General features: G+C 42.5%; 1 protein-coding gene across 1 annotated transcript; it reads right to left on the bottom strand.

Annotated features, from left to right (window-relative positions):
* Positions 1-852: 852 nt before the first annotated feature.
* LOC124613933 lies at positions 853-25,426 on the bottom strand. The gene is made up of 4 exons (XM_047142685.1): positions 24,622-25,426; positions 2,044-2,096; positions 1,784-1,896; positions 853-1,625 (listed from the first exon to the last, which is right to left on the bottom strand). The coding sequence occupies exons 1-4, from the start codon at positions 24,905-24,907 to the stop codon at positions 1,415-1,417; spliced, it is 663 nt and encodes a 220-aa protein (XP_046998641.1). The 5' UTR covers positions 24,908-25,426; the 3' UTR covers positions 853-1,414.
* Between the last annotated feature and the right edge of the window lie 35,522 nt (positions 25,427-60,948).

The raw sequence follows: 60,948 nt of genomic DNA, 5'->3' as shown, positions 1-60,948 counted from the left end.
GCATCAATGCCTTGCACATGCTGCTTGAATAGTTATGTCACTGTAATTTTCACAGATTAAATGGTGATCGTTTCACGAGATTTATTGAAGCAATCAGTACTGCTGTCATCGAAATAGTGAACATAAATGACTCTTTGGACATAACATGCATAACCATAACAATTATTTTACTTATTCTCATGACAACACACTTGTTGATTTCGCGAAATACCATAAAACTGTCACCTCTTAGCCTAACCTAGACTTCGGGCTATTCTACATATTTGCCGAAACTAATAATCCAAAAATAATATTGACTCAAAACTAACGTCCCAGTTCTATTTGTGTACACATGCGATACGCCTCAGCTTAATTACGTAAGAGTAAATATTCAGGATGGAAATACAATAATGAGACGAGTTTGTTGTAATCCATAATCATAACAATACATCTCCATGTCGAAGTCTATGGTTGACGTGTTATTCAGAATTAAACAATTGCATCTGCAACATTTGTGATGTGAGATATAAACATCCACTGTTATGAAACATCACCAAAGACACAGAGTGAGTAAATGGCAGGGTTGTTAGAATGTCACTGCAATTGGACCACACTTTCCACTACAAAAACATCATACACAACTGAAAACATCATACATTTTTATTTTTCAGTCTCTGCTCACCTACTACCATATCAGCCTATGCTGATAGTATTAATTAGTCTATGTTCTATAGTTACAAAAAAATTAAAACTATTTAACAAAATAAACAATTATATGAATGCCTGGTGTCTGTTTTTTTGGATATGTTCGAAAGAACAGACACCATGCAGAAATTGCAGCTGTGCTACATATTTTGTAAACCGAAGGTAGAGGGGTTGGAAGGAACTACTGATGTCAGCTACATCTGTACTTTATGGAGAACAGTGGCAATGAGTGAAAATGTGTGCTGGACTGGGCTACCAACTCAGGATCTTCTGCTTACTGGCAGCTCCATTAACCACTCTGTCGCCTGGACATAGAGTTTATAGCAATTGTGCGGGCTATCTCAGCAGACCCACAGTCCCACCCAGTGCCACCTATCCATAGTCCCCATCCATGTCTTCCAGGGTTGCTGCTCTAATATTCCCACAGCAGGCCAAACACAATTATTCATCAACATTGAAGGTGGTGGATTCATTACTCACTGAAGGAAATCAGTTATGTGAATCTGTGGTGTCTGTTCTTTAGGACATTTACTGTAGGAATCTCAAGGTAGCGAGCATGGAGGACACGGACAGGGACTACAGATAGGTGGCAGTAGGTGGTAGTGTGGGTTGGCTGAGATGCATGCTGAGATAGTTCACACAATTGTGATAAACACTCCCCCCTCCACATTCAGTTTACATAAAATAAACAATGTCACTGCTAGAACAGTTTGAACGTGTCTGGGTGAATCTAATCACTGTTACTGACTTCGATGTAATCGTCTAATATAGTTGGGAATCTATCAACTTCATTGTGTCCTTCGGCCATTCTTTCAATCATAGACATGATCAACTGGAATGTAGCGCAGCACCATTTGGCGCACTCTGATGCCAGGAGAGTTACATTCACTGCAGATGTAGACAGCTGGTTTGTCAACTTCATTTTCATTCTGAATATCTTGCTGAAAACAAAAATTTTAAATGGAAATTAATTTTAAAAAATTATTTTGAATATTTTGAAACTGGTATGTCATATCTCATTCTTTCTCATTTATTAAATAATCTCACTAGTTGCTGATAAGGATGGTAACAGTACAACCAATAATGACTTTTATCTTACCTGAATACTCGCTCACATTCTGCTGTGGAATGCAGAGGTAATAGTATAGCCAGGGTGAAGTCTGTTGAAGCACAATAAAAATGTGCACCATCGTTGGATGAGATTTGTCCAACCTGAAAAGTAGGTACATTGCACTTTAATTAGTCCTGTTTTTATATACATTTATAGCATGGGATAGCACTTTCCCCTTCATATACAGATTGTCACTCAAAATTTTTAAAGTTAATACACAGCATATTATTATGAAAAGCTAAACATACCTTGTGCCAAAATCTGTCAGGTTCAGATTCCGAAGGAACTTCTGGAAGCACATCTAAGGACAAAGAACCTCATTCATCATCCATTTTTTGCATTTCAGATGGTTTAACTAGTGGTATAAGATCTGCCAGTATTGTTAAAGTAGATGCAACTTCTCTCTCTGTGCGAGGCAAGGGTCTTGTTGGAGATAATACAGAGAAACGTTCTAGCAAAGGATCACAAAATTCAAACTGCATCTGAATTAGTTTACAGTGACGAATTATGAAGCATCTCTCATTGAATTCTTTATAAGATGAGACATGGCGAAAATATCCTTTGAATACGAGGTCCAGATCTAGGGGGTGGGCAAACCAGGGTATCTGCCCTGGGTGGCAATTCAGGGCGTGCCAAATTCATATTCTCGAAGAAAAAAGCCTTGTTTCATGAATCGCCTAGGATCCAACATATGTTGGTGTATCGATTATTCGTATGATTTTGAAACGCATCCCTGTTGCCTTTTGAATATTTTTGAACACATTGTAAGTTGATTTCTGAAAGAATCATATGCTGATTATTGACTGCTGTCATGGTGTACATGATGTCTCTGCCAGGGGAATCCCCATCACATGTAGAAATAGAAAATTTTTTCACACACAAATGGGGATGAACCGAATAAACCTCAAGGGGTGAATGACAGTTGCTGCTTGTTTATGTGGTTGACTGGGTGCGCGAATGATCCGTGTTATTATAATTATTATTTTTGAAATCCATAGATCCAGACTACCAGACTGGAAACAAGCGACTAACTGGAACAACAGGTAAGAAAGATTACATATTATCTGCTCTGGACATCCAAGAAACTGAAATTTTGACAGAAAAATTTTTCGAGATCGCTGCAGTACTAAGAGCCAATTGTACAGTCCCCTGTTAGCAGCCGCTTAAGTTCTGTTCTCGGAATAGCGCGGAAAACGCGTTGCACAAACACATAATAACGCCTAACTGGAGAATAAACGTAGGATAACTAAGCTGATGATTCCGGCAGAGTTAGTGAAGTCAACCAGAGAATAACTTTTGTCAATGACAGGAATAGTTACAGAATCAGTGGTGACAAGATTGATTGTTAGAATGAGGAAGGAGAAGAAATGGGGACATCTCACAGTCGCGCTTATTTGGAATGTGTTACAACTGCGGCACTATCAAAAAGGCCTATTTCATTTTAACTAGCAGAGAGTGACAAAACAGACGTAATCAAATCGAGAAACTACACCAGTCTTGGATATTATTCGTATCAACAGCTTTTTCAGTATTATAAAATGACATTGTGATTTTTCGTGTAGCAAAACGTTTGACGAACTTTGATGAGGTAATAGATTCTTTAGCAGAAAGGAAAACACGTAGTGTAAAGCTGTAGCAAGACTTGAGAGAAAAAATTCTGGGACCTGTGAGGGTTGAAGAAATGTGTACTGTCTTGCTTGTCTCTTGTCTTTATTGTTTTTATGTTTCCTATATTTAACTTTATGTCATAAAAAAGAAAAAGTTATTAGCTAATAGGCAATAAAGAATGCACATTTTTCTGAAGAGTTCTTATCGTCCTGGTTACAGATAATCCCATCCAAGTATTAATTGTGAATTTTTTTTAAGGGGGAATGGATGTCAAACGGACCAACTGGGAGTAGGATGGATGTCAAACGGACCAACTGGGAGTAGGAGAGGCGCCACAGAACACTTTTAATTTCCGCTGCCCTGAATATAGGTTTGATGACTTCCATTACAAAATATACACGTTTGAATACCACAGAACGATATATAGTGATGTGCGACAGAAGAATGCTGTGTGAAAAGGCGTGGCACTGCACTTTGGCACACTTAAGACCAAATAACATGTCTTACATTTCCTTGAACCACATATTTTTTTATATGTCAAACTCTTGGGAAAGATGTACGCTACAAAATATACGTATTTTTGAAAAATCGATTATTTTTAAAATTTTCACGTCCTATCTCAAACGCTCGAGGTCGTGGGCGGTGGGAGGGGGGGGGGGGGGGGGGGGGGCACTATCAAGCTTTCGCCTCGGTTCCGAAATAAGGCATATCTGGAGCTGCTAAATACATGCTGTTCATGTCCAAGAGATTCGTCTCATTTGTAACCTCTGCAGCATCAACAATAATTACGTCCAGAGACTCTTTGTGACCATGATCCTGTTTCAAGTATGTTAGCAAAACGTCTTTAAAAATTTCTTCCTTGTTTAGCACTACAACTTTGAAGACTGGAAGTAAGCATTCATTGTATTAAATTTGAGCAAAATCCACTTTAGAAATAGGATATGCAGTTCAATAAATGGATCGTGGAGCAAGTTTAGCATCTCTTTCGACTTATTAACCTTTCCTGTTGCCCACTGATCAATAAAAAAGAGAAACTGATGCATCTGACAGCTCCAACATTCATTCAACAACAGACAGAAATGAAAGCCAACGAGTCTGCGCTGGATGTAGTATTTTATTTACTTTAAGCTACATATGTTTTTGAAATCGAGCTAGCTGACATTGCCGTTTGCAACTTAGTTTTAAGAAATCATGTTCGTCCCTTGCAAGATCCTTCAACGACGAAGTGCCTTGCAACCATCATTAGCATGAAAGTGATCTGAATGAAGAATGAATTTTGCTAATATGATTCCAGGAAGAAACTCTTTTAGTAGACTGGACACTGAATTTTGCTTCTCCTCCACAGTGTCTGCACCATATGAGACAACCCAATGGCGTTTATTAATCGAATATTATGTTGTATTCGAGCTTGAGTGAGCTTCTCATACAAGTTAGACCCAGATGTCCCAGCTACTGACACTGTCATTATTTCAGTCAAACTGAAGAGTTTGTTCAATATTTGGCCTTCCATTCTGTAATAATAGAACACCACAGTGCACACAGAACTGACTGACCCAATATTGGTAATTTCATGGGTCAAAACGGAGAATTTTACTTTTAGAAACTTGGAATAAGATTATTTTTGTAAGAAGGTGCAATAGCATTTCTGAGAATAGCTGTGCTTTTGTTCCTTTTCGCAATATCATTTTGTACTGTCTTAGAATCAGGAAGCGCACTTTTTAACATAGCTGCCAAATGGTCAGTTGTACTCGAATTAAAAGAAATGTCATGAGCTGCTAGGAACGTGACAGTTTTGAGCTCGGCTTCTGTAGTTTGCTTGTCCAGCGTTGTCGTACCTTTAGACAAAAACTTTGCCAAGTTGCGCATGATTTTTCAGTGGTACCACTCATTTCACTGATATGCTCTTTTGATTGCATGTGTTTCCTTAACACAGTTAGAGCAGCTAGTATAGAATCATCACAATGTTTTCATTTTGTCTTACAGTAATTATTAGGGTCATTTGCTGTTCATGAGCAAAACGCTGGATCCTTCTCGCATACGGTGCGATATTGATGGAGCCTGTGCTTAGCTATCTCACTATTTGGCAACTCACCTCTTTGCACCTTCTTTACTTTTGGTGTAGAAACACAGTACGCCTCGTTATCACTACTTGTCATTAAATTACACAAGTTAATACAAATATTAATGTTATACTTTGTTTGACGAGGCGTGCTAGGTACCGAACTAGAACACGAATAACTGAGAATGATTGTCAAACAGCGCACAGCATAGTTGCTGGTGTAACCACATCTAATAAGAAATCATACACTACGGGAAACACCCAGCCGAAATCCATTGTTGGTTAAATTTTTGATACTGAGCCGAACTGTGATGGAAACACAGCGCTAAAATGAAACTTACTGCACAACAAGGTCCCTGCGAGGTGTATGAATCGGAAGAAGTTCTTACACTCAAATGGTCTTAACGTGAGTGTAGTTCACTGTTGTGCCCGTGCTTCGTAATATCTTGGTAGTAACCTAGCGATGGGTACAGAGTTGATTTGTTTCGCAACTGTTTCTCCCTCAGAGAGTAAAAACCCCAAAATAATCATATTTTGGCGTATAATCCTTCATTTAGGGTCACGTCTCATATAAGACTTGAAATTGTGGTACACATATGATCTTTATCATACACACAACAACCCTGGCAAATGGGCATCCTGGACTCGCAAAGTATGATGACCATAATGACATTTATCGGTTTGCTCGGTAGTTGGGATTCCTTACGATACTGGCTCCAGACTCCCGTGAGGCGAGTTAACACAGACATTCTTTGCTTCCAGCTTTCCAACTGTGACTACTGCATTTTAAATATGTGATTTTATCTTGCACTATGTTATTAGAAATAAAGTGTGTGTTTTGTCAACCATAATTCCGGGTTCGCGTACATCTGTGAACTTCCCTACAGCGATTACTGCAATATATCGCTTTCCTGACGTTCTCACTAGACCACTGACTTTATATTTATTAGATTTTATTGGCCAAAAAATAACTACAGTATCAGGAGACAGGGGAGGGATATGTGGCCGACTATTTGTGCTTCGCATGGCTTGTTGGCAATTGGTTTAGTTAAAACAATACGCGATGTTTCACCAACAACCCATAATGGAATCAATTAAGATTAACAAGTTTCTGGGTGTCATGTTTTGTTGCGGTTAGTGTCGGAAAGACTACGCCAGTTGTGCATGCGCTCTTTGTAACGTTGGTACCGATACATTTTAGTGTTTTAAATGTTTTATCGGATGACATGCCAACGTACCCAGAATGCTTTTGCTGGCCGGTGTGGCCGAGCGGTTCTAGGCGCTGGAACCGCGCGACCGCTACAGTAGCAGGTTCGAATCCTGCCTCGGGCATGGAAGTGTGTGATGTCCTTAGGTGAGTTACGTTTAAGTAGTTCTAAGTTCTAGGGGACTGATGACCTCAGATGTTGAGTCCCATAGCGCTCAGAGTCATTTTGAACCAGAATGCTTTTAATGGGAAAAAGTGCAGTCTGTTGATGGTTTTCTACTCACGGTTGCCTGACTGGTTCTTAATCATCTCACAGACAAGGTACCACAACAAAAACAGCTAATATTCTAATATCCGTGGAACAAATTTTATGAGACCGACAGAAAGTGCATCCAAACAGAAATAAAATACAAAACTCCCAACTCATGGATGGGAGTGAACCCTGCTATAACAGAGAAGTTATGAAGATCGCCAGGTCATACACACACACAGGTATTCACATCACGTTAAAAACAATTGACTTGTCTTGCACCTAGTTCCACGTGTCATTCTTACCGTGTTTCCACATGCTATAAATCCAATCGCACATTTCACGATTCATTTAAATATTGTTCACAAAGACCGTTTTCAGATTTGGATTCCTAATGGTAGTCATTTGTTGTGTACAGATTGGCGGGCTGCGAACTAATTATGAATGACTGTTACTTTCAGCACAGTATGCAATGCTTGTTTATAGACATACCCCGTTTACGCATTTTGCCACACTCAGGTTTCTCTTTATACAATAAGCGTTCTTTATTGTTTGGGGTATGCGGGCATTGTTCAAAAATGGCTCTGAGCACTATGGGACCTACAGCTGTGGTCATCAGTCCCCTAGAACTTAGAACTACTTAAACCTAACTAACCTAAGGACATCACACCCATCCATGCCCGAGGCAGGATTCGAACCTGCGACCGTCGCAGTCGTTCGGTTCCGGACTGTGAGCGCCTAGAACCATTTTTTTTTTTTTTTTGTTTAATCTCATTTTGTTCGCTTTTGTTCGTTGCATCTGCTCGGGACAGACGTCGTAAGACATCCTTTTCTGACCGAACACGCTGAGCTACCGTGCCGGCGTTCGGCCAGCACGGCCGGCTGCGGGCATCGTTTCTACATTTCAAACCTATAACTCACGTTTGCCTTGTCAAACGCAGTCCTTCACTGAGTGCATATCTTGGGACACATTTGTTTGATCAGAGATAATTCTCCCAGTAGGACATTTACAAACTAGATAACAACGAGGAAACTGCTGCCACTCTCATTCGACCTTTGGGCGAATGATGACTCATATTCCACCTAGTTTCATCTTTACTAGTCACTATGTACCATTTCTACGACTCTTCACCAGGCGTCTCGTATATGAATTATTTATATCTATCCATGGGCGTACCCAGCGAGGGGCAGCTGCCCCCCCCCCCCTTTCCCGCCCTAGAAGACATTCGGACTCGTTCGCGCAGATCCGGGAGTAATTTTTACGTCTTCGGCACGTTACTGTAGGCAGGGAAGTTTATAGAAATAATAAATTTAGCGATAAGCAATCTGCTCTGCTATTCGCAGCCATGTTACGTCGCCAAGGAACAGTGTATTCACTTGTAGGCAGTAAGGGATCATGACTGTGAAATTTCTAACGAACAACATCGTTTCTCCTACCATATTTAAATGTAAAATGCTTTTCTGCTCCTAAACTATTAATTTTTTAGTTACAACTGATCCCACGCCCGGGTTCCCGGGTTCGATTCCCGGCGGGGTCGGGGATTTTCTCTGCCTCTTGATGACTGGGTGTTGTGTGATGTCCTTAGGTTAGTTAGGTTTAAGTAGTTCTAAGTTCTAGGGGACTAATGACCATAGATGTTAAGTCCCATAGTGCTCAGAGCCATTTGAACCAAGTTACAGCTGACGCTAACTGTAGATTAACAGCAGTTGACGAGCGGGTTATGACAAGCAGTAGACGGCGAGACATTTAGTGCAAGTGATTTATAAAATAATTTTTAGAACGTTCCACAAAGCTGGCCATCACCGAAAAAACTACCGGGCACTTCAGTAAAAGCCCCATTAGGGCTGCCTGAAGCCCTTGCTCACTTGCATAATTTAATGAGTCCATTTTCTGGATTGTTACTAAGTGACGAAGAAAGATTATTTACCAACAAATTATCGGTGGCTAGAGTGCTACTGGAACGCACGTTCGCATTTTCGACGAGCAAGTTGCATATTCTCCCAAAGAAAAAAAAAATCTCCTTTACAACACGAAGACATTGTTGTTCAGTGCATCTCCTTCTTTCACAACATATTAAGCGATAAAGGTAGACCCAAAGTCTCCCTTCAGTTGAGGTTTTACCAGTAAATAATCGAAAACAACGCTTTGAAGCACCTAAAGGTGACGCTGAACAACAATCAAATTCATCAGCAGCACTTGTAACTATAGCAGCCCCTGTTCACTATTCTCACTCAACAGCCCAGCTAGTTTGTATGTCCAAAGACGATTCGGAAATTGTAATTAATAGTTACTGCAATGAAAATGATCTGGATCGGTTTATTGGGCTAACTTCCCAACTACCAGTGGACAAGAAGAAGGATCTCTTACTAAATCCTTGGATCCCTTCAAATAATTATGATTCTGAAAGTGATGCAGGCCATTTGCAAAGGAAATTTAATCATGCATGGTTAGATCAATATGCACCATGACTAGTATACTCCAAGTCTGTGAAAGGCGCCCTATGCAAGCACTGTGTTTTGTTCCCTCCTGGCACTGGCACTGATAGAGGCGATTTGGGATCATTTATCATTAGGCCATTCACAAAATTCAAGAATATGCATGAAGACTCTCGGAAACATGTTAAAACCCACATTCACTTAACAGCGTCAGCTGCAGCAAAATCTTTTCTTGAAAATGTCCCTGTGGACGTCCAATTGCAGAATGTGCACCAAAGAGTAATCGATGAAAACAGGCAAATACTGTCATCCATTCTTTCTTGTATAGTGTTTTGCGCCACACATGATATGCCTCTTAGAGGAAACAGACAGATGAAGGTGTTTTATTAGATTTACTGAACTTAAGAATCGATTCTGGCGACGACAAGTTAAAGAGTCATCTGGAAAAATGTCGTCGCAATGCTGTTTACACATCGCCAAAAATACAAAATGAATTCATAAATTTGTGTGGCGATGTTATTAAGGAGAATATAATAACTGAGATTAAAAAAGCGACGTTTTATGCAGTATTGGCTGATGAAACAGCTGACATAGCTGGTAAGGAACAGCTATCAATAGGCGTGCTGTTCTACGACGAAAGAAAAGTGAAAATCCGGGAAGAATTTGTAGGTTTTATAGAACTGAAGTCACAAAATGCCTCTTCAATCGCCGAAGCAATTGGCATTTTCTTGATCAGTAATAATCCTCCAGCAGAAGACTGTGTAAGATTTGGCTTCGATGGCTGTTCTACAATGGCAGGTAGAGAGAGTGGTGTACAAGCCATTTTAATAAAGAAATATTATCGAGCATCATACGTTCATTGCTCAAGCCACAAACTCATCATTATGGTGAACGATGCAAATGCAGTGCCGGAAATTAGGAATACTGTTGCCACTGCGAAAGACACTATAAACGTTTTTAGAGAATCGAGTACACGTCGGAAATACGCTCCCAATTTAACAAGAATGTGTGAGACGAGGTGGTCTGAAAAATATAAGTCCATCAGACTATTTTCTCAAAATTTCCCAGAGGTTGTGAGAGTTCTAGAAAAATTGTCTACTGAGGGAAATTATGCAATGAGGAAATCTGCGAATCAGTTGCATTCAGCCATTACCAAACCAGTGTTCATCTAGTCTTTACAAACAATAGCCAGATACTCAGCAGTTTTGGAACCAGTAGCTAATGTCCTGCAGTCTAAGTCTGTAGATATGATCGCGGTGAGGGAACACATCAGAGGAATCCTTGACGTGCTCAGTATTGATCGAAAGGAAGCAGACAAACTAGCGAATTACTTGCAAAAGCACAAGTTCTAGCAGAGGAACTGGAAATAGAAATTACTGTTCCACGTTTTGCTTGCAAGCAAAAATTCAGAAACAATCCACCATCCCAAAATGACAACGAATACTGGCGACGTTCGCTGGTAATACCACACATCGAATCATTCATGCCATCATTAAATATACGATTTTCACCAGAAAATACACCAGCTTTTGCTCTAAATAAGCTACATCCCTTGAATATGAGTAATTCTAGTGTAACAGACTTCCTTAAAAGTGCAGAATTGTTTAAAACATTTTATGGATTGGATGATATTGCCGGACAACTGGAACTATGGTACAATTTGTGGAGGAAAAAGAATATAACTGAAGTTAAATTAAAGGACATGGAAGTAGTCGACCTGTTTAACGAGACCAATATTTTTTTTTCGCTAGCATGAAAAAAGCACTACAAACAGCGACTGTGGAACGATCCTTCAGCACACTTCGAAGAGTGAAGACGTGGCTCAGAAGCACTATGGGAGAAGAAAGGCTCACAAGATTGTGCCTGATGAGCGTACACCGCAATTATGTAAAAGAAAACTGCGAGATGTTAGAGAACAAAGTAATTGAGAAATTTGCGGCAAATCCTAGAAGATTATTACTGAATTAAAAACTGTATTTTTAAACAAGTGCATTCTTATATTTAAAATGTTTATTGAAAGCAGTTTTTCACTAGTTTACTGTTTGATTTAATAAGAAATGCTGCATGTTTTCTCGGATTGTACAAGTGCATTCTTGTATTTAAAATGTTTATTAAAAGCAGTTTTTCACTGGTTTACTGTTTTATTTAATAAGAAGCGCTGTATGTTGTCTCGAGTCCTTGTTTCCTGAGACTAGTATGACCTGCCCCCCCCCCCTCCCCCCCAGTTCTGATCCTGGGTACGTCCTTGTATCTATCTCGACAAGGTCAGCAAGGCGTTTACGCACAAACTTAAGAGTTGACACTGAGCGCGGTGTCTGACGGGAAATTGTGAAATTTCGAATATTCACGAGTGCTGCGACAATCTCGTACTATTATCGTTAATTGTAGGCTTAAACCTCATTGTGCTCTTTTAAAATTTTATAGAACAAGAGGCGTATCCTCGTTAAAAAGAATCGTTCTCTAATTTTGTTGTACTATTACGTGAGAAACAGGTTATTCTGAGAATTTACGGGCATTTACAAAGCTATATTCCGTAAGTTACGGGTACGAGTGTTTTGCATACGGACTTTATTTCATAACAAATCAGCGTTTGTGGTCACAGTTCCGCCAAAGAATACATCACCCTTGAACATTAGAGCGCCTGTACATAGGCTCTCTACTGAATATCATTGTATGTCAGTGCAGATAAACGTGCGTTTTTTGAGAATTTTCGGAAGCTACCATTGACCTTTGCGTAATCTACGAACAATTTGTAGCAAATTGGCGTTTGTAATTTGGTTACTTGAGCAGATTTTCTAACTAACATATTGTGTTACATCTAGTTTTTCATTAAAGAGGAGTAGCCCCATATATTACCTGCATTTATCATAAATTAACTCTCTTTTCGAGTTTACTAATAACTGTAATTAACCTCAAAACGTTTTAGGAAACTAGTAGTTTCTACCAGAGGTTTTTCTGTTGACTGAATAGAAATCTTGTATTGTGTATCTGCTTCAGTTCCTATAGGGAATTAGCACCTTTTTAACTCAATAGATTATAAGATAATCAGCGGGCTCAATTTAAAGTTATTTTTTCACTGCCTTGCAATATATTGCACAAGCCAATATGCAGCCTCACTGTGAATGGCGTTCTCGAACACGGGATAAGTTGATTGACGTTTGTAAGCAACTGGAAATCGCTCTGACTACTTGCAAACGATTGGCAGCTGCTGCGTATCAGTTTGGTGGAAGTGCTCCCGAGAGTCGTGTACCTGTGATACCTGTGCCAGAGATACCTCAAGTACTACTCTCTTCCGTGAATCCTCCCTCCTTTACAGAAAGTACAGGATCTGTCATTATTTGCCCAAATGGCTGTGAGCGGCGTGTCAATGGTAGGTATAGGCGTTCTGTACAGGTTGGACTGGGGACCAGGTAGAGCTCAGGACATTCTACTAATCGCCCTAACCAATATGTTTGAGGTGCTATCTTTCACTGGAACTGAAATGGAACCAGTGGGACTCACATCACCTATTTTGGGGAAACCAGTTGGGGTTCGGTGTCAGAAGGAGGCAAACACAAAAAATTAGGGGGTCAATTAATCGTCGGCCACTCAAACCTATGGCAGCAAGGAACAGGAAAGGACACTAGGGGTACTCAGTTTGTACGCCTGGGGGCCTCATTCAACAAGTTTAAGAGGCTATTCTGGCAGCGATTGAGGGAATAGGGTGCAACCAGCTGCATATTGTGGTGCATGTGGAACAAATGATGCCCGCCATCTGGGTTCCGAGGTCATTCTTGGATCATTCCAGCGACTGGCAGAGAAGGTTGAGAAGACCGGCCTTGAGCATAGAGTTTCAACAAAGCTCACAATTTGCAGCATTCTCCACAGAACTGATTGTGGCTCTTTGGTTATGAGTCGAGCGGAAGGGCAGAACCTGAGACTTAGAAAATTATGTGACAAACTAGCCTGTGACTTCCTTGACTTGCGCCATAGCGTTGAGAACTGTAGGGGCCGAGCGGGGTGGCGCAGTGGTTGGACACTGGACTCGCATTTGGGAGGACGACGGTTCAATCCCGCGTCCGGCCATCCTGATTTAGGTTTTCCGTGATTTCCCTAAATCGCTCCAGGCAAATGCCAGGATGGTTCCTCTGAAAGGGCACGGCCGACTTCCTTCCCCATCCTTCCCTAATCCAATGAGACCGATGACCACGCTGTCTGGTCTCCTTCCCCAAACCAACCAACCAACCAACTGTAGGGTCCCCCGACATGGGTCAGGTGCACACTACATATCATAGGCTGCTACTCCGGTAGCTGATGCCCGCGTAGCTAGCTGCGCAGACTAATGCACTGCTTCCCTAGTGGGAAGGCATGCCGGTCCCCGACACGAATCCGCCCAGTGGATTAGTGTCGAGGTCTGGTGTGCCGGCCATCCTGTAGATGGTTTTTAAGGCCGTTTTCCCTGTGACTTAGCGAATGCAGGCTGGTTCCCCTTATTCCGCCTCAGTTACACTATGCTGGCGATGGCTGTCTCCATCTACGCATACACCATAATTACTCTACCACAAAACCATTTAGGGCTACATTTGTCTGATATGAGACGATCCCAGAGGGGGGGGGGGGGGGGCGGAGGGGCACTGGGGGTCGAACCACTCAGTAACCCTGAGTTCGGTGTGGGGTGGCAGTGGGGTGGGTTGACTACTGTGACCTGTTGTGGGGTTGTGAACAACTGAGGGCTGCAGTAGGACAAAGCCTCTCTGTCGTTTCTAGGTCACTGGTTCAATTCACATACACTCACAGGTTGCTGATTGTGTGCAGGGGGCAGACATCGGTTTTTCAGATTAGGTGACTATCGACCCAGTCAACATAATGATTGCTGTAGGAGATGCAGACTTACCAGTGTAAGATCAAAAGAACTACCTCTCACAGGTGGCAGTATTAAAATCCTAATGGTAAATTGTGAAGCATTCACAACAGAGTGCCAGAGTTTGAAATGCTCATGAAAAATAATGAAGCTCACATAATACTAAATACAGAAAGCTGGTTGAAACCTGAAACTGATAGCAGTGAGATTTTTGGGGAAAATTTAAGTGCATATCGTAATGACAGGCGAATGAGAAATGGAGGCTGTGTATTTGTTACAGTAGATAAGAAACTCAAATCCACCAAGGTAGAAATCGAACCTGCATCTGAGACTGTCTGCGCAAGATTCAGTAAGAGGGGTGGGTATAACATGAACATTGGATTCTTCTGTCGCCCACCAGGCTCATATTCTGATGTAATCAAAAACTTTAGAAAAAAAACCTCAGTTCACCTGTGTGTAAGTTCCCCAATCATACTGTAATCTTTGGCGGAAACTGTAAACATCCAACAATTAATTGGGTAAATTACACCTTTGTTAGTGGTGGGTGAGATAAGACATCCTACGAAATTTTACTAAATGCGTTCTCTGAGAACTGCTTAGAAGAGATAGTTAGGAATCCCACTCATGATGGAAACATATTGGATATAATGGCAAAAAATACTTGATCTCTTTTAGGATGTCCAAGTCAAAACTGGTATCAGTAACCCTGATGTGGTTGTGACAACAATGATTACCAAAGGACAAAGGATAAGTATGACAAGCAGAAAGATATGTATGTACAGTAAACTAGATAAAAAAAATCAGTAGTGTCATAGCTCAGTGAGTAACTTGAAACTTTCAGCACAGGGCAGGAACATGTAGAGGGGCTCTGGCTCAAGTTTAAAAGAATAGTTGACCATGCACTAGATAGATATGTACCCAGTAGAACAGTTCAGAATGGGAGGGAACCCCTATGATGTACAGTCACTGTAAAGAAACGTCTAAAAGAACAGAGATTATTACATAAAAGGTGTACAACAAAGTGAGGGCTATAGATAGAGAGATGCTGAATGAAACACGTTTGACTGTTAAGAGAGAATGTGCATACCTTCAATGACTACTGTAGCAGAATATTGTCAAGTAATCTTCCACAGAATCCAAAGATATTCTAGTCGTATGAAAAGGCTGTTAGTGGCACTAAAGTTAGTGTCAAGTCCTTAGTGAATGAGACAGGAACTGAAATTGAGAGTAACTCCGTTTTCAAATTTGCTTTCACAATGGAAAACCCAGGAGAATTGCCCTAATTTAATCTTCATACCACTGAAAAGGTGAATGAAATAAGTATTAATGGTAGTGGTGTTGAGAAACAGCTGAAATCGTTAAAACTGAACAAAGTTGAATTTGCGTCAAAGTTAGCCCCATTTGTAACTACAATCTGTCGTAGATTCCTGGAACAAAAACCGTTCCCAGATCTTGGAAAGAGTCACAGGTCACACCTGTCGACAAGAAGGGTAGAAGAAGTGATTCACAAAACTACCATCTAATATCCTTGACATCTATTTGTTGTAGAATCTTAGAACATATTCTGGGCTCAAACATAATGACATGTCTTGAACAGAATGACCTTGTCAACGCCAACCAGCTTGGCTTTCAAAAATATCGATCACATGAATCCCAACTCGCACTTTTCTCACATGACGTACTGAAAGCTTTGGATCAATGTAGTTAGGTAGATGCTGTATTTGTTGATTTCCAAAAAACATCAGACTCAGTACCACACCTAAGCTTATTGTCAAAAGTACGATCATATGGGGTATTAAGTGAAATTTGTGACTGGATGCAGGACTATTAGGTAAGGAGGACTCAACATGTTATCTTGGATGGAGACTCCTTGTCAGATATAGAAGAAACTTTGCGCATACTCCAGGATTGTGTATTGGGACCCTTGCTGTTCATGTTGTATATTAATGACCTTGCAGACAATATTAATAGTAAAATCTGGCTTTTTGCGGATGATACAGTTACCTATAGTGAACTATTATCTGAAAGAAGCTGCATAAATATGCCGTCAGATATTAATATGATTGCAAAGTGGTGCACAGAATGGCAACTTGCTTTAAACGTTCAGAAATGTAAAAAGAATGTAAAACTATGCATTTCACAAAACAACAGAAAGTAGTATCTTATGATTATAATATCAATGAGTCACTGTTGGAATCAGCCAACTCATACAAATACCTGGGTGTAACACTCTGTAGCGATATAAAATGGAGTGATTACATAGGCTGAGCTGTGCGTAAAGTAGGAGGTAGGCTTCGATTTATTGGTAGAATACTCCAAGAGTTAAGTGGAGAAGAGCCTCAGGTAGAACGAGGAGCAGGAAATGTGCAGCACACTTCAACCAAGGCCAAGAAGCCTAGGAATGTACAAAGGATTAGAAAGAAGAAAGTGCTGCTGCTAGGTAGTAGCCATGGGCGAGGTGTAGGCCCTCAGTTACAGGAAAGTGTTGGGGCAGCGTACCAGGCCACCAGTATATTCAAGCAAAATGCAGGGCTAAGTCATGTGACAGAGGGCCTAGGATCTTTACGTAAGGACTTTACAAAAGAGGACCATGTAGTGACAGTGGGTGGAGTGGCTAACAGTTTAAACAGGGATGGGGCATATGATATAGGTGGTGACCTGGACAAAATAGCTTCCCTGACTCATGGCACCAACGTACACTTTGCTGAGCTGTTCTGTCGTCACGATGATCCACACGTTGATGGAGCTGTGAGATGAATCAGTGTGGGGTTAGGGATGGCTATGAGGACAGCCAACTTTGCTCATGTTTCTCTGGTGCCTGTCAGGACTATCAACAGATGGGGTTTCACTAGGCATGGCCTACACCTAAACAGGACTGGGAAGGGAAGATTGGTACAGCTGATTCATGAAACTATAGGGGGTGGATCCCGGGCCACATATGGTCCAATACCTGTTATCATGGGTAGGAAAAGTAAGTCTTTTTTAGGATAAATCCAAACAACAGGTTCCCCTGTCTAAAGAGTAGCTCCAGCAGTTTAAAAAATACTGAAATAATCACTCACAAGGCAGATTTTAACACTCCAAATATCACACATAGCAGATGTCACAAAGAAAAACAAACCATTGGAAAGAAAACATGAGGCATTTCACAGACTTAACAATCCTCCATCAAAACATGCAATCAATAAAAAATAAAATACAACTATTAGAAGTTGAGCTCCAATCTTTGAATTGCACAGTAGTTTGAGTTACTGAGCACTGGTGAAGAGACATAGAAATCCAATATGCAGTATTATCATTGTATGAAAGGGCAAACTCTTACTGCAGAACTACTTCAGGAGGTGGAGGATCATGCATTTATATCAGCAAAGGAATAAAAGCTCAACTCAAGACATGAACTCAGTACGGTAAGTGAAGACAAGCACTTTCAAATATCAGCTACTCAATTAATGGGGCTTGATATCACCAAGAAATTAGTCATTGTGTGTGTGTATAGATCTCCCAGTGATAGTGTGGACACTTTTTTCAATAAATTAACAGAAGTTCTAGATTAAGTCTCAAGAACAAAGGTCAACATAATTCTGTGTGGGGACATCAACATCAACACTAATATCGTAAATGAATCCAGAAGCACCTTCAAAAATATCCTTCAAAGTTTCTGCATGTCCCTGTTGGTCAATAGTGCAACAAGGGTTACTGCAATGACTGCATCAGTAATTGACCATGTGGCCACAAATATAGACAGGGAAAAATGTGATGTAGCTGTAAAGCATCTTGGACTATCAGACCATCTCTGTCAAATAACAACAGTAAAATCAGGCATCAAATCATTCAACAAACTACAAGCCTTCAAACAACATCGATCAGGAACCAAAATAAAAGATTTTTCAAAAGAATGAGCAAAACAAAGCTGGAATGAAGTGTATAAGGAAACCAATGTGAATATGAAATTCTCTAAATTCTTCACATTCTTTAAATCGAACTATGAAAAAGCATTTACAAAAATATGCATGTCTGTATCAGCATCTCACAAAAACAGATAGATAACAGCAGGTATTAAGAAGTCCTCCCAAACACTTAAACACCTCAGTTCCATGAAAAAGATTCGCAATGATCCAGAATTCTTAAATTTGTATCATAGATACAAAAAGATCTATAGGAAGGTGCTGATTGCTGCAGAAAAGTCATTTAATGACAAAATAATATATAATGTAGAGAATAAAAGCAAAGCAGTCTGGGATGTTATAGAAAAAGGAATCAGGGAGAGGCAAAGAAATGCGGAATGACATACTGCTAGGGAGGGGGAGAAGGTAATTAATGATCCACAAATCCATAACACTTAGCAAACTACACTCCTGGAAATGGAAAAAAGAACACCGTGAATTCATTGTCCCAGGAAGGGGAAACTTTATTGACACATTCCTGGGGTCAGATACATCACATGATCACACTGACAGAACCACAGGCACATAGACACAGGCAACAGAGCATGCACAATGTCGGCACTAGTACAGTGTATATCCACCTTTCGCAGCAATGCAGGCTGCTATTCTCCCATGGAGACGATCGTAGAGATGCTGGATGTAGTCCTGTGGAACGGCTTGCCATGCCATTTCCACCTGGCGCCTCAGTTGGACCAGCGTTCGTGCTGGACGTGCAGACCGCGTGAGACGACGCTTCATCCAGTCCCAAACATGCTCAATGGAGGACAGATCCGGAGATCTTGCTGGCTAGGGTAGTTGACTTACACCTTCTAGAGCACGTTGGGTGGCACGGGATACATGCGGAAGTGCAGTGTCCTGTTGGAACAGCAAGTTCCCTTGCCGGTCTAGGAATGGTAGAACGATGGGTTCGATGACGGTTTGGATGTACCGTGCACTATTCAGGGTCCCCTCGACGATCACCAGTGGTGTACGGCCAGTGTAGGAGATTGCTCCCCACACCATGATGCCGGGTGTTGGCCCTGTGTGCCTCGGTCGTATGCAGTCCTGATTGTGGCGCTCACCTGCACGGCGCCAAACACGCATACGACCATCATCGGCACCAAGGCAGAAGCGACTCTCATCGCTGAAGACGACACGTCTCCATTCGTCCCTCCATTCACGCCTGTCGCGACACCACTGGAGGCTGGCTGCACGATGTTGGGGCGTGAGCGGAAGACGGCCTAACGGTGTGCGGGACCGTAGCCCAGCTTCATGGAGACGGTTGCGAATGGTCCTCGCCGATACCCCAGGAGCAACAGTGTCCCTAATTTGCTGGGAAGTGGCGGTGCGGTCCCCTACGGCACTGCGTAGGATCCTACGGTCTTGGCGTGCATCCGTGCGTCGCTGCGGTCCGGTCCTAGGTCGACGGGCACGTGCACCTTCCGCCGACCACTGGCGACAACATCGATGTACTGTGGAGACCTCACGCCCCACGTGTTGAGCAATTCGGCGGTACGTCCACCCGGCCTCCCGCATGCCCACTATACGCCCTCGCTCAAAGCATGGTACCAGTGTTAAAGACTGCGATGGAGCTCCGTATGCCACGGCAAACTGGCTGACACTGACGGCGGCGGTGCACAAATGCTGCGCAGCTAGCGCCATTCGGCGGCCAACACCGCGGTTCCTGGTGTGTCCGCTGTGCCGTGCGTGTGATCATTGCTTGTACAGCCCTCTCGCAGTGTCCGGAGCAAGTATGGTGGGTCTGACACACCGGTGTCAATGTGTTCTTTTTTCAATTTCCAGGAGTGTATATAAGCGAGCATTTTTCAAGTATTGCAGAGAAGTTACAGCAAGAATTCCTCAAAGCAGATATAACACCTATAAATAATGTTGCACTAATTACAATGATGTTACTTCCAACCACAGAGAATGAAGTCAATAAAACTGTTCAAAAACTAAAAAATAAAAGGTCAGTAGGCTTAGATGAAGACCAATGTGTGTACTGGGCCTTAACAAATATAATAAATGAATCCTTCACATCAGGGACATTTCCAGAGTAGTTAAAACAGGTAAGAGTTGTACCTTTACTTACGAAAGGTAATGCAGAAGACATAGAAAATTACTGGCCATTCCCCTGCTGTCACCATTCTCAAAAATAATAAAAGCAATTATGAAAGGCAAATTAATGAATTACCTGAATAAATAAAATCGTTTAAGCAAATCACAGTTTGGTTTCTGAAGTGACAAATATATGGAGTCAGAGATAGTAGAATTCACAAATGTTGTACTTGATGCTCTTGATAAAGATGAGTGTGTCACAGGCATATTTTTGGATCATTCTAAGGCCTCTGATACAGTCGATCACAAGATTTTATTAAATAAATTAGAAGCATTAGGAATAAGAGGGGTAGCTAATGACTGGTGTCAATCATAGCTAACAGACAGGGTACAAAGAGCAGAGATAATACAAACTTCAAATAGATCTAAACATTTAGTAAAACACTTAGCAGAACCAAAATACATTAATATAGAGATTCCACAAGGTATCATATTAGGACCAACACCTGATATACATCAATGACCTTCTCAGTAGTGTTACTCATGGTCAAAAACTTCTCTTCGCTGATGACAGCAATATTATAGTCACTGAGAAAACAAGAGAACTCCTTGCAGAGAAAGCAAATTAAAATCTCAAGGAAGTTTATGACTGGTCAATAAGCAATAAAGTGACATTGAACATAAAGAAAATTAATGCCATGAATTTCAGCCTGAAGAGGAAAAATGACAATGTTAAGTTAAATGTAGATGACACCTCTATAGGCTATGTGACAAATGCAAAATTTCTAAGAATGAATATTGATTCTCAGTTGAAGTGGTGTGAACACACAAAGGTACTTGCAAACAGAATGTCATCAGCATGTTATGCCCTTAGAACCCTATAATCAGTGTATAACATGCAGTGTCCTTTAGTTACATATTATTTATAAGTACATCCAATTCTTAGCTATGGCATTCTTTTTTGGGGAACAAATGGACATGTAGAGTTTTGGTAGGTATTGAGTCCCATAAACAAACTTCTTACAGCACAACAACGATTTATTCGGATAATATTCACAGGTTAACATCACAGTGCAAGAGTAAACACTCGACTCTTTCCAACTCTCCAGGCTTAGCAGACCCAAAGATCCTAAATATAGCAAAGACATATACATAGGTATGCAGGGAAGTACAGGTTATTACTGTATGATCGCTACAGAGCCCCCTCCAGCACAGATTGAGAAGAATGCAGGAGAGTGACATACAGAACAAACAAGAGAAAAAAAATACATGTACAATAAGAAAGCAAATGGTACACATCGGTACATTGTGAAAAATGTCAAAATTAGTGCTAATCAATGCCCAGTCACTGAGTGTCAAGTAATGCTGAAAAGGAAAGTACAAGAAATATACAGAAAAAACTGTCTAATTGCAGTCATAATCCTCTAGGTAGACCGAGCGAGGCGGCGCAGTGGTTAGACACTGGACTCGCATTCGGGAGGACGACGGTTCAATCCCGCGTCCGGCCATCCTGATTTAGGTTTTCCGTGATTTCCCTAAATCGCTCCCGGCAAATGCCGGGATGGTTCCTTTCAAAGGGCACGGCCGACTTCCTTCCTCGTCCTTCCCTAATCCGATGAGATCGATGACCTCGCTATCTGGTCTCCTTCCCCGAAACAACCAACCAACCTCTAGGTAGCGAGGGGAACGAGGAGGCTGCCAGCCCGCGATCGTCGTTCGGCGTCGTGCACTAGGGAGGTGGGACATCGTCACACGCAGTATGGCCTCCCGAATAATCGTCACTCGCATCATCATTGTCACACGTCGTATCATCACCTGAAAACTCGTCACACGCATCATCGTAGGTCGTGTCAGTGTGAACAACAGGTGGAGTTGGCGGGGCGGCGGCTGGGACAGGTTCATCCGATTGTTCGGAGAGCGTCCAGGCTGGTTTCACGCGATGTGTCGAAACAGTAACTGTTTTTTGATTAATATCAATGTCCATGGTATTTACACCCCGCCGGACCACCCGGTGTGGGCCTGAATAAGGTGGTTGTGAAGCTCCGCGAATTGTGTCGTCGCATAACATGACATGTGTGGAGGTTGCCAACTGTCTGTGGACGAAAACTCGTGGCGCCGAGTGCGTCTTGGGAGCTGGCACGCGGAGTTTCGAGAAAACGGATCGTACTCGCTCCAACAAAGGGGGCAAGTCAATAGCTGGCAACGGAGGTGAGTCGTCGACGTATTCGGCGGGGAGGACGAGGGGTTCCCCACACAACACCTCTGTAAGTGAAGCATTTAGATCCTCCTTGACTGCGGTTCGCAAGCCCAGTAAAACTCATGGGAGGGCGTCTGTCCACTGGCCACCATGTGCCATGATTGCTGCTTTTAAGGTGCGGTGGAACCTCTCCACCAGGCCGTTGCTCTGAGGGTGGTAAACTGTCGTACAGAATCTGTCTACACCGCACAGTTGACAGAGCCATACGAAGAGGTTCACTTCAAACTGGCGCCCCTGGTCCATTGTTATAAAGGAGGGACAGCCAAAATGTGAGATCCACGACTCGATAAAGGTGCAGACTATCGTTGTGGTGGAAGCGTCGGTGATGAGCGTAGCCTCGACCCAGTGGGTCGCTCTGTCTGTCATTGTGAATAAGTAGTTAAATGGGCCCACAGGGGGAAGGGGTCCCACAATGTCAATGTGGACGAGGCGAAAACGTACATCAAAGGGGGCGAGAGGAGGGTGGGTGTGACAGGAAACTTTGCTACGTTGGCACGCTACACACGCTTGTGCCCACCGTTTGCAGTACTAACGTACACCAGGCCACACAAAACGTTCAGTCACAAGGCGGATCGTGGCCCGGACGCCCGGGTGTGCTAAATCATGGAGTGCATGGAAATTGGGTTGTCGGGTGGACAGCAGGACCTATGGTTGGAGTCGTTCAGTTCAAATGTAACACCTTAGTGTAAGGTCTGAATCTGGGAGCGGATGGTCTTCAAATCGAAGAGTTGAGGTTGAGCTATCAAACTCAGCATGAGTTTCATGTTCAGTCCGCTGGCGGCATGCAAGTTCAGTGAGGGATATGTCAGCTGAGACTACTGCGATCCTCGACCAAAAATCAGCGACCACATTATCGGAACCACGAACATGTCGTGCGTCGGTTGAAAACTGTGAAATGTATTCCAAATGGCGAAGTCTGCGAGGGGGTGCGTTGGCGCTCGGATTGCGGATCGCCTCCGCAGGGGGTTTGTGGTCAGTGTAAATGACAAAGGCACGTCCCTCGAGGTCATCCTGAAAGTGGCGAATGGCGGCGTAAACCGCGAAAAGTTCTCTATCAAAAGCTGACCATTTAGTCTGAGCAGGTGACAGTTTTTGCTATAAGAAATGCAGCGGTTCGACAGAACTACCTAAATGTTGGTGGAGCACGGCGCCGACTGCTGAGTCACTTGCATTTGTCGTAAGCGAAAGCTGTGCGTCCGGCATAGGATATGAAAGAGTCACTGCTGTCTGAACGGCCGCTTTGAGTTTGTCGAAAGCCGTCATCATTTCATCTACCCATTGAACTTAGCGCGTGCCTGAAGTACTCTTCCCGCGAAGCGCATCGGTAAGCAGAAGTTGTAATGCCGCCGCATGGGGAATGTGTCTTCTACAAAAATTAACCATGCCGAGGAACCATCGTAACCCTTGAAAGTCATTCGGTCGTAGGACGTTGGTAATTACCTCCACACGATACCTGCAGCAGAAACCACGCGTCCGAGGAAAGTTACTTATGAAAGCGCAAGTTGCGATTTGTCCTGGTTGATTTCAACACCTGCGCTTGACAAAACGTCTGTGACAGCACGTAGATGGGCTTGATGATCCTTGCTAGAGAGTGAGAAGATTAAAATGTCATCTAAATATGCATATGCAAAAGGGAAAGGTCGTAACACCTCGTCAATAAATCTCTGCCAGGTTTGCGCGGCGTTTTTTAACCCGAAAGGCATGTATAAGTATTCAAAGAGCCCGATGGGTGAGATAATTGCCGTCTTTTCGATATCGTCTGGTGCCATCGATATCTGATGGTATGCTTTTTTACATTCTATTACTGAGAAAACCTGAGAGCCATGCAACCACTGTGTGAATTCCTGAATATGTGGCACCAGATAGTTATCCATGATTGTTCTGGAATTCAAAGAGCGGTAGTCGCCGCAAAGTCTGTACGTGCCATCGGGTTTATCTACTAAATGAATAGGAGACAGCCAACTGCTGCTAGAACGTCTAATGATGTTGGTGTCTAAGAGTTCGGATATGATGGCATGTGCACTCAGGAGTTTTTCCGGATTAAAAGCCTGCGCAATTTGTGTCTGATGGGCGGTCCCGGTGTCGTGAGAATATGATGTACAGTACTCGTTGTTACTGCACACACTGATGTGTGGAGTCGTCGACCTGACTGTCCTAGTGGGGCAACACAGGGAGATGCTGGACTGACCTGCATGTGGTGCCTCGAGGGCGTCGGTATGGATGTGGTGGCGGCGGCGGCATGTGTGGTGGCAGAGCTCGGAACGGGCGTCGTTACTGCAACCGGCGCCTCGTGGGTCAGTGGTGGAGGCGTCGAGGTGACAGCTACAGGCGACAAGGGCACCGTAAGGCATGCCCGGTGTTGTGGCGGTGTGGTGGGGTCTGGGTGGCAACCGAGCGCCGCTCGATAACCGTTGGCACCGCGACGTCATGCTGGGTAGGCGAGGTGTCAGCCATGGGCGCTGCGTCCATGGCATCGGTAGCCCCGGCGTCGTGTTAAACACGGCGACCAGAAAAGGAGCGGTCCGGCGGTAAAACAACGTTGTGGGGCGGAGTAAGAGACGCAATTGTGCGGTCGCAGGAGTCGATTTCAGCCTGTAATTCACAAAGACGGCGCCGAAGAGCGCTGAGGGCTGAGGATTCACGTTGGAGGTGGATGAGAGAAGACGTGGTTGTAGCCAAATCGACGGAGAGTGCCGCACAGCGGCGACGTTTCTCGATGATAGAGGATGAGGTGTCGGTGGTGCGTGTCGAGAATGGAATGCGAATGCCTGATTTTGAGAGTAAAGAAGAATCGTCGATGTCCACTGATAGCTTGTAGTGACGGAGGAAGTCTATACCAATGATGGGTTCATCAACTGAAGCTACGCAGAAGGACCATGGGAATGTAGTACCAGAATTGAAATCGAGCTGGACGAGAGCTGTGCCAGTGACAGGAATGCGTGTGCGGTTAGCCGCAAAAAGCTCAACAGGTGGAGCAGAGTCAGTGGCAGGGGTCATAGAGGCAGGTAATATACTCATTTCTGCGCCCGCATCGATTAAGAATGAAGACTGTACCATATGATCATATACGTACGGGCGCACAGATGGCGTCGGAAGGCTTGAAAAATCAGAGCATGATTGTAGGCGCAGAGGTTCATTAGGACAGAGTGGCGCGCCTAAACCGCTCCGTTCGCGGAGTTTAAAGCATTGCAGAGCGCGCGGCACTTCGCGGCTGGCCGGCCGTTGTGGCCGTGCGGTTAAAGGCGCTTCAGTCTGGAACCGCGTGACCGCTACGGTCGCAGGTTCGAATCCTGCCTCGGGCATGGATGTGTGTGATGTCCTTAGGTTAGTTAGGTTTAATTAGTTCTAAGTTCTAGGCGACTGATGACCTCAGAAGTTAAGTCGCATAGTGCTCAGAACCATTTGAACCATTTGAACTTCGCGGCTTTATCTCCGAATGTTGCATGGTACCAGCAGATTGATGACGGAGCCCTGTTGCTGTTGGTAGAAGCCGCGGAGTCATCTGTCCGCCGGGTGGATGACCCGGTACCGGGCACGGTCGGTTTGGTGTGAGGTTTAATGCTGGCGCGTGTAGCCGGTTGTGTGGCTGCGCGTGCGGAGTTGCCAGCCTCAGTTGGCGAAGAGTGCGTCACGTCCTGCGTGGTCGCCGGGGGATGTAGGAAGGTGTAATGATTGTACGATGAAACTCTGTTGGAACCAGCAACTGGTTGATGGGGTTTGAATAGGGTATAAGCTTCGTCTGCTAGGTGCAGCTTAGCATCTAGGGGAAGGTGTCTCTGTGGCAAGAGCGTTAACTGCAAGGTTAAAGGGAACTTATCCAACCAAATAGTCCAAAGGGAGTCATCTGGCAGCGCTTCCTTAGGAACCATAGCTCGTTAAGTATCGCCAGTACTGGGATGGTGACTGGTCTCTGCGTGGTTCGTGATAAATTGTTTGGCGTAACAATTCAGTTTCGGAGCGTGAAGCACGCTCGATAATAGCTTGTTAAAGTGCAACATATTCGTCATGTGCAGGTGGGTGAAGTATAATATCAGAAAATAACTCCGTGAAATTATGGAGGTGACTGACGAGAGCAAATTTTGTGTCATCCTTGTGAATTCGGAGAAAATGAAAAATACTGTCCACAATGGCGAACCAGATGTGTGGGTTAGCCTGATTAAGCGGTAAGACAGGCTTGTGAGCTGGTGGATAGTACAGTGCAGCAGCAGATGAGGGTGGGCCACAGGATGGGGGTACCATAAACTGGGCCGAGGTAACGGGGGCAGAACCCGCGTTAGCGGTGGGCAATGACTGACCTGTACTCAACGGCGCGGAGATGTGCGACGCAGGTTGGTTGTAGAGCCACCTGGGACGTTGCTGCGGTGCAGGAAGAGCCGTTGAGGCGATGTCGTCCCACGTAGCCAGGTTGGAGTCCGACACGGCAGCGGTGACCGATTGCACCGGAATTGCGGGCGGCGGTGGGGACGCATGAAAAGTACCCGAGTCAGGCACAAAATTCACGTCGCCATCGAAGCGCGGCGCGGTTGCAACCGTCGCGGTTGTCATGTTAACAGGTGGAATCGTTCCCCGAACATGCGGCGTGGCAGGCACGGCAGAAACCGTGGTTGGCGGTTGCGACGGGAAAGTTTGGTTTTAAATAGCCTTCTGAGCCATACAGAACTGGTTTGGCGTTGAGTCCAGTGAATGTAGTGGACTGTCCACGATCGGCGGTACACACAAATTGGTACGTTGAGCACGTTGTGCAACATTTAGCGATATATCACAACTCGGTTCAAACGGCGAAAAATGTTGTGCCGTGGACTCAGGAAAACCGCGGAACGGCGATTGTGACATGCCTGAGTCGAAAGCACTGTCTGTAGCACTGTTAACACTGTAACCGTTAACAGTCACACGAGGCGTCAAATAATTCCATGTGGGTAAACACGCATTCGGAGCACTATTATGCGGAAGCACTGTAGAAAAAATACCTGATTCTAAGTCAATTAAAAGTCCGTAGAAGACGGAACCGATAATCCGGCGGTTGGCACGGTGTCGATGTTCGGATGCATTGTCGGTAACATAGTTTGTTCGAAAATTCCGTAACTGAGTGGCAATAACTCGCGTTACGCGGAATTAACTTGTCTGGGGTCACCAATGTAGTGTTTTGGTAAGTATTGAGTCCCATAAATCAACGCCTTACAGCACAATAACGATTTATTCGGATAACGTTCACAGGTTAACATCACAGTGCAAGAGTAAACACTCGACTCTTTCCAACTCTCCAGGCGAAGCAGACCCAAAGATCCTAAATATAGCAAAGACATATACATAGGTATGCACAGAAGTACAGGTTATTACTGTACGACCGCTACACACAAAATATAAACACAATATTCAAACTCCAGAAAAGAACCAAAGAATAATAACCAAAAATACTAGTAGAGCTTGTCGGGTTCAGCTAAACTGGTGGCTGTCCGACCTTCGCTTAACGTGATTCAGAAGAATGAAGACCTTCCGTTGAGCATCAATAACTTTATTGCGAGCGCGTATCTGACGACGCCCGGCATGCATGGACAGATCGGAGCTATAAAATTTGCTTCCGGCCTATACAGAGGATCCATAATCCTCGGAAACTTCCGTAGTTAGGAGAGAAAACAGTACTCGTCCACACAAGTCAGGAGGCACGGAACTACTCACTAACTCAAAAAACAAGGAATAATAATAATAATAATAAACAGAACGTATATAAAAGCTAGAAAACACAGCGCCTCTAGAGGCTGGGCGCGGAACTACACAATCGTTGCGTAAAGTAATTACGACCGCACACCACTGCACTGACACACGCGCACAGCACACACACACACACACACACACACACACACCGGTGAGCTTGAATTAGCGCGCGGGAGCGTCGCTACATCAGCCCCCCGGGCGGAAGCGGAGCGTCGGCGTCGAGATACCGCGCCGGAAAGTGCAGCCGACGTCCAGAACGGGGCGTCCTCGGGGAGGAGGAACAACATCAGGAGGCGGATGTTGTGCTGCGTTGGGCGGCGGATGTTGAAGAGCCGGCGCCGGAGATGTGGCGTCAGTGTCTGGAACAGCGGTAGGTGGACGCCTACGACGAGGTGCCGCTAGTGGGGTGTCAGGAAAAACATACGCAGGTTTAACCCGATTCAACGCAACAGTCGTGGTTTTGCCGTTCACTAGGATATCCATGGTGTGGGCACTGCGCCGTAGCACTTCATATGGACCAGAATAAGAAGCTTGTAGAGGCAGTTTAACGCCCTCAGTGCGGAGCATGACGTGACGACATTGTTCCAGGTCCTGGTGCACGAAAGTGGGCGGCTTGCATTACGTGTGGCATTCGGAGGGCGAATCTTTGATACATGGTCCCTCAATCGTCGAAAGAAATCCGGCTGGCCAGTAGCAACTGTCTCTGTGGCATCAGCATCTACAAAGGCGCAGTGTTTCTCCATAAACCAGTTCTGCCGCTGACGGCCCCAGGTCTGGTTTGAAAGTCGTCCGTAAGCCTAACAAGACCACTGGTAGTGCGGTTGTCCAGGTTTCTTCGTGGCACATCAGCGCGGCCTTCAAACAACGGTGCCAGCGTTCGATCATTCCGTTGCTTGCTGGGTGATAACTTGTGGTCTTATGGTGGGTGTAACCACAAAACTTGGCCAGCTGTGAGAACAGGTCTGATTCAAATTGCCGTCCGCGGTCAGTGGTAATATGTAGTGGGCATCCAAATCTTGCCAACCAAGTCATTGCAAAAGCGGAAGCTAATGTGTCTGCTGTGATATTATCCACCGGCACTGCCTCCGGCCAACGCGTAAAACGGTCGATCATTGTAAACAGATATCTTTGCCCGTTCGAAGGTGGAAGTGGTCCGACTACATATAAATGAACGTGGGCAAAGCGGGCGGTGGTATCCGGAAAATCGCCGATCGGTGCGCGTACATGGCGGTTAATCTTGCAGTGTTGGCACTGAAGACAAGATTGGACCCACTCGCGGCAGTCTTTTTGCATGCCTGGCCACACGAAACGTTGCGATACTAGGCGGAATGTCGGGCGTACTACGGGATGGCACAATCCATGTACTATATCAAAGGTTTGTCTTCTAAAAGCCGGCGTCAGAAAGGGACGAGGTCGGCCGTGAGAAACGTCGCAGTTCCCCCGGAACATCAACGAGTTTCAGTTGCAATGCGGAAGCCGTGTCTTTAACATAGGCAAAGAGTTCTTCGTCGTCTCTCTGTGTCTGTGCCAGTGCAGGAAAGTCTATGGTACTGGAAACACTGCTGATCCGTGAAAGGCAATCCGCAACAATGTTGTCGATCCCAGAAATATGTCTAATGTCGGTAGTAAACTGGGCCACGAACTCAAGGTGATGAAATTGACGGGGAGAGCAGTTGACACTATTCCGACGGAAGGCGAACGTAAGTGGCTTGTGGTCTGTATATATCGTGAAAGTTCGCGCTTCCACTTGGGGGCGAAAATATTTCACTGCCTGGTATACTGCCAGGAGCTCACGGTCATATGTGCTCCATTTTCTCTGTGCAGGCGAAAGCTTGTGGGAATAATACGCCAGTGGCTGCCATGCGTTGTCGGACCATTGTTGTAACGCGGCCCGATCGCCGTCTGGCTCGCATCTACGACAATTGCTAACGGCGCGTCGAGCCGTGGGTGTGCGAGAAGCGCCGCGTCGGCCATGCTCCCCTTTGTTGCCTCGAACGCAGAACACATGTCCTCTGTCCACTGTATCAGAGACTTGCTATTTACTTTAGGGCCTGATAATGCCGCCGTCAAAGGTTCCTGCAGCTCCGCAGCGTGAGGAAGGTGTCGTCGATAAAAATTGAGCATCCCCAAAAAACGACGTAATTCTTTGATCTTAGTTGGTCGGGGTAGCTGCAAGATAGCGTCCACCTTCTCGGACAGAGGAAGAGAGCCTTCAGCAGAAATCTTATGGCCAAGAAATGTCACCTCTGACTGCCCAAAAACACACTTGTCCACGTTCAAGACGACACCGTAACGCTCCAATCGCTCGAAAATCTCTCGCAGATGTTGTCGGTGTTGATCGTGGTCAGCAGAGAACACTAACATATCGTCCAGGTAGGCGAAACAGAACGGCAGCCCGTGGAGAACCGAGTCTATAAACCTTTGCCAGGTCTGAGCGGCATTGCGTAAACCGAAAGTCATAAATTTGCTTTCAAATAAACCGAAAGGCGTTATTATTGCAGTCTTTGGAATGTCGTCATTGGCCACCGGAATCTGTGTATACGCTTTAGCGCAGTCCAGAACTGTGAACACCGTGGCACCATGTAAAGCGTGATTATAATCCCTCAGTAACGGAACGGGATATCTGTCCGGCACTGTTCGCGCGTTAAGCGCACGGTAGTCACCGCATGGGCGCCAAGCTCCACCCTTCTTCGGAACAAGATGTAATGCGGAGGACCACGGGCTCTTAGATGGCCGCATTATGCCCTCGCGAATCATGGCGTCAAATTCTGCCTTCGCTATCTTCAATCGGTCCGGAGCGAGACGCTTAGGTCGGCATGCTACTGGGGGACCATCAGTCAGTTGAATGTGATGCACCGTGTCATGTGGTATGAACCTGGGAGCGCCGGGCGGCCTGGTCAAGTTCGGATAGTTAAGCAGTAATTCAGTGTACTCACCCTCCGTAGCATGGACCAACTTGGCACTGTGCGTTGCGGTGTTGCGACGGAAACCCGTGACTGCTAAGCCAGTGACGCTGTCTACCAAGCGTGCCTTCGCGACGTCCGGCAGCAGGTGGTAGTGCGCGAGGAGATCAGCCCCGACGATCGCCTCCGTGACGTCAGCCACTGTAAAATTCCACTCGTACGCGCGACGTAGGCCGAGATTAAGCTCCATGCTCTGTGTGCCATATGTTGCGATGGAAGAATTGTTGGCAGCCGTCAGACGGAAGGCAGTTGGCGGCCGGCAACGATGTATGGCTGTTCGTGGTATGATACTCAGGTCCGAGCCAGTGTCAATTAAAAACTTAACGCCGGAACTCCTATCGGTAACGAACAGGCGCTTGGAGGATAACTGGCAGTCGGTTGCGCCTATTGTCGACCGCCGGTGGCGTTTGGGTGCGAGCATGGCGATGTGCACTTCCTTGCCTGATCGCCGAATCGTCGGTGGTACCAGCACAACGGTACCTCGCCTTGCGGAGTGGTAGTACCGCCGGAAGATCTGCTTCTCGAACGCCGCCGTCTGTATCGGCTTCTTCTATTATTGTCGTCGTCACGTGCCAGCAGCGCACTGACCTGGGCGCACAAAAGCTCAACCTTGGCAGCGAGAGAATCATGGTCGGCTCGTGCTACAGACGCGGTACTGTTTGCACTGTTGTCCAACGCCGTGACTGCGCTGACCGGAGCCGGTGTGATCGCGTCCTGAATCCGGTCTGCTAGCTGCGCCACGTCATCCAGCGGCATGTCCGTTTATGAGGCGATTATGGCTTTTATTTGCGGCGGCAACCTACTGCTCCACAGCGTTCTGAGCAGACTGTTTGGCACAGTAACGGTGTCAACTTTGCTGCGTAGATGTCGCAGGTATTGAGAAGGCTTCCTGTCGCCAATTTCTTCCTGTGTCAGAACCTGACGTATCCGGTCCTCTTGTGACGCGGCCACCCGTCGATTCGACTCTGATTTTAGCCTGGCATAAGCTCCAGCCTCGGGCGGTGCTGTGATTATGTCCTGCACCTCGGCTGCATAACGTTGGTCGAGTTGGTTCACAATCAGCTCAAATCTAGTTGCTTCGACCGTTATTCCAGCGCAGCTAAAACTTGCCTCTGCCTGCGCGAACCAGAGTACCGGGTTGTCGGGCCAGAACGGCGGCAAACGGACTGCAATCCTGGAGACGGCCTGCTGTTCGGTCATTATGTGCTCGTTACTTGCGTAGCTCACGGCTGCTTCTTCTTAATCACGTCGGTCTCTGCTTGAATCACGTCGGTCTCTGCTTGAATCACGTCGGGGTCACCACTCGTCGGGTTCAGCTAAACTGGTGGCTGTCCGACCTTTGCTTAACGTGATTCAGAAGAATGAAGACCTTCAGTTGAGCAACAATAACTTTATTGCGAGCGCGTATCTGACGACGCCCGGCATGCATGGACAGATCGGAGCTATAAAATTTGCTTCCGTCCACACAAGTCAGGAGGCACGGAACTACTCACTAACTCAAAAAACAAGGAATAATAATAATAATAAACAGAACGTATATAAAAGCTAGAAAACACAGCGCCTCTAGAGGCTGGGCGCGGAACTACACAAACGTCGCGTAAAGTAATTACGACCGCATACCACTGCACTGACACACACGCACAGCACACACACACACCGGCGAGCTTGAATTGCACAGAAGTACAGGTTATTACTGTACGATCGCTACACACAAAATATGAACACAATATTCAAACTCCAGAAAAGAACCATAAGAATAATAACCAAAAATACTAGTAGAGCTCATTGTAAAGATCTGTTCAAAACACTGGGAATTTTAACTGCTCCATGTGAATACATTTACCAGTCAGTTTATAACACTTACTGCCCAACAAATTGTACTGTAGTGGGAAACGCCATATACAACACTATACTGCACCATTCGTTACACTGGCACAATGTATATTACCAAATATGGTATTACGTAGCAGTAAATGTTACCCTCTGGGAGGAATTAAGTAAACTGACCGAGAGTTACTGTAATTGGTTTTCGTTCATAAAAATAGAAATAATATTGCTTCATGGAGAGAGTAAAAATCCTATCGCAAGTGACTTACAATTATCTTTGTACTATTCGGAAATTAACTGTTGAAATAGGACTGAGTCCATGTCCAATTTCTGGTTTAGTACTGACTTTCATAACATTTGGTGATCACATAATTCACCAATTACTATTGAGAAGAAAAAAGGCGTTAACGGTTTCTGTGAGAACTTGCATATACTATTTAGAACTGCTAGCATCACTGTACCACTTGTCTGGTTATGGTAGAGTTCATTGCACTTCTCTGGGAAAGAAGTAATGCTAGCTTTCCCTTACCAAAATTCAATACAGATTCTTTGAAAGTAATGTTTCATATTACTATGCCTAATTAGGCTGGCGACCATATTTTATTTCATATAAGTAAACTTGGTTACTTAAACAATTTTCCAAATTTCAATCTTAACTTTCTGGTTTCTACTGTTATATTAAATTCAGGTTTGACAATCCAAATCCATTAGGTAAGTCACAGTCAGTTTGCTTAAATCCTCCCAGAGGGTAACATTTGCTGCTACGTAATACCGTATTTGGTAATTCATGTTGTGCCAGAGGAACAAACGGCGCAGTATAGTGTTGTATTTGGATTTTCCCAGTACAGTACGATCTGTTGGGCAGTAAGTGTTACATTTGGCGCCGCGTGACAGGACGTCATTTAATTTTACTGTTAGAGACAAAAAAAAAATATATATATATAAATATTACGCGAAAAAGAAATGTAAATCAAGCACAAAATGTCCAATGCCATGAACCCATAACACAAAAGAAAAAAATCAGTAGCAGAAAGTTACCTAAGTTTGAAAGTTAAATAGATAAAAAAATGACAGTAACTAAGCATGTAAAATATGCTAGCTGGTAGTAGTTCAACAAGTACACTCACAGATGACGCCACACAGCGGCAACAAGATTATGTGAAATACCACACACATGTAAATGCCAAATTCAAACCATGAATGTATCACACGTAAGACAAGATAAGAAAGACGATCCAACTGAAGACAGTCGATATGCAAACAAGTCAATGGATATGTTTGATTCACTGAAGATGAAAAGGGAAGTAACTGAGCCACAAGAAGCAGCTTTTGAATACAAAGGAGCACAGAACTGAAAAGCGAAAAGTCACCAAATATGACATAGTTGTTAAGAATATTGTCTGCACTTATTGCAGCACAGGAGCAGCAAATAGCCACTCATAGGAGTGACATTAATAAACAGATTGCAGCACAGAGCAGTGATATTAATAACCAAATTAGGACATGCGAACAAACACAGAGTAAACAGATCGAAATGCAAGGAATAAAAATCAGAAAACAAATCGAAAAGGTGGAAGCAGAAGTAGGCGTGGTGAGTAATGCGATTAGAGACCTTAAATTTAAAGTTGATGCTATCAACGGTAATGTTGCTAATATTCAAGGACAAATTAACGACATCAATGAAAGATTTGATTCACAAATAATAAAAAGTCAGGAGCAATTAGAACCACTAGTTATAATGACGGTTGACGAAAAAATCCGAAGTATTAACAGAATGTTATTCAGAGTTTTTCCAAATAATACAATCAGTGACAGAAACAGGAAGGGAACTGTGCAAACAAACTGCTACCTCCGAAAATAAGTGCAAGCACAACACTTCCCAAATCAAAGGCAGAGTGTATGACTTGGAAAGAAAAATAAAAGAAAATTCCAACCATGTTAATGAGAAACTAGTTTACAGTAAATTATTAGAGGGCAAAGAAAGTTTCGACCCTCCTAAAAAGCATAATGGGTGGCATCCTCTTGACTTTGTGAAAAACTGTGCAAGAAGCTTTCTTAACTATTTGATAGACCATGAAAAAATTAATATAATGATCAGAGCTTTATCAGGTGATGCTAAAAGATGGGGGTTAAACCTAGATTCAAATCAAATGTCATTTGAAGAACTGAAACAAAATTTCATTGAAGAATATTGGTCAGAGCAGAAACAGGATTACCTCTGGCTAGGATGTATGATGTCAGGGGAAGAAATTCCATGAAAGAGTTTTGTGAAGCACGATACCAAAAGTTAATTCATTTCAAATCTAGACGAACTGAGTCCAAAATTGTGTGGGAACTTTGGAAAAAACTCCCTGAGGATTCAAAAAGATATGAAGGAAGTAACCACAGAAGCTTTTCAGCATTTTTAGAAAGAGTTGAGGACGAGGACCATTGGCAAGGGAATCATAAATTCCATCCGAACAGTACTAACCGATCGAGAGAAAACAATGACCCAGAGGTGTACAAATTCCCCTTGCAGCCTGCTTGCCCCTAGCTCCTCTGCAACCATTCATGCAGGTCAGCCTGCCGCGACGTAAACACAAGAGTGCGCGTGTACTGAGGCATAATGGGCAATGCGGGCGATACGGGCTCCCGCAAGCCCGGGCTACCTGGGTTCCCACAGGCCTGCCAAGCTTCACGGGACCCGCTCAGCTTGCTGCGCCTGACAACAGGTTGCGCTGTCAAGCTACCGTGACTATTGTAGCCAGGTAGTTAGGCCGCAGTTCATTTATCGCAACGGTGGAGGCAGCACAATGAATAGGTCGAACTTTAGTGAGATTGAAAAAAAATTGACAACTGGCGAATACATGCTGGTAACGGAACAGAGCACAAGTGCCGCATGGGAAACGTTTTCGTGTGTTTATGAGGCCGCTTCAAATAAATCGGTAGGTGTGTCTCAATGCAAACTATGTAAAAAGCTCTTAAGTACTTATTCGGGAACCTCGAGTATGTTACGACATGTGTGCAAATTTGACAAGCAGTTCCCTCACTCCGTAAATATCTTGAAAGAGGACAAAGATTTAGTGGCCGAAAAGTGCGTCGAAATGTGTGCTAAGGACCTGAGACCATTTAGCAGTATAGAGGGAGAAGGATTTCTTAATTTAGGGCAGACACTGATCGACATAGGTAAAAAATATGGCTCAGTTGATATTAAAAATTTTATGCCTTCCCGAGTGACAGTAGCTAGGAAAGTTCAAACCTTAGCTGATAAAGTGCGCAGCAAAATGCTCCCAGATATAGTGCATGCGATTCGTTCTGGTATATGTGCCAGTACAATTGATCTATGGACAGACAATTACAAAGGGGTGCATTACATGTCCGTGACAATGCATTACATAAATTCAGACTGGCGTTTGAATAAATATGTACTGATGTGCTCTGCGTTTCCTGACTGCCCAAAAACTGGCTCGAATATTCGAAACGAGTTGGAAGATGGCTTAGAAACAATGGGTGTTTCTCGTGAAGACATTGCCAAAATTACGTTTGTCACAGACCAGGGCAGTAACATTGTCAAAGCTCTCGAAGTATATCAGCGTCTTCCATGCATGGCTCATAGTATAAACACAGTCTTGAAACATGTTCTGAGCGAACATTTTTTGAAAGAAAATGTTCCAAATATATTAGCCATTCTTAATACAGTGCGGGCTACGGTTTCGTACTTCAAGAGAAGAGGTCTCTGTGTGAGACTGAACTCATCTTTAAAGCAGTGGGTTTCAACTCGTTGGAATAATTATTTTGACATGCTTGTATCAGTCCATTCTCAGATTATTTACATAATGAAGGTGCCTCTGATAAAATGCTGGGTTATGACCACCATATAACTGGCCAGCTTATAGAATTTCTTAAGCCGTTTAAAGAAGCCACAGTTGATCTAGAGAGTGACAAGGATCCAACCCTACATTTAGTTCTACCGTGGTTTTATGCCTTAAAAACTCACTGTACCGTACGGGATAACGATGAAGAGGTTTGTAATTTTATTCCATCTGAATATTATAGAACCACTTGTGAAATATGTATGTTGAGAAAATGTATTTTCAGGACATGAAACCTTTGAAACAAGCCGCTGATGCCTTCCTAGAACAGAAAATGTGCGTTAGTATGTTGCATAAAATTGCAACGTTTATTGTGGCTAACTACTGCACATTAAGAAAGTTAACCGAGGATGAAAAAATTGAAGTTTACCAAGCAGCACGACAGATGTGTGCTGAAGGTAAGCTCCTAAGATAATGCATATATTCTTCATCTACATGTACATGGTTACTCTGCAAGACACACGCAAGTGCTTAGTTGAGGGTTCATCGAACCACTTTCAACTTATTTGTCTTCTTTTCTCGAATTTTGCGCGGGATAGAACACCTACAGCTCTCCGTCTGAGCGCTGCTTTTTTGTATTTTATTCTGATGATCATTTCTTCCAATGTATATGGGACTCAACAATATCTCTTCGAATTCGGAGGTGTAAGTTGGTGATCGAAATTTCATATATAGATCGCGCCACGTCAAAAAACGCCATTGTTGTAATGATTACCACCCCAACTCTTGTGTAATTTCCGCGACACTCTTTCCCCTGTTTTACGATAATACCAAACCAGCTGCCCTTATTTAGACTCTTTCGACCTCTTCCGCCAATAGTAAGGCTCTCCAACTTCGTAGCAATGCTCCAAAAGAGTGTTTTGTCATTAAAACGCCTACAGAATTTCTGTGTGTCCATTCCTATTTAAGTAGGTCGTAATTGTAAGCAGAGGTATTAAGTAGAATCTACAGCCTTTAGATTTGACTGGTTGATCTTGTAAACGAAGTTTAACGGACTTAGTTTAGTACACACAGGGATAACCTCGCTCTTGTCATTATTTATTGCCAACTGGTAATTTTCACACCAAAAATATATACCTTATTTAAATCGTCCTGCAGTTAGTTTTGATCTTCTGGTGACTTTACAGGACGATAAATGATAGCATCATCTAAAACCTATTATAATTTCAACTATGTGTAGTACGATCTTCACATTATTCTGCAAATTTTAATTGGAACCTGTAGAGTTTCAGTACAAGTGCCCAATCACAGCAACCAAGAAACAAATCCAGGGCCGTACAAAATGGCGAAATTTGAGGACTGTGCAGAAGAGCCTCCTCTCCTACATGATGAAGTCAGCAGATACTTGCAAGAACACTGTGTGAACGAGGGAGATATTCTACAGTGGTGGAAAAATAACTCCCAACGACTTCCTCGACTTGCGTGTGTGGCAAGAAAAATATTAAATATACCAGCCACTAGTGCGTCTAGTGAGAGAATTTTTAGTTGCGCTGGAAACCTAATTAGCGAAAAACGATCACGTCTTAATGCAGACAGACTTAACGATCTCGTCATAATTAATTCAAACACTAATCAGCAGACACATTGAAAATACAGTAGAACATTAAACGGGAAACTGAGTTTGAGCGCAAATTTACTAATTAAGAGTGCAGATTTCTTTCTTGTGCTTTCTGGGCGTCAATTTCTGAGATAGAAATATTGTAATGCATACAGTTCATTTTTATTTTGGACTAAACTTTTTGATTTAAATCCTCCCAAGTGACATTAATTATTGTTTGTAAACCATTTTCTGTTACTTGGGTTTGCAAAAGTAGCCAAATATTTTTAGGAGTATCTGGTTTGGCCTAAATAATACTTTCAGGGGAAGTGAAGGAAAATTTGTAAAGATTTTATGTTGAAAAGTGTTCTGCAAAATAAAATATTCATTTGTGGAGTAAGGCAATACACATTATGAGTTTAAATTACAATTTATTTTGTTGAGTTCCACACACATTGCAAAATGTAATTTTATTCTTTTATTTCTATATTAAGGGGAATCCCACATGCAGAGTCAAGATGCTGAAGACCTAGACACTACAAATACTCCTAAAATGAAGAGCGTCTTTTTCCATGAATGTATTGTAGTAGGAATGTAATGGAAACTCTGAGCCACTCTCCACAGCGTCTATATCTGCGTCATGAGGATTCAGACTCGTCGTTTAGGTCTGTGTTATGAGGGTCTAGAGTCGTCGTTTAGATTTGCATCATGCAAGTAAACACTCGTCGTCTTAGTCTGCATCATGATGGTCCGAAATATGGTCCCTCATGATGCAGACCTATACTACAAGTATGGACTCTCATGACGCAAACGTAGGAGCCGCGAAAAATGGCTCAGGGTCGCCATTGTATTCCCAGTACTATAGTTTTTAGACGAACTGGATATGAAACAAGTCCTTCGATTTTGTTAAAATGCATTTTGGCAGTTTAGAATGATTTTGCCAACTTCGAATGAATTCACAGAACCAGTAAAATACATCCTGGAAACGTAGTTAAATATTTATATAATTGGTGTCATACTTGGCTGAAACATACTAAAGTTAAAGAATCTAGACTTCCAAAATCTTAATTTGGTTCACATTGCAGTACAGTGGTTAATAGGGGCGTAGATAATTTATTCTTCTGGGGAGGTGACCAATCTTCTTTTTGGGGGGTGGAGGTTCACTTCTTTAGTACAAATATCCATCCGTTTCGGTGTTGAAAAGTGCAGCACAGACTGCATTGCGTTGCCTGGGCATTTATTTATTCCATACTCTCGTAGTCCATCTTCCCTCCCGTATTTCCTCTCTATCCATTTAGTCCTCTCCCACTATCTCTTTGATCACCTCCACCCCCCCTCCCCATCCCTTGGCCGGCCGAAGTCACCAAGCAGTTCTAGGCGCTACAGTCTGGAACCGCGCGACCGCTACGGTTGCAGGTTCGAATCCTGCCTCGGGCATGGATGTGTGTGATGTCCTTAGGTTAGTTAGGTTTAAGTAGTTCTAAGTTCTAGGGGACTGATGACCTCAGAAGTTAAGTCCCATATTGCTCCGGGCCATTTGAACCATTTTTGAACCCATCCCTTGGCCCATCTCCCCCCCACCATCTATCCTTCTCCTCGTCCTCTCTCTGTTGGATTCCGCCACCTCAGTTCATCTCCTCTTCACCTATCTATGAAAACTCATATATATCTGTCAACTTTTGTGGTGATCAGTGAATCAGTGTCAAAGTTTATTGCTAGGTAGCATTTATTGTAATACTTTTTGATACGCAGCATTGATAGTTTTGTTTTCTGGTGCGTGAACAAATGAAGTTGAAGATGTCCCGACAGGGGAATATGCGACATACAAATAGCCATGTGAAAAACATGATTTTCAAGATTGATGCCACAAACATATAACAACTGCCCTTGCGATTTATCTATCGACATGGCAAATGTAAGCTGCACTGGAAATTATAACCGTTCAAAGTCGAATGGCATGTCGGTCGGAATCTTAGTGATACTGGAATCAAACTGTCCTCACCTTTGTACTTTCCTTTTAAAATTGTGGCTTCGATTACGTTGTCCTTTAACTTCTTCCCCGCAAGCCGGGTGCCATTACAAAGACGTGGCTGGTTTACCTTTCTCAACATGATTGCCGATCCGACTTAATTACAGATTGGGAGGCGGTAATCCGGGGAAATCCAGCGAATTTAAAAATTCCGTAGGATAGTTGAGTACATCATCTTGGTTAGTAACGGAATAAACCGACTTGTATGTCAGCAATTCGCCAGGTGTCATATTTTGAATCTGAAAATTCATTTCGTTAACATCAAGGTTTTTTGCAGCCAATATAACACGTTCACTCAACCAAAAATGGTTTGCAACTGTTAAACGACATTTGCTGTGCGCGAATTGTCCAACATGATGACTGTGAATGTGTCAGATAGCTCTCAAATTTCAAAAAGATCATAGACATTTCGTTTAAAAGAAATATATATATATATATATATACTCATAGACAAATACATATATACACACACACACACACATACATACATATATATATATATATATATATATATGTATATATATACATGCACATGTAAATATTCAAAAACCTTCTCCATGGAAACATGCGTACATAGTGAACTTTCATGGTAACCCGCAAACGATGTCAAAATCTTTTGTAAGGTACTCTCTTCAATGTACTGTCCGAAATTTTATGTAGACAGTGATGTTCCTCTTGATGGTCAAGTGTGCAAAATTTCTTCAAGATCGGAATAAAATTGTAGGTTGGTGTAGAAGTGTGTAAGTAAAGTACCCTCCGCCATGCACCATTCAGAATTTTAAGCAGACAGCGCCTTTCATCCTGCTTTGAATATCAAGTGTGCCAAATTTCATCAAGATCGGAATAAATACGCACAATTTGTCGAATTCCGTTATGTAAAGGAACCTCTGCCATGCACCATATGAAATTTTATGTAGACTGTGACCTTCCTCTTGGTTTCAAGGTATAGTGTGCAAAATTTCATCAAGATTGTATGCAATACAAACACACGGACACAATGAAAACGCACTTTCAGTTTTTGTCAAATTTTCCAATTTTTCGGTCGATTTTCGAAAAATTTTATTTCATAAAAACCTTGTCCTGAGAATTACGAACACAGCAAAAAAAATTTTGCCGAACTGGTCAAGGCGTTCTCGAGTTTTACGCTTATCAACACATTTGGCAATTAATTTTTATTTATATAGATAAGAAGCCCGAATATACGCGTAAAGGAAGAATATACAAATAAAAACAATATTTTTTTACCTGAAATTAATACATATATATAATGTTGGGGTTTGTCTTTTGGTGCTCAGGTAAAATAAAAACTTTTGATTAACGTTCATAATACGACAATGACGCGCGCAGACTAAACGGCTGCGTAGCGCAGCTCAGCAGTAATATGAGCAGGCAAGCAAGTTTCCCGCAGCCTGCTCGGGTTGGGTTCTGCTTGGCTTGGCTGGGAGTGAAGCAGCCTGCTCGTTCTGTTGACAATGAGCGGCGGCCTGCCCGCCTGGCCACCGGGCAAGCATGGGCGGGTTAAAAGCGGGACATGTACACCTCTACAATGACCACAAGCAACAAACAGAAAACGAAAGATTTCGAGTAAACATAGCACAGAGAGGTCGTGGTAGGGGAAGAAGTAATGTTGTGGTTCGCAGTAGGGGGTTCACCCGCGAAATTTTCAAGATAGATGTAAAATGGAAAAGTAATAACCACGTGTGTTAAGGGGCGGATAGTGATTTCTGGGCCAAGGTAAAGAAGTCATTCCGATATAATAAGAGTCATGAATGCAAGCAATGAGTTACCGAAAATAAAAACACAGCGTTAATAGGGGCAAGCGGAGTGACAGACGGTGGCGTCCACAGGTCAGTATTCTGTGACAAATTGAAGGGCTGGCGCTGGCATTCCAGGCTGCAGCGTACATTGCACTGGTAGGGGCAGCCAAATGGCCGCCGTGTGGACAAGATGGCTGTAGCGAATGACGCAAGTGGTATCGAAGAATTCAGTTTCTAGATGTCAAAATTCATAAATTGTTGAATCTATTACAGATAAGATGGCTGTCTTTGTGGGCCACTGTAATGAGTATTTTAAAACAGTGGAATGCTTTGTGTCTGCATCTTGATTCTAAATACCTAGAGGAGAGGCTGGTTGCATCAGAAGAAATTCACCGATTCCTCAATGACAATTTTTTAAAATTATTTAATTTATTTTGGCCTGTTTATTTACCGGAATTCGCAAATTTAAATAAGTATTTCCAGAATGGAAACGTTGCTTTGCTAATGGACTGGCGGTATGTCATAATCAATAAATACACTCCTGGAAATTGAAATAAGAACACCGTGAATTCATTGTCCCAGGAAGGGGAAACTTTATTGACACATTCCTGGGGTCAGATACATCACATGATCACACTGACAGAACCACAGGCACATAGACACAGGCAACAGAGCATGCACAATGTCGGCACTAGTACAGTGTATATCCACCTTTCGCAGCAATGCAGGCTGCTATTCTCCCATGGAGACGATCGTAGAGATGCTGGATGTAGTCCTGTGGAACGGCTTGCCATGCCATTTCCACCTGGCGCCTCAGTTGGACCAGCGTTCGTGCTGGACGTGCAGACCGCGTGAGACGACGCTTCATCCAGTCCCAAACATGCTCAATGGGGGACAGATCCGGAGATCTTGCTGGCCAGGGTAGTTGACTTACACCTTCTAGAGCACGTTGGGTGGCACGGGATACATGCGGACGTGCATTGTCCTGTTGGAACAGCAAGTTCCCTTGCCGGTCTAGGAATGGTAGAACGATGGGTTCGATGACGGTTTGGATGTACCGTGCACTATTCAGTGTCCCCTCGACGATCACCAGTGGTGTACGGCCAGTGTAGGAGATCGCTCCCCACACCATGATGCCGGGTGTTGGCCCTGTGTGCCTCGGTCGTATGCAGTCCTGATTGTGGCGCTCACCTGCACGGCGCCAAACACGCATACGACCATTATTGGCACCAAGGCAGAAGCGACTCTCATCGCTGAAGACGACACGTCTCCATTCGTCCCTCCATTCACGCCTGTCGCGACACCACTGGAGGCGGGCTGCACGATGTTGGGGCGTGAGCGGAAGACGGCCTAACGGTGTGCGGGACCGTAGCCCAGCTTCATGGAGACGGTTGCGAGTGGTCCTCGCCGATACCCCAGGAGTAACAGTGTCCCTAATTTGCTGGGAAGTGGCGGTGCGGTCCCCTACGGCACTGCGTAGGATCCTACGGTCTTGGCGTGCATCCGTGCGTCGCTGCGGTCCGGTCCCAGGTCGACGGGCACGTGCACCTTCCGCCGACCACTGGCGACAACATCGATGTACTGTGGAGACCTCACGCCCCACGTGTTGAGCAATTCGGCGGTACGTCCACCCGGCCTCCCGCATGCCCACTATACGCCCTCGCTCAAAGTCCGTCAACTGCACATACGGTTCACGTCCACGCTGTCGCGGCATGCTACCAGTGTTAAAGACTGCGATGGAGCTCCGTATGCCACGGCAAACTGGCTGACACTGACGGCGGCGGTGCACAAATGCTGCGCAGCTAGCGCCATTCGACGGCCAACACCGCGGTTCCTGGTGTGTCCGCTGTGCCGTGCGTGTGATCATTGCTTGTACAGCCCTCTCGCAGTGTCCGGAGCAAGTATGGTGGGTCTGACACACCGGTGTCAATGTGTTCTTTTTTCCATTTCCAGGATTGTAGATTGACAATAATCGCAACAACAGATCAAAATTTCTTGCCAACAGTCTAATGTATTTTTTGAGTTGAAGTTCTGAAGGCAATTCAGAAACCAGAAATATATATCAAATGGGATGCCATGGAAGACTTCTACCACAGAGGTAGGGATCCCATGCAGACTTTTACCGCAGAAGTAGGGATCCCATGGGATGTTCAGAACTGAAAAAGAGATTTAACTTTGATGATATTTTATAGCCATTACCTACACTATTGACACCTAAAAGGGTTCTTTCAAACAAACAACGAGAAAAAACTTCATCTCTTATATCTCTTATGTCAAAATTGTCAAGAGTAGTCTCTAGATAATGATAAGCAACTACAGCAAATAGATGATGACTGGATGAAACTTCCTATCGTAAAAACAGACGAAAATGCTAAGAAGTGTTCAGAAGTGGACATATTTTTGGGAACATACTCAACATAAAAACTTTATTTGGCGAGAGAGAATACCCAGACCCACCAGAATTGCACTCTCATCTTTATCCCTTCCACATTCAAATGCTAACTGCAAAATAGCTTTTACTAAGATGAATCATATAAAAGTGAAAAATAGGAATAGGTTCGTTACTCCCACAGTGAATGGATGTTTGCTTGCCTGACAAAGTGTGAGTAGCAGCAGCTCAAGCAAACATTTTGTGCCTACTAAAAATATGCTCTGTAGCATGAATAAACTCAGTTACATTCGAGGCCACCTACTTCCAATTCTTGTGTTCTTGACTCTTCAGAGGAGAAACATGATAATGCTGATGATAAGGATGCAGTCCATTTTAAAGTCTTCTTCCGAGGAAAGTAAAAATTGAAATAATTTTAATATGATTTTGTGAACCATTGTTGTTGTTGTGGTCCTCAGTCCAGAGACTGGTTTGATGCAGCTCTCCATGCTACTCTATCCTGTGCAAGTGTCTTCATCTCCCAGTACCTACTGCAACCTACATCCTTCCGAATCTGTTTAGTGTATTCATCTCTTGGTCGCCCTCTACGATTTTTACCCTCCATGCTGCCCTCCAATACTAAATTGGTGATCTGTTGATGCCTCAGAATATGCCCTACTAACCGATCCCTTCTTCTAGTCAAGTTGTGCCACAAATATCTCTTCTCCCCAATTCTATTCAATACCTCCGCTCCTAGTGAACAAATAGGTTTCACTGGGTGATTTTTATTTAAGGAGATCCAAAATACCTAACTTGTCCACTATTTTTCATACTTCATATTAATTATTTAAGATGAACTTAGTGTTGTTACATGATGACATTTGCTGTATCAGTGATCAAGTGATATTAACTTTTGTGTGGGTCAGTTATTCAGTATAATTTAATGGGTTGACTGTTTATGGAGACATGTTATGCAATCATTGTTAACATACACAATAACTTTTCTGTATTCATAAATACTCGTTAAACTGGTTGAATTTGGGGGATATCGCATACTTCGGTAAAGTAAAGCCTTTAACATGTTCCGTTACAACCCGAAGTCGAAGAAAGTGTTAGGGATGTGCAATGTTGTAGACTTAAAACTATATGTCAATAGAAGTGAATGATCTGAAAGCCTCAGAAGGCATTGTAATTTATGCAATACTAGGTGTCTGACTAACACCAGGTGCTCGAGTTATTGACAAAACTACTTCCTTTTCTTTTTGTATTGTCACTCTTCCTCTTCTGTTACTCTGAACAGAATCTATCATTTTTCCTTCTTCCCTGTTAGAATAGAGAGGTATGTGTAAGAAAAGTGGGTACAGTAGAAAAGAAGGTAACAGGAAGACAAATGTTGAAAGTAAATGAGTAGAACCTATGATGTGTTTGGAAGAGTAAAGAAAATAAGATGAAAAGAATGATATAATATGATTAGTTGTCAGAAGTTTTTGAAAGGGATAGTTATGGTGTTGAAAAAAATGTTTGTGATAAAGGCAGGGAAATGAACCTGCTAAATGCATATAAAATAAATGTGAGTTTTTTCCTAGGACCACAAAAGTTGGCAGAAATAAATTGCAATGGATTTAATAATGTTGTACTGATCTTAATGAGTGTAATAACTTAAGTTTGAATAGTAACTGTAGAGGAAAAATTTTGCTGGATGAGAAAGTAGAAAGAGAAAATTACAAATTTTGGACTCTTTAATGCATGACGACTTCTCTTGTAAACTCGGAATAATGAATTTATCATAAATGTGACACCTAATTTGAACATCTATAATGTTTGTACTTCCTGATGTTGTCATGTTGAAAAGAGATGGTTTTTGTTACCAAATGCTAATACCTGTTTGTAAGTTTCAGATTCAAAATAAGGAAATGTATTGCATAAAATGTGTAAACTACCAGATGTAACAAAATTTGGACTGCCAGGAAATGTATTACTGGGCAGCAAAGTAAAACATGACAATAATGATGAGACTGAGAACTGCCTGAACTACTATATGGGCAGTGAAAAGAACTTGCCAATATGGGGCAAGGATGAAAAAAAAGGTCAACCCCAACTGCCATACATCAAGAATGGGCAGTGTGTGAATTTGTAATGGTTCTTTGAGTATTGTTTTCATATGTGTTTGTGTGTATCTAACTATATACATACATGGACTGCCAAATACTATGGCAGGCAGCAAAATAACCTGAATTTTCTTGATTAATATTGTGTGTATTTGTATGATTTTTCAAAAAATGGACTAACTATTCCTAATGAAGTGAGCGAAAATCAATGTTAGACCCAATGTAGCTGTATGTATTCCAGTGTAGTCGACAAAAGTGGACTGTCTGTTTTAAATTGATGACAGTGAAAAACAATACTAGATTCATGATAAATGTTTTTGTTTACCTATGTGATTAATGAAAATTGGATTGCTGTCAATGAAGAGTACATTGTAAGATGGTTTTGTGTGAAATTTTTTGTATATATTGGCATTTTTGGAGATAATTTTTTTAGTATTTCAACATTCTATGGAACATGTAAAATGTTTTGTTCTTTTCTTAATGTATGTTCTTTTATGTGCATACATGTTTCTCTCTAGAATGCTATACCATGTTTTCCAAGTTATGTAAGTTATATTGTGTACTGTTTGTTTATTATTTGCTAGAGTAAGGATGAATGGACCTATTGTTTCTATGTTTATTGTATGCTTGTAACATGTATTTTTTTTTTACCCAATTGAGGTTAGGTGGATAAATTTTTTTGACAGCTGACACCGTTTAGGTGTTATGTATGTTTCTTTGATGTATCCCTGATGGGAAACCTCAGTGAAACATGGGGCATGTATAACACCATAATTAATACTGTAAATATTTTGTACTAATTAATTCTGTTCAATGTCAAGTATGTAATTTTCACTATGAAATGTCTTTCACCTTCTCTTGTTATTAAGTGGAAAATTACCTAAAATGTTTACTCTTTACCATTTAAATTCTTTGGGACTGACGACCTCAGCAGTTAAGTTCCATAGTGCTCAGAGCCATTTTTTAAATTCTTTATAGTAATTGAAGATAAGTAGTATTTCATTGTGGTTTTCTTATTTTGAGTTATTAATGTCTTTAACTATTAAGACTTTTTAAAAGATGTTTGTTTACAACTGTGTACAAGCTGGTTCATACCTAGGGACATGCATTGTATAAAATGAAAAGCAACAGTACTTCCCATTTGTAATGGAATGGTAGGCGGAGGGTAGGAGGTGCATGTGGCGTTCAGTCTGGGTGCCAAGTGAGAGAGTCATGCAATCGGCAGCTAACTACTGGACAAATCTGGTTTGAGCAGCAATTGAGTGAACAGCACAAGTGCTGACAGTAACATCCAGTACCTGGATTAATATGGAAAGGCCTCGGATGTATGTACAGCTATAAAATGTGCTCTATTAATGAAAAAGGGCTCTAATGTTGGAAGTATCAACGCTAAGAAGAAAATGAAAGACCAGGTAGCCACCATGTTCTCGTCACCAATATTGCGCCATCACTTCAGCAAATCTGACAGGTCAGGTTTATGTCTAAGTATGAACCAGGACATTTAAGTGTTGTTTAATATGCAATAATAAGGCAAATTATGTTAAACTGTGTGTCCAACCCTAGAATTGGTTCCTCTTATCATAACTCTTACGATCCATTCCACATATTTACTAACATCCGAGTATCCTGTATGTGAAAAACGATGGAAAATAAGTGATTGTTGGTGTTGGTTAATTCTGAATGCAAGAAAATATATAGAAATACTGTGGGTTTCGTTCACATCAAGGGAGGTAGTTAGTATTGCATTTATGAAAACCACCATAATGTTGTATTTGTTTTAATTCGATATATTTGTAATTTGAAGATTAACCACATTTAATTCTGTCAGTGAAAATTACTGGTTGTACTAGTGACAAAAGGAAGCACATTATTTTGAGGTTAGTTAGAGTAAAATGCATTTAAAGTCACACTTGAGAAACTGCATGAAAAATCTGTTTTTAAAGCACTACAAGAGGAATGAAATGAATGAAAGAATAATATCAAAATTTACATCTTACAAATTGTCTCAGAAAAGTGTGTTAAGTTTGCTTTATGATATTGGACAGTTTAAGGGTCCCCAGTTTGAGCGCTTAAAATGAATAAACTTGCTTGAATAATGAATATATTAATTGCAGTTGAAGTTAGTTTTAAATTTTGTGTACTTCGTGTGATGGAAATTGGAAAGCCAGTTTGAGAGCCCCCATCAACAATTTTGTTTATTCAAGATAAAGTTACTGCAATTGCCATTGGCCATAGAAATAGAAACAATATTACTTCTTAATGAGTGAAAATATCCTATTGCAAGTGACTTTTAGTTATATTAGTACTATTTGGAAGGTAACTGTTGACATAGGACTAAGTCCATGTCCAATTTCTGGTTTAGTACTGACTTTCATGACTATTGGTGATCACATAATTCATATATAACAAAGTAATTACTATTGAGAAGCTGTTAATGGTTTCTATGAGAACTTGCATATACTAATTATAACAACTAGCATCACTGTACCACTTGTCTGGTTATGGTAGAGTTCATTGCACTTCTCTGGGAAAGAAATAATGCTAGCTTTCCTGTACCAAAATTCAATACAGATTCTTTAAAAATAACGTTTCATATTATTATGTCTAATTAGGCTGGCGACCATATTTTATTTCATTGAAGCAAACTTAGTTAGTTAAGTAATTTTCCAAATTTCAGTCTTTAGCTTTCTGGTTTCTACTGTTATATTAAATTCAGGTCCGATAATCGAAATCCATCATTTAACTCACGATCAACTTAGTTCAATCCCACCAGAGGGTGACATTTACTGCAATATAATACCACATTTGGTAATACACATCGTGCATGTATACCAAACGCCGCAGTATCGTGTTGTATTTAGTTTTTCCCACTACAGTACTATCTGTTAGGCAGTAAGTGTTATAAGTTGTACACATGAATAATTACATTGGTAATTACAGCACAAACAGCTCTGTCCATGACAATGGAACAAGAGTAAGACTCAACTTACATTCACCAAGAAAAAATAAACATAAAACTCAAAACAGCATTTTCTACCAAGGAATAAAACTGTACAGTAAATTATCGAAAGAGATTAAAGAAATTGCAAAAATACACTTATTTAAAAAGGCGGCTAAAAAGTAACTGTTATGTGGTACATTTTATACATTGAAGGATTAAATGACTCTGTGCACTATGGGACTTAACATCTGTGGTCATCAGTCCCCTAGAACTTAGAACTACTTAAACCTAACTAACCTAAGGACATCACATACATCCATGCCCGAGGCAGGATTCGAACCTGCAACCATAGCAGTCACACAGTTCCAGACTGAAGCGCCTAGAACCGCACGGCCACACCGGCCGGCCATTGAAGGATTACTTAGATAAAACAGAGTAGGGGTTTGATAAAAAGTGTTATACAAATAAATAATAATGATTATAAAACATCCAACATTCCACATAACATCTTCACTTTATATTTTTTCCCTTCTTTTTTTCTTTCTGTGAATACTTACCCCCAAGCTATGCATAGGACAATACTAACACCTCTTCCTCTTTCTGAACTCAACATCTCACTCATTATGGAGGGATTTGGACTCAGTTTTTCAGGATAGCAAATGGGAAGCTGCGACAGAAAAAATGGCCCAGAGATCACCAGTGTGTGTGTGTGTGTGTGTGTGTGTGTGTGTGTGTGTGTAGTGAGTGAAGTGTTCAATGTGTGTATAGTGTCTGCAGTGGCTGATAGTGAGATATGAGTAAACAGTGTGGCATTACATTATTTAATAAGTTATTTCTAAGAAAAAATATATCAGGAGCAAATTTAATGATTGTCTCTAATTAGAAGTCTGTAAATGTGTGCGTATACGAATTAGCTTATTTTAAATTGGTCTAAACTTGTAAATACTTTGACATATCCTATATCCTTGTAAGAGATGAATAAAGCTACTACTACTACTACTACTACTACTACTGGGGAAGTGCAATCAGACTCTATAAAGGAGACTGCTTACAAGTCACTTGTACAACCATTTCTAGTATACTGCCCAAGTATGTGGGACCTGTGCCAGATAGGACTATCAAGGTCTATTGAATGTATACAGAGAAGAGCAGCACAAATAGCCACAGGTCGTTTAATCCATGGGGGAGTGTCACAGAGATAATCAAAAACTGAACTGGAAGACTCTTCTAGACTATACCAAGGAAGCCTATTAACAAAGTTTGAATAACCAGCCTAAATGATTACTCTAGGAATATACTACAACCCATTACATATCGCTCACATAGGGATCATGAGGCTAAGATTAGAATAATTACTGCACACACAGAGGAATTCAAACAATTATTCTTCATGCACTCTCTACGTGAATGGAGCAGGAAGAAACCCTAACAACTGGTACAGTGACATACACTCTTTGCCTTCCACCTCATGGTAGTTTGCAGAGCATAGATGTAGATGTAGATGAAGAACATATGATCCACCCTTTGGACCGCACATCTATTGTATGATCTTTTGGAACAGTTACTATTGTTAAGAGTTAACCTTTTTTATTACTTTAATTTTTATGATTTAATTTCACAAGTACGATTTTGAGCAGCATACATTCCAGTCTATCCAGCCACGGAGCTTCCCAGCATCATTACACCACAGCTGCATAAGTCAACTTAGGGTATTCTCCATGATGAATCGCCTGTGGAATTCACTGTATTGACTGCTTTGTATCCTGTGCGGTGCACATACTTAAGTGGATACGACTACAGTTAACTTGTTGGTCAGGTAAGGGCAGTGAGCGATTTATAAGGTGTTATGTAGTGCAAAATTGTGTCAATGGAAATAGAAAACAGTGATAGTGGTCCTAGACTTTCATGAAATCTACAGTGGGCGGTTATACAGGGTGTTACAAAAAGGTACGACCAGACTTTCAGGAAACGTTCCTCACACACAAATAAAGAAAAGATGTTATGTGGACATGTGTCCGGAAACGCTTAATTTCCATGTTAGAGCTCATTTTAGTTTCGTCAGTATGTACTGTACTTCCTCGATCCATCGCCAGTTGGCCCAATTGAAGGAAGGTAATGTTGACTTCGGTGCTTGTGTTCACATCCGACTCATTGCTCTACAGTACTAGCATCAAGAACATCAGTATGTAGCATCAACAGATTAGTGTTCATCACGAACGTGGTTTTGCAGTCAGTGCAATGTTTACAAATGCGGAGTTGGCAGATGCCCATTTGATGTATGGATTAGCACGGGGCAATAGCTGTGGCGCGGTACGTTTGTATCGAGACAGATTTCCAGAACGAAGGTGTCCCGACACGAAGACGTTCAAAGCAATTGATCGGCGTCTTAGGGAGCACGGAACATTCCAGCCTATGACTCGTGACTGGGGAAGACCTAGAACGACGAGGACACCTGCAATGGACGAGGCAATTCTTCGTGCAGTTGACGATAACCCTAATGTCAGCGTCAGAGAAGTTGCTGCTGTATAAGGTAACGTTGACCACGTCACTGTATGGAGAGTGCTACGGGAGAACCAGTTGTTTCCGTACCATGTACAGTGTGTGCAGGCACTATCAGCAGCTGATTGGCCCCCACAGATACACTTCTGCGAATGGTTCATCCAACAATGTGTCAATCCTCATTTCAGTGCAAATGTTCTCTTTACGGATGAGGCTTCGTTCCAACGTGATCAAATTGTAAATTTTCACAATCAACATGTGTGGTCTGACGAGAATCCGCACGCAATTGTGCAATCACGTCATGAACACAGATTTTCTGTGAACGTTTGGTCAGGCATTGTTGGTGATGTCTCGATTGGGCCCCATGTTCTTCCACCTACGCTCAATGGAGCACATTATCATGATTTCATATGGGATACTCTATCTGTGCTGCTAGAACATGTGCCTTTACAAGTACGACACAACATGTGATTCATGCACGATGGAGCTCCTGCACATTTCAGTCGAAGTGTTCATACGCTTCTCAACAACAGATTCGGTGACCGATGGATTGGTAGAGGCGGACCAATTCCGTGGCCTCCACGCTCTCCTGACCTCAACCCTCCTGACTTTCATTTATGGGGGCATTTCGAAGCTCTTGTCTACGCAACCCCGGTACCAAATGTAGAGACTCTTCGTGCTCGTATTGTGGACGGCTGTGATACAATACGCCATTCTCCAGGTCTGCATCAGTGCATCAGGGATTCCATGCGATGGAGGGTGGATGCATGTATCCTCGCTAACGGAGGGCATTTTGAACATTTCCTGTAACAAAGTGTTTGAAGCCACGCTGGTACGTTCTGTTGCTGTGTATTTCCATTCCATGATTAATGTGATTTGAAGAGAAGTAATGAAATGAGCTCTAACATGGAAAGTAAGCGTTTCCGGACATATGTCCACATAACATATTTTCTTTCTTTGTGTGTGAGGAATGTTTCCTGAAAGTTTGGCTGTACCTTTTTGTAACACCCTGTATACATAGAAAAGACACTAATCCTGAATTTAAAAGGTGAATGAATCGAACTGTGTGTGGGATGGATGTAGTATCTGTTATGTAACTTTTGCGTCTGACTTTGTATTGTTGAAAACATTTGAGAGTGGAAGTCATGTCAAAAAAGTGAAGGTGGTGTCATCAAAAGGCCAGGCAATGTTGAATACATTTGTAAAATCAGCTAAAACAGATTCGCCTTTAAATAATAAGGCTCAAAAATCCTGACAGAACACAATCTTCCTTTGAATGTTGTAGATCACCTGGAATGTGTAGTTTGCTTTTCTGTTTCTAAAATCGCCGACACTATACATATGTATTGCACTAAATGTTCCCAGATCGTAAAGAAGGTGATGGGAGAGAGACATAACAAGGAACTTGCAGAAAAAGCTCGACATACAAAATTCAGTGAAAAACATCGTGATTAGATACTTTGATAAAAACGGAAATAAAATTGAAAGTAATTTTGTAATCCTTGGGAAATTTTTAAGCAGAGTGAGTACGATAAGGCAAACGAAGGTCCAACAAGTAAAAATCTTTATTCTAATCTAATGGTTTCATTTTCTGCATACAATGTTTCGGAAAACAGTAGTGTAGTATTTGCTTCTGATGGCTGTAATTATATGATTGGATCATGAAAATCTGCTGCTACTACGTTCTTTGGGTAATGTCCTGGGCTAATTATTCACCAATGTATCTGTTACTCATTTCACACATATGCCAGTGAAGCGTCTAAATGTCTTCCCAAACATTGTGAAGACCTAGCTACGAACATTCAGAACCATTTTAAAGCTATTGGTAAGAGGCAGAGACAACTGCATGAATTTCAAAAGTTTCTAGATGCCAAATTCATAAATTGTTGAATCTATTACAGATAAGATGGCTGTCTTTGTGGGCCACTGTAATGAGTATTTTAAAACAGTGGAATGCTTTGTGTCTGCATCTTGATTCTAAATACCTGGAGGAGAGGCTGGTTGCATCAGAAGAAATTCACCGATTCCTCAATGACAATTTTTTAAAATTATTTAATTTATTTTGGCCTGTTTATTTACCGGAATTCGCAAATTTAAATAAGTATTTCCAGAATGGAAACGTTGCTTTGCTAATGGACTGGCGGTATGTCATAATCAATAAATAGATTGACAATAATCGCAACAACAGGTCAAAATTTCTTGCCAACAGTCTAATGTATTTATGAGTTGAAGTTCTGAAGGCAATTCAGAAACCAGAAATATATAACAAATGGGATGCCATGGAAGACTTCTACCACAGAGGTAGGGATCCCATGCAGACTTTTACCGCAGAAGTAGGGATCCCATGGGATGTTCAGAACTGAAAAAGAGATTTAACTTTGATGATATTTTATAGCCATTACCTACACTATTGACACCTAAAAGGGTTCTTTCAAACAAACAACGAGAAAAAACTTCATCTCTTATATCTCTTATGTCAAAATTGTCAAGAGTAGTCTCTAGATAATGATAAGCAACTACAGCAAATAGATGATGACTGGATGAAACTTCCTATCGTAAAAACAGACGAAAATGCTAAGAAGTGTTCAGAAGTGGACATATTTTTGGGAACATACTCAACATAAAAACTTTATTTGGCGAGAGAGAATACCCAGACCCACCAGAATTGCACTCTCATCTTTATCCCTTCCACATTCAAATGCTAACTGCAAAATAGCTTTTACTAAGATGAATCATATAAAAGTGAAAAATAGGAATAGGTTCGTTACTCCCACAGTGAATGGATGTTTGCTTGCCTGACAAAGTGTGAGTAGCAGCAGCTCAAGCAAACATTTTGTGCCTACTAAAAATATGCTCTGTAGCATGAATAAACTCAGTTACATTCGAGGCCACCTACTTCCAATTCTTGTGTTCTTGACTCTTCAGAGGAGAAACATGATAATGCTGATGATAAGGATGCAGTCCATTTTAAAGTCTTCTTCCGAGGAAAGTAAAAATTGAAATAATTTTAATATGATTTTGTGAACCATTGTTGTTGTTGTGGTCCTCAGTCCAGAGACTGGTTTGATGCAGCTCTCCATGCTACTCTATCCTGTGCAAGTGTCTTCATCTCCCAGTACCTACTGCAACCTACATCCTTCCGAATCTGTTTAGTGTATTCATCTCTTGGTCGCCCTCTACGATTTTTACCCTCCATGCTGCCCTCCAATACTAAATTGGTGATCTGTTGATGCCTCAGAATATGCCCTACTAACCGATCCCTTCTTCTAGTCAAGTTGTGCCACAAATTTCTCTTCTCCCCAATTCTATTCAATACCTTCTCATTAGTTATGTGATCTACCCATCTAATCTTCAGCATTCTTCTGCTGCACCACATTTCGAAAGCATCTATTCTATTCTTCTCTAAACTATTTATCGTCCACGTTTCACTTCCATACATGGCTACACTCCGCACAAATACTTTCAGAAACGACTTCCTGACACTTAAATCTATACTCGATGTTAACAAATTTCTCTTCTTCAGAAACGTTTTCCTTGCCATTGCCAGTCTGTATTTTATATACTCTCTAATTCGACCATCATCAGTTATTTTGCTCCCCAAATAGCAAAACTCGCCTACTACTTTAAGCCTCTCATTTCCTAATCTAATTCCCACAGCATCACCTGATTTAATTCGACTACGTTCCATTATCCCCGTTTTGCTTCTGTTGATGTTCATCTTATATCCTCTTTTCAAGACACTGTCCATTCCGTTCAGCTGCTCTTCCAGGTCTTTTTCTGTCTCTGACAGAATTACAATGTCATCGGCGAACCTCAAAGTTTTTATTTCTTCTCTATGGATTTTAATTCATAGACCGAATTTTTCTTTTGTTTCCTTTACCACTTGCTCAATATACAGATTGAATAACATTGGGGATAGGCTACAACCCTGTATCACTCCCTTCCCAACCACTGCTTCCCTTTCATGCCCCTCGACATTTATAACTGTCATCTGGTTTCTGTACAAATTGTAAATAGCCTTTCGCTCCCTGTATGTTACCCCTGCCACCTTCAGAATTTGAAATAGAATATTCCAGTCAACAGCTTTCTCTAAGTCAACAAATGTTAGAAATGTAGGTTTGCCTTACCTCAATCTATTTTCTAAGATAAGTCTGTAACGTCTCTTAGCAAAAAACATATTATGTAATAAAGAAAAAACATTGTGTATCATGTTTTGGTCTTGTGTGGAATTATGTACTTTTTTTTATTATTTATTTTAGATAATATCTGTGTCGGCGAGTACTGAAACCGCCACAGACGATAAATATCAAACAAAGATGAGAATGGGTGACTAGTATAAATAATACAGCACGAACATTAATTTCTCTGTCTTCTTCTTGGAGTTACGCGAGTAGGATAGCATGTGACGTTGTATTGTACGCTAACGTAGCCTTCATTTGTCCAGACTGAGAGATGTACGCCATTACATACTCATTTTAAAGGTGTGTAATAATTAACATATTTAAATGTTTTGAATAGAGTTATTTAATGCAACCTTGCATTATTTTTGTAATAGCTTGCTTGGCATATTATCCCATCCCTTTAAGACATTTTCAGTTATTTAAATATTATCCGTGGTGCAGAGCTGCGCTACGAACGAACGAGCCGCTGCCGCGGCGCATTCAAACCGCATTAAATGAAATCTATCATACCGCCAAGAAGCGGGAACGTAATAGTGAAATAAAATTATTCCTTTCAGCTTTCGGACTTGCAGAGCAGTGCAGCAGATTTTATGATGTGTTTTGCAGGTTGACGCGGCTGCTGATAATAGATTACTAACAGTACAAAAAGATAATTTACCTTCGTAACATAATAGGAATCTTGCTGTGCTTAGTTCTGGTCTGGCAAACCTTATAGTAAAAACGTCTTTTTCTCCGATAATAATATCATGTTCTTGTGCTAGTCGTGGTAATTATTGGTGTTTTACTGTTAACAAAAAATCCACTGCAAAATTTTGTTGTTGAACAATTATTACGAACTGTAACATCAGTATTCATAACAAAGTAATTTTCATTTTCAATAACTATAAAGTAGGGAGGATATGTTGAATTTTATAGTGAGTTACAGTCACGAAAAATGTTCCTTTAATAGAAAGCCAGATACAGAACAATAAGAACACAATATATTCTGTTTTGTTGAAAATTAATGATTATACAGAACTGCACGGCACAGCATTACTAAAAGGTATTTCGCGGATCTTTTCGTATATGAGTTGTTACGTGAGTAATAATAACAATAAAACAAAGCAAAGTAAATAGAAAAGAGACACGAAGCGAAACTGGCGCCCAACGCAGGGCCTGAATTTGCAGTGGCCACGAAAATAATTGTTTTGTGTATTTTCTTTCAGTGTCTATTGTTATATATATGTATGTATTTCGTGATAAATGTATGTATGTGTATCATGATTAATGCCATGTATTAATGAATGTACAAACATTCTTTCATGAAAAAACGCACTACTGCAAGCGAGTCAGAGGAAACGATCCTGATAGTACTGAGAAACTGTAACGACTACATAATCCGGGGGCAGCCGAACCCCGAAATCAGATAAACTAAAGGTAAGACTACAGTGTAGTTGTCCTGTTTGTAGAAGCTTAACTCCAGTGAAGTGATCTCATATCGCTAGTGGTGTGCGTAGTTTGATGTTAGTATTTATGACAGGGCAAAGTTGATTGTAGATAGTAATTTTTAGCGTGCAGTGTATTGTAGATAAATTAACGTATTTTGTGTGCAAGTGGCAAAACTGTCAGATCTTGTGTTCGAGTAGGTAATTTATGAATATGGTTAAATTGCGTAGTCAACGTCCGAGCAATATGGATACTGAGGAACAGCCATTAGTTAGTGCAGGAAATGTAGAAACGGGTGCATTAAGCAGTACCAGTACTCTCTTTGAGGATATACCATGCGAAAATGTGGGGGCAGGAGCACAGGAAGTGATGCCACCGCCCACCAGTGCTCAAGGAGAGGTAGATAAAGAAATTGCACCACCTCCAGAAAAGCAGGAACCAGAGAGTGGTAATCTGCCTGGTGGGTATTCACTTCAGGCGATATTAGAGCGCGTGCTGGATTACCAGGCAAAATTTGCGCAACAACAAGCTGAAAAGGACGAAAAAATTGAGATCTTTCTCGCACAGCAAGCTGAGCGAGATCTCCAGCAAGCTGAGCGAGATCGCCAGCAAGCTGAGCGAGATCGCCAGTTAGCAGAAAATTTCCTTGCCCAGCAAGCTGAGCGGGATCGCCGGCTAGAGGAAAAGTTTCTTGCCCAGCAGGCTGAGCGGGATCGCCAGCAAGCTGAGCGGGACCAGCAACTTGTGCAATCGTTAGAAATTGTGAAAAAAGAGATTGCTTGTATGAAACAGAATTATGAGTCGATACCTAAGGCTGTGCAGGAGTTGACTGTACAGGTCAACAACCTGCAAGTAGCAAACACTAACAGGGTAGACGAGATAGGTGTCTTAGCCAACCGATTAGAAAAGCTAGAAATAGATTCGACACAGCTTGTAGAGCAGAAGTGGAACGAACAAGCGACTAAAATTGAAACCGAATTCAACTCATGGCTAGAAGCAAAGGAGAGTGAGGTCGACAAAAATATTAATTCTAATGTACAAGCAGCTATGGCAGATAGAGATTCCGAATCGTTCAGTACCGCAGTAAATAGTCAGGTACAGAACGACGTGCAAACCATCAAACAAATACTCAGTGAGGATATTCCGCAGTGGCAAGTGAATTTTAGCAAACGGATATCCGACTTGGAAAAGGGTTTAGCACAAAGCAGCCAACATCTTGAACATGAAACTATGCCGCCAACAGCCAATGTTTTTGGCAACGCACAAATTTATACGCGACGCAACAATGGTGAATCTTTAGGCGATAATGCGAAGAGCTGTAGCTTCGGTTCGGAGCACACAGCCTATGTCCCAGGAGCAAACCAGTATAGTCCAAAAATATTAGTTGAAGAAAGTTTGATAAAAAATAGGCAGTTTCAAACGTTTACTACTGAACGGAAGTCAGTACACCCAGTAGTATTCATAAAAAGCTTTAAAAATATCTTGCCTAGTGTGTGGAACGAAGCACAGAAAATTCAATACGTAATGTCATACATTCAGGGTGATGCAGCGTTGTGGGCTACGGAAGTAGCAGACAGCTGCATGACGTATGAACAGTTCGAAAGGGCGTTTTTGTCGAAATACTGGTCGCCTTGTATACAAGAGCGGTTAAGAAAAGAAGTATACAATCCCGAACTGTACTCACCCCGTCTTGGGAATCTGAGACGGTATTTCGAGAAATATGTAAACAAAACGCGCTACTGGGACGAGCCTATCTCACCAAGAGACATAATAAGACTCCTAAAATCACATTTACCCATTAATATGAAAGAGAAATTAATACACGTACCAGAGAGTGACATGGAACATTTCCTGTATGTTCTAGATTCAATAGACTTAATCCAGGAAGACGCAAAAGCAGCGTGTGATCACTCGCGGAATAATGGATCAGGGTGTAAACATGATAGAAATAATAGTGCACAAAACCACAACCATGGAAATGGTGGGGGTGGTAACAAGAGGCAAGAGCATTCGCAAAATGGTAATAATGGGAGAAGTCAGAACAGGTATAGTCAATCGTCCCATAATAAAAAGCGTCGATTTGACGACCGGTACGATTCCGGACTGCCAGGAACCAACCGCTGGAAAAATGAGCGAGGTCAGTGGCATAGCAATTACAGCGACAGTAATCGCAATTGGAATCAGAATCAGCGACCAAGCCCAGAGCGGCAGGGTAATGACCGGTACGATAACAACAGACCACCACTGCAGAACGCGCCTATTGCGCAGTCGTGGCGGCCTACGAATCAAAACGTACACATAGTAGAGGTCGCGGACAATAGCCGTCCAAGTACCTCGCAAGCAAGCCATCCAACAAACTAGAATCGGCCTCGATATGCTCTCCATCGTTGGCCGAGGGGTGGAGTGAGAGCAACACGAATGACAATAATACCCCTGAAACTTCCTGGCAGATTAAAACTGTGTGCCCGACCGAGACTCGAACTCGGGACCTTTGCCTTTCGCGGGCAAGTGCTCTACCAACTGAGCAACCGAAGCACGACTCACGCCCGGTACTCACAGCTTTACTTCTGCCAGTACCTCGTCTCCTACCTTCCAAACTTTACAGAAGCTCTCCTGCGAACCTTGCAGAACTAGCACTCCTGAAAGAAAGGATATTGCGGAGACATGGCTTAGCCACAGCCTGGGGGATGTTTCCAGAATGAGATTTTCACTCTGCAGCGGAGTGTGCGCTGATTTGAAACTTCCTGGCAGATTAAAACTGTGTGCCCGACCGAGACTCGAACTCGGGACCTTTGCCTTTCGCGGGCAAGTGCTCTACCAACTGAGCAACCGAAGCACGACTCACGCCCGGTACTCACAGCTTTACTTCTGCCAGTACCTCGTCTCCTACCTTCCAAACTTTACAGAAGCTCTCCTGCGAACCTTGCAGAACTAGCACTCCTGAAAGAAAGGATATTGCGGAGACATGGCTTAGCCACAGCCTGGGGGATGTTTCCAGAATGAGATTTTCACTCTGCAGCGGAGTGTGCGCTGATTTGAAACTTCCTGGTAGATTAAAACTGTGTGCCCGACCGAGACTCGAACTCGGGACCTTTGCCTTTCGCGAGCAAGTGCTCTACCAACTGAGCAACCGAAGCACGACTCACGCCCGGTACTCACAGCTTTACTTCTGCCAGTACCTCGTCTCCTACCTTCCAAACTTTACAGAAGCTCTCCTGCGAACCTTGCAGAACTAGCACTCCTGAAAGAAAGGATATTGCGGAGACATGGCTTAGCCACAGCCTGGGGGATGTTTCCAGAATGAAACTGGAAACATC

The sequence above is a fragment of the Schistocerca americana genome, chromosome 4, assembly GCF_021461395.2.
Source record: "Schistocerca americana isolate TAMUIC-IGC-003095 chromosome 4, iqSchAmer2.1, whole genome shotgun sequence".
NCBI lineage: Eukaryota > Metazoa > Arthropoda > Insecta > Orthoptera > Acrididae > Schistocerca > Schistocerca americana.
This window is presented reverse-complemented; position numbering and strand designations above follow the sequence as displayed.

Coding starts and splice junctions, on each gene's coding strand:
- LOC124613933 (XM_047142685.1), bottom strand. CDS start 24,907: ATGCCATGGACGCAGCGCCCATGGCTGACACCTCGCCTACCCAGCATG. Junction 1,897..2,043: donor CTGACAGATTTTGGCACAAG/GTATGTTTAGCT, acceptor CCTACTTTTCAG/GTTGGACAAATCTCATCCAA. Junction 1,626..1,783: donor GAATGTGAGCGAGTATTCAG/GTAAGATAAAAG, acceptor TTTTGTTTTCAG/CAAGATATTCAGAATGAAAA.